At 36.9% G+C, this 72,089-nt stretch overlaps 1 pseudogene; it reads left to right on the top strand.

The window, feature by feature from the left end:
- Positions 1-26,299: 26,299 nt before the first annotated feature.
- LOC128560260 (centromere protein U-like) lies at positions 26,300-60,382 on the top strand (annotated as a pseudogene).
- Positions 60,383-72,089: the final 11,707 nt, after the last annotated feature.

Below are 72,089 nucleotides of genomic sequence, written 5' to 3'. Positions count from 1 at the left end.
TCAGAGCTTAAAGCCAAGGCTCTTGAGCTAACCTAACTCATTTAAGGAGGCAAGAAAAAAGATGCCTATGCAAGGTGCATTTTACAAGGGTACATGTCAAATCTACTAAGTGTAGAGTATAAACCTCTTAACACAATAATTAAGAAAGTGCAGTGAAGGCAATGTTAACCAGTTTATTGTAAGTATTTCAAATTGTTAATAAAACCAGCACATTGTACCCTATAATTGCATTACTGTACATAGCTATGATTTAAAAAAAAAAAGGCAAGAAGAGAGAAAATTCAGGGAAATTACTTATGGGACTACATGAAGCACACAAACATAAAAATTATAGGTATCCCTGAAAGTGAAGAAGAGACTTTCAAAAGCATGGAAGCTCTAGTTGATGATAGTATAACTGAAAATATTCCAAGCATCACCAAAGATCCACATATATAATCGCTAGATGGATATCAAACCCTAGTACAAGTCAATTCAAATAGAATATCTCCTAGACACATTGTAATTAAGCTGGACAAAGTAAAAATGAAAAAGAAAATTCTGCAGGTAGCCAGGCATAAGCAACATCTGACCTACAGGGGTAAACCATTGAAATATGAACAACACATTTCTCAGTGACTACAAGTGAGAAGGGATGGGACACTTACCTCTAATCTTCTCAAACCAAACAACTGCCAATCTAGGATTCTATATCCCACAAAATTAAGTTGCATATTTTTCTGAGAAATAAAATCTTTTACTGATAAGCAAACACTGAAAAAATTTGCTGAGTAGTGCAGACAGACAAAAGGGAGAGGCTAATGGGATTGGATCTGTGAAAGTGAAAATCAGCAGCAGGTAGAGGCATGCTAGCTGTCCAAGCTGCTGCTGCTGCTGCCCTAGCCACTGTCCCATCCATGGGAACCGCCTTGGAGCTGCACAGAGACACCTCCCATGAAACATCAGAGATAGTAGAGAGATCCCACGGGGGTCAAATTTTGGAGAGACACCACCCCAACTCTGAGGACTGCCAAAGGGAGCCAGACCTTGCCTTACAGGAATACCAGAGAGGCATAGCAGCTGGGGCAAAGGCGTGGTGGCTGAGAGAGAAAAATATTTGCTGACTTTTTATCCTCAGGTTTGGACTGAACTCAGGTGGAACACTCCCCAGTTGTCATTGAGTACCTGAGGCAGGCAGGCTTCAATTCCCCCTGCTGGCTTGTGGAAGAGGGTGGTGGCCGGGCTGAGGAGGCACTGACTTTCTTTTGACTCTGGCAGGTGCAAAGCCCTGGCACATTTGCTTATTGGAGGGAACTGGGCCACAGCACCATGGGGTTATCAGTGACTGGGTGTGAAGGAGGTACTAGCTCCACTGGTCAAACTCTTCTACTGGGTGGGCCTTTCTGACTCCATGGAGCACCAGTGTGAGCTACACTTGAGCTGCAGTGGACCATTGCTATTTAGTTGCTGGAGACATTTTGAACTCTCCCATTTGAGAGTTGGTGGTGACTGGCACAATTGGTTTGGAACTCTTGACCTGGGCCAATCACCTTAGTACCCTCACAGGTGGTACTCTGGTTGTGTTGTAGTGGGAAGGTTTGATTTTCCTCTTCCAGTTGTTGCCTGTGGGGGGAAGGGTATATTACTGGCTTGTATTTCTCCACAGCTGAGAAATTAACCCAGAGTCACTGATTCATTAGGATTGGACAGAGACCAGCTGAATACAAGACAGAGCCACCAAGCCCCACTATACCTAGCAGGTCACCAGAGTCTCTGGCTGTAGTACTGTATGGGTCCTTTGCAAAGCTGTAGGGGAAAAGCTGCAGTCAGCACTCCCAGATCTTTGGCAAAGAGCTGGATAATCATTACTCCAGGAGCCTCCAATTCAATTTAACCTTACCTGCTCATCTAGCCAAATGGCGAAAAATAATCCTGGGGATGAATCAGCAGAAAACTCCGGCAACATGAATATTCAGAGTAGATCAACTCCCCCAAGGAAAGACAAAGCAGACACACCAGAAGATACCATTCATAAACAAATGGATGAGACGTCAGAAATCATGTTTAGAATTTGGATGGCAAATAAGATTAACAGAATAGAAGGAAAGTTGGAGTTAGAAATTCTAGGAATAATTCAAAAGTTGTCTCAAGAATTCAATGACTTCAAAGACAAAACCATCAAATATTTTGACACATTGAGGAAAGAATTTGCAGCCCTCTAACATATGAGAAATACAGTAGAATCTCTCAGTAACAGAATGGAGCAGGCAGAAGAAAGGATCTCTGACATTGAATACAAAGCATTTGAATGCTCCCAAATGCTCAAAGAAGAAGAGAAGTGGAGAGCAAAAACAGATCATTCTCTCACAGAGACGTGGAACAACTCCAAAAAAGCAAACATTTGCCTTATAATAATTCCTGAAGGTGATGAGCTTCTTCCAAAAGGCACAGATGCTCTACTCCATGAGATAATTGAGGAGAACCTCCCAAACATGGCAAGAGATACTGAAATTCAGATAGCAGACAGTTTCAGAACCCCAGCATCACTCAATCCAAATAAAGCATCTCCCAGACACATTATATTTAACGTCACCAAAGTTAATATGAAGGAAAAAATTCTGCAAGCAGCCAGATGTAAGAAAACCATAACTTACAAGGGGAGGAATATTAGAATGACTCCAAATCTCTCAGGTGAAACTCTTCAAGTGTGAAGAGGATGGTCATCAAACTTCAACGTCCTAAAACAAAACAACTTTCAACCCAGGATCCTGTATCCAGCCAAACTGAGTTTCATTTATGATGGAGAAATGAAATAATTAATGATATTCAAATGCTAAAGAAAATGCCATAACTAAACCAGCTCTCCAGGATATTCTCACACCCATCCTCCACAATGACCAGCACAATGCTCTACCAACAAAGTAAACTCACTTAGAAGCTTTTGATCAAAACCCAACTTCCACAGTGAAGAAAGGATTAAAAATTTCCACTGGGGGTGACACCTGTGGCTCAAAGGAGTAGGGCACCAGCCCAATATACCAGAGGTGGCGGGTTCAAACCCAGCCCCAGCCAAAAAAAAAAAAAAAAAAAGTGTCCACTGGACTTTCAAACAACTTGACACCCCAAATACAACCAGGCTTATCAATATCTCAATTAATGTGAATGGCTTAAATTGTCCTCTGAAGAGGCACAGGTTGGCTGAATGGACACAAACTCAGGCCAGGTATCTGCTGCATACAAGAATTTCATCTGACCTTAAAAGATAAATATAGACTCAGGGTGAAGGGATGGTCATCTATATTTCAAGCAAATGGAAATCAGAAAAAATCAGGTGTTGTGATTTTATTCACAAATACAATAGGCTTTAAACCAACAAAAGTAAGGAATGATAAGGATGGGTACTTCATATTTGTTAAGAGTAACACTCAAGAAGAAGAGATTTCAATTATTAGCATTTATGCACCCAACCAGAATGCACCTCAATTTATAAGAGAGAGCTGAACAGACATGAGCAACTTGATATCCTCCAGCACCATAACATTCAGAGATTTTTACACCCCTTGGCAATGTTGGATAGATCCTCCAATAAGAAACTAAGCAAGGAAATTTTAGACTTAATCTTAAACATTCAACAATGGGATTTAACAGACATCAAAAAAACATTTCATTCTAACAAAACTGAATGCACATTCTTCTCATCAGCTCACGGAACATCCTCCAAAATTGATCACATCTTAGGTTACAAGTCTAACCTCAGCAATTTTAAAAGAATAGAAATTATTCATTGTATATTCTTGGACCATCATGGAATAAAAGTTGAACTCAGTATCAACAGGAACCTGAATACTCATACAAAAACATGGAAACTAAATAATCTTATGTTGAATAATACCTGGGTCATAGATGAGATTAAGGAGGAAATAACCAAAATTTTAGAATAAAATGATAATGAAGACATGATTTACCAGATACTCTAGGATACCACAAAGGCAGTCTTAAGAGGGAAATTTATAGCATTCAAAGGCTTCCTCAAGAGAACGGAAAGAGAGGAAGTCAACAACTTAATGGGACATCTCAAGAAACTGGAAAAGGAAGAATATTCCAACCCCAAACCCAGCAGAAGAAAAGAAATAACCAAAATTAGAGCAGAATTAAATGAAATTGAAAAAAAAAAGAATTATACAACAAGATCAAGGAATCAAAAAGTTGGTTTTTTGAAGAGGTCAATAAAATAGATAAACCTTTGGCTAACCTAACCAGAAATTAAAGAGTAAAATCCCTAATTTCATCAATCAGAAATGATAGATACAAAATAACAACAGACTCCTCAGAAAGTCAAAAAATCCTTAATGAATATTACTAAAAACTCTATTCTCAGAAATATGAACATCTGAAAGAAGTTGACCAATACTTGGAAGCATGCCACCTTCCTAAACTTAGCCAGAAAGAAGTGGAAATTTTGAACAAGCCTATATTAAATTCTGAAATAGCATCAACTATACGAAATCTCCCCAAAAAGAAAAGTCCAGGACCAGATGGCCTCACATCAGATTCTACAAAAACTTTAAAGAGGAGCTAGTACCTATATTACTTAACCTTTTCCAAAACATAGAAAAAGAAGGAATACTTCCCAACACATTCTATGAAGCAAATATCACCCTGATCCCCAAACTAGGAAAAGACCCAACAAGGAAAGAAAATTATAGTCCAATATCTCTAATGAATATCAATGCAAAAATATTCAATAACATCCTAGCAAACAAAATCCAGCAACACATCAAATAAATTATTCACCATGACCAAGTGGGTTTTATCCCAGGGTCTCAAGGCTGGTTTAATAAAAATAAATCTATAAATATAACACATTACATAAACAAAATAAAAAAAACAAAGACCATATGATTCTCTCAATTGATGCATAAAAAGCTTTTGATAGTATCAGCATCCTTTCATGATCAGAACATTTAAGAAAATAGGAATAGAAAGGATATTTCTTAAACTGATAGAGGCCATCTATAGCAAACCCACAGCCAATATTGTATTGAATGGAGTAAAATTGAAAACATTTCCACTCAGATAAGGAACTAGGCATGGATGACTACTGTCTCTACTGCTTTTCAACACTGTAATGGAAGTCCTAGCCATTGCAATCAGGCAAGAGCAAGCGATCACGTGTATCCAGATAGGTTCAGTGGAGATCAAACTCTCACTCTTCGGAGATATAATTGTATACCTGGGAAACACCAGGGATTCTACCACAAAACTCTTAGAAGTGATCAAGGAATAAACCAGTGTCTCAGGATACAAAATCAATACTCACAAATCAGTAACATTTATATATACCAAAAATAGTCGAGCTGAAAAAACAGTCAAGGATTCTATTCCTTTTACAGTAGTGCCAAAGAAGATGAAATATCTGAAAGTGTACCTAATAAAGGATGTGAAAGATCTCTATAAAGAGAACTAGGAAACTCTGAGAAAAGAAATAGCTGAAGATGTTAACAAATGGAAAAACATACCATGCTCATGGCTGGGAAGAATCAACATGGTTAAAATGTCCATACTACCAAAAGCAATCTATAGATTTAATGCAATCCCTATTAAAGCACCTCTGTCATACTTTAAAAATCTGGAAAAATTAATATTTTATTTTATATGGAAACAGAAAAAACTTGAATAGCCAAGGCCTTGCTCAGAAATAAAAACAAATCAGGAGGAATCACGCTACCAGATTTCAGACTATATTATAAATCTATAGTGATCAAAACAGCATGGTACTGGCACAAAAAAATAGAGGTTGATGTATGGAACAGAATTGAGAACCAAGAGATGAACCCAGACACCTATCATAATTTGATCTTTGATAAGCCTATCAAAAATATCAATTGGGAGAAAGATTCCCTATTTAACAAATGGTGCTGGATGAATTGGCTGGTGACTTGTAGAAGACTGAAACTGGACCCATACCTTTCACCTCTAACAAAAATTGATTTTCACTAGGTAAAAGTCTTAAACTTATGACATGAAACTATAAAGATTCTTAGAGAGAGTGCAAGGGAAACACTTGAAGAAATTGGCCTAGGAGAATGATTTATGAGGAGAACCCCCCCCCCCCCCAGCAATTGAAGCAATAGCAAAAGTACATTACTGGAACCTGATCGTAAAGCATGTAGACAGCCCTCAGAATGGGAGCAGATATTTGCAGGTTATGTTTCTTACAAAGGCCTGATAACCAGAATCCACAGAGAACTTAAACTTATCAATAAGAAAAGAACAAGTGATCCCATTTCATTGTGGACAAGAGACTTGAACAGAAGCTTCTTTGAAGAAGACAGGCACATGATGTACAGATACATGAAACAATACTCATAATCTTTAATCATCAGAGAAATGCAAAACAAAACCACTTTGAGATATTATCTAACTCCAATAAGAGTAGCCCATACCACAAAATCACAAAACTACAGATGTTGACACGGATGTGGAGAAAAAGGAACACTTCTGGTAGGAATGCAAGCTAATATGTTCCTTCTGAAAAGAAGTTTGGAGAACACTCAGGGATCTAAAAGTAGACCTGCCATTTGATCCTACAATTCCTCTACTAGGTGTCTATTTAAAAGACCAATATCCGGTTGTAACAAAGATACTTGCACCAGATTGTTCATTGCAGCTCAATTCATAATTGCCAAGTCATGGAAGAAGCCCAAGTGCCCATCAATCCATGAATGGATTAATAAATTGTGGTATATCTGTACCATGGAACACTATGCAGTGTTAAAAAAGATGGAGACTTTTTCTGTTTACAAGGATGGTAGTTGACTGTATTCTTCTTAGTAAAGTTTCTCAAGAATGGAAGAAAAAGTATCCAATGTACTCTGTACTTTTATGAAACCAATTTATAATTACTTACACTTTCTTATGAAAGATCAATCACAACTGTAGCCCAGGATGAAGGAGAGAACTGGAGGGGGAAGGAAGGGAAGGGGAAAGGTTTGATAGAGGTAGGGTAAACAGTGGGACCACACCTAGGGAGCATATTGCAACAGTACAAGTCAAATATATCAAGTATAGAATATAAATGTCTTAACACAATAAGTAAATGAGAAAGCTATATTAATTAGTTTGATGTAAGCACTCCAAATTGTATAAAAAAAACAACATATTTTACTCCACAAATGCACAAATGTATTCATGATCTATGTGTATATGACTTAAAAGGAAAAGAGAGAGAGAGAGAGAGAGAAAGAGAGAGAGAGAGAGAGAGAGAGAGAGAGAGAGAGAGAGAGAGAGAGAGAGACCAGAGATGTGAGAAGAATTAAAAAAGAAAGAAAGAAAGAAAAAATTTGCCACTACAAGTCCTACTCTGTAGGAAGTACTCAGACCCACAGTATAGTCATGCCACCAAGGTTGACCTCCAGCAAAGTAAAGACACCTGAAAACTAAAGGACAAATTGTAGTTACCACAGAGTCCCACACAATAACAAAAACAAATCCATCCAATGTATTAATTCTCTCAAGAAATCTGTATGGCTTAAATTTCTCACAGAAGAGACACAGGCTCTTAAAAATACAGGCCATGTATATGTTGCATTCAGGAAATGCATTTGCCCTCCTTCCCACCCCCAATGACAAATCAAGACTCAGGATTAAAGATTGGAAAACAGTATTTCATGCAAATGGAAATCAAAAGAAAGTTGTAGTTGCAATTATTATTGCCAATATAATTGACTTTAAATCAACAAAAGTGAAAAAGGACAAAGATGGAAAGGGAACAATTCAACAAGAATTTCTATCAATCCTAAATATTTATGCACTCAACTTAAACACTCCCAGATTTGGTCTATTTGGTCTGAACAATATGATTAGCAATAACAGCATAATGGCAGGGGCCTTTGATTCCCCATTGATAGAACTAGACAGATCTGCCAACCAGAACTAAACAAAGAAATATTGGACTTAAACATGACTCTAGAACAAATAGTCTTAAGAGACACCTACATAACATTTCACCTCAGTGCTACTGAATATATGCCCTTTTCATCAGCTCATGGATCATTATCTAAGATCAATAATATCATAAGACACAAACAAAATCTCAACAATTAAAAAAATAGAAATTATATTTTGTATCTTCACAGACCACAGTGAAATAAAAATAGAACTCAATATTAGCAGAAACACTTATCCCCTTATAAAGTCATGGAAACTTAACCACCTATTGCTGAATGACTGCTGGGTCAAGGAGGAGGTAAGAAATAAAATCATTAGCTTCATCAAACAAAATGATCCTGAGTCCAGAATCTACCAAAATCTGTGGGATACTGCAGAAGCAGTCATGAAAGAAAATTGATTGCCTTAATGCCCATGTCCAGAGATCAGAAAGACTTCAAATCAACAATCTAATGAATCATCTCAAGGAACTAGAAAAAGCAGAGCAATGCAACTCCAAACCCAGTAGAAGAAAAGAAATAACCACAATCAGATCAGAACTAAATGAAATTGGAACAAAATAATCCTTTAGAAGATTAAAGAAACAAAAATTTTATTCTTTGAAAAGATATACAAAATTTACAAGCCTTTGGCCAGATTATTCAGAAACAAAAAGTAAGATCTCTAATAACCTTAATTAGAAATGAAAAAGGGAAATAAAGATAGATACAATGGAAATACAAAATATCATCACTGAATACTATGAAAATCACTATATGCCCAGAATTTTGAAATGTGGAAGAAATGAACAAATTAATGGAATTACACTACCTCCCTAGACTCAACAAGGAAGAAATAGAACACTTGAATAGACCTGTATCCAGCTCCAAAATTGAAAGAATAAATAATCTTTCAACAATAAAAGTTCTGGACTGAATGGTTTTACACCAGAATTCTATCAAACCCTCAACAAAGAGCTTGTACTTATACTGCATAATCTAATCCAAAACATTGAGAAGGAAGAGAACCCTCCCCAAATTCTTCTATGAAGCAGATATCACCTGATACCAGGGCTATGAAAGGATGTAACAACAACAAAAAAAACTACAGACCAATATCTTTAATGAATATGGATGCAAAAATACGCAATAAAATCTTAGCAAACAGAATTCAGCTACACATAAAAAAAAAAAAAAGTTTGTCATGACAAAGTGGGCTGATCCCAGGAATTGCATGGCTGGTTCAACATATGGAAATCTAAAAATTTAAATCACTACATGAACAGAAGTAAAAACAAAAACCACATGGTCCTCTCAATAAATGTAGAAAAAGCATTTGACAAAATTCAACACCGCTTTTTGATAAAAACACTTAAGAAAATTGGCATAGATTGGACATTCCTAAAATTGATAGAAACCATCTACAATAAACCCACAGCTAATATCATATTGAATAGAGAAAAACTGAAAGTATTTCCACTTAGAATTGGAACCTGGCAAGGTTGTCAACTATCACCACTACTGTTCAACATAGTGCTGGAAATCCTTGCCAAAGCAATCAGACAAGAAAGGAATATCAAAGAGAATCAAATGGGGACAGAGGAGATCAAACTATTGCTCCTTATGGATTACATGGTCTTATACCAAGAAAAATTTCAAGGACCCAACCAAGAGAATCTTGGAACTGATAAACACAAATAGCTATGTCTCAGGATATAAAATTAATATATGCAAATCAGTAGCCTTCATATATGCCACCAACAGCCATGCGAAGGATCAAGTCAAAGATACAATACTCTGTATCAATGAAATATTTTGGAATATATTTAACAAAGGATATGAAGGATCTCTTCATAAAAAAAACTACAAAACTCTGAGAAAAGAAATTGCAGAGGATGTCAACTAATGGAAGAGCACATCATGTGCATGGCTTAGAAGATTCAACAACGTTAAAATGTCTATACTACCCAAAGCGATTTACAGATGCAGTACAATTCCCATTAAGATATCAATGTCATACTTTACAGATCTGGAAAAAAATAGTTTTGCATTTTGATTCAAATTAGGAAAAATGCTAATAGCCAACACAATTCCATATAATAAGTACAAATCTGGTGGGATCACTTTATTGGATTTCAGACTATACTACAACTCAATAGTGATCAAGAAAGGATGATATTGCTGAAACCACCCTCGTATCACTACCCTGTTTCCCTGAAAATAAGACATCCTCCAAAAATAAGACCTACTTACAGGAAAGATGAGATGTCCCCTGAAAATAAGACCTAGCGCATCTTTGGGAGCACACTTTAAAATAAGACACTGTCTTATTTTGGGGGAAACAGGGTATCTGATCTTTGAAGAAGCAAACAAAAGCATATACTGGGGAAAATATTTCATATTAAATAAATGGAGCTAAGATAACTGGCTAGCTACATGTCAAAGGTTGAAACAGGACCCCTCTTAATTTACAAAAGTCAACTCACAATGTATAAAAATTTAAATTGAAAACATGAAACTATAAAAATTCTAGAAGTGTGGGAAAACTCTTAAAGCTATCAGTCTGTGGAAAGCATATAGATTCTTCCATAAGGAGATCCCATTGGCAATTGGGGTCTTCAATAAAAAGAAAAGAAAAGAAACAATCAAAATAAATAAATGCGACCCAATAAAGTTAGAGCTTCTGCACAGCGATAGCCACAAAGAACAAAGGAAAAAAATAACATACAGAATGGAGAAGATATTTGCATTCTACCCATCTGCCAAAGGGCTAATAGCCAGAATCTAGACACAACTTACACCAAATCAGCAACAACAACAACAACAACAACAAAAAAAAAAAAACACAAAACACTCCATTAAAAAGTGGGCAAGAGACATGAACAGGAACTTTTTTCACAAAGATATTCTAATGACCAACAAACACATGAAAAAAGGTTCATCATTTTTAATGCAAAGACATGCAAATCAAATTCACACTGAGATATTATGCAACCCCAGAGAGAAGGGCTTACATCATGAAGTCACCAAACAACAGATGCTGATGTGGACGCATAAGGAAAGGGACACTTAAACACTGTTGTCTCACCAAACAACAGATGTTGGTGATACCAGACTGGTGCAGCCTCATTGGGAGGTGTTTGGAGCCAGCCTCCTGGGAGGCAAGGACCCCCAGTTTGAGGAACTGCACTCAAGGCAAAGACTGAATGCAAACCTGGCCCCAGCAGTTTCCTGTTATTGCTGGTTCCTGAACCAGATTAGAATGGAGCCATGCCCCTTTGGTCAGCATAGACTGATGAGAATGCTATTTTGCTCTTAGGCTGTTTTTAGTCAAGTTATGCAATTATGACAAGATCATGCCTTCAAGCTACTGTATATAAAAGATGTGCAATAAAGCTGAGATTGCTTGTTCCTATTGAGGAAAAGCTCTCCTGATCCCACTGTTTTGTGTCTTTCATTTTCCATCCTGTGTGGGTCTAAGGTTATTAGGTTTTCCTGAATAACTTTCGCCAGGTAGGTGCCCAGCAGGGAGGCAGGTTGGAGATCCCTCAAAGAGCTGAATGCAGACTTACCACTTGATCTTTTAATCCCATTACCAAGTATTTACCTACTGGAATAAAGGCATTTGGACTCAAGTGTTCATGGTAGCAAAATCCACAATTCCAAAGATGAGGGAACAACTCAAGCAACACAGAAATGGATTAATAAATTGTAGTGTATGTAAACCCTGGTATACTATTCAGCCATAAAAAAAGATTATGTATTTTTTCCAATAAATTGGTAGAGTCAGAGCTTATTCTTCTAAGTGAAGTATTGGAAGAATGGAAAAACAAATATCTCATGTATTAAATTGGAACGAGTAGATCAACACCTATATGCTCATGAGAGAAAAACTCAAAGAAATTCAAGCAATGGGAATGAGGAGAGTGGGGAAGGGGTGCTGTAAATTCCCACCCAGTGGGTACATTGCAGAGATATATGGCACACTACCTGGGTGTGGGACACCCTGCAAATCATTCTTTAACCTTACAAAAGCAAAGTATGGAATTTAACTGTTTATACCCCCACATTAATCTGAAATTAAAGAAAAGAAATATTGATTGATAAGACTGCAAAGAATCATGTTATAACAGACCCAGTTGGGAGGTTTTCATTATGATTGTTGGAAATCTGATTTAGTTCCAATGAGGTGATGATGTTGTTTGGTTCACCCTCTCCTGGGAATGAATGAAGCGGACAGAACAAGGGCTATAAGGAATAGACTTATTAGGAGAGGTTGTTATCACTATTACTTTCTCCATTGGTTGACTTTATTCTATCTTATAATAAGGATACAAATTAGAATCAAAGAGGCAAGACAATTTATGATGCTGGACTCTGTGGCCAAGCTGGCTTAAAAAGGAAGAGATGAGTGAAGGAAGGAAGGAAACTGTAGAATAATTATTGGAATAGTGGGATGGAGGGAATTTCACAGGCTCACTCCACTCAAAACAGAAGGGAGGGGACATATATATTTTTTCTTTTTACTTTCCTTCTGTTCTCTGATTTGAACTGAGGCCTCAAGTAGTATTATTTTCCATAAATTTTAACAAGCCCGGAGTTTTATTATATTTCATTTTGGATATTGATGTCATATATGTATGCCTACAATAATAATTTTCTTAATAAAATTGAATTTAGCACGGAAAATTAAATCTTTGATAATTTCAACATTGATAGTCTAAGTAATAATGAATCTTTTTCAGAGAAATATATGCCATTGACATGTACACAATAATAAGATTGACCTCTATCAGTTCAGGAACTTTGGGCATGCTAATGACCTCCTTTGTTATACACATGAGTAGAATTATAAGCATTGTAAAGCTATGCATTGTACTTAAAATACAATGGCTGAAGAGGTTTCGTTTCAGCATTAGCTTTTTAGAAAAAGGATTAAATAGAAATCCTCTTATTTCTCTATCTGTGAAAAGCTAAACCCATTTACTAAAGTACATGTCCATTCACTTAGAAAATAGCTGTAAGAACAAAGGAAGTGAAATTCCATTTGGTCATTAATGATTGGTAAACAATGCTTTCAGTGTGATTTTAATCCTCTTCGTGTTCCTGTGATGTCTTTAGATGAGGCAGAAAGATCATGACCTTTCAAATGTTGCATTACTTTCAGTCCATTCCACAGTCCACTGAGAGTCATCTATTGAAATTCCTTTCCAGCAGTGTGGCCAGTCATCTTACTCACAAATAAATTGGCTTTTGAGTATCAAGACTGACTATCTGAATTTTAAAGAGTGGAGAAATTTAGCCCCTGCAAGTTGATTTCAGAGTGTCATGGCAAAATGTTGGACTCCTCAGCTCCCAGACTCAGTGGCTGTTGGCAGAGTCATCCCCTGTAGCTATGTGACTGGAGCCTCTATTTTATTGTCAGCTTACAGCCAGGGACCACTGTTTACTTCTAGAGGCTGCTGAGGGTCCCTGCCCTGGAGCTGCCCCTCTCAACAGGGCTTGCTACCTTCCCTCTAAGGCCAGCAGGGGAGCAGTTGTCGGAGATTCACATTCACATGTTTCTAAAGAGCTCTCTGGGAAAGTCAGGCCCAACCAGAATAATCTCCTGTTTGATTAACCCACAGTTAGCTGGTTAGTCACCCAATGACGGGAGTGATATTTCATCATATCCATTTGCTCTATCTGCACTCAAGGGGAGGTGATTATATTTGGATGCGAGTGCCAGGGAGTAGGAATTTTGAGGATCATGTTAACTACTGCTCACTACAAGCTGCTTATTCTGAAGTCTCTCCACAACTCTAAATTTCTTAGATGCTGAGAAGAATTTAATAGTGCAAAGATCAGGTTGTCTTATATCTGGAATGAATGGCTCTATCCTTTTTACTGAGATTCTTTCTTTTTTTTTTTTGGCAGGGGCTGGGTTTGAACCCACCACCTCTGGTATATGGGGCTGGCGCCTTACTCTTTGAGCCATAGGCTCTGCCCCTTTACTGAGATTCTTAAAAGTCTGATACTGATCATTGCCCAAAATAGGAATGAAATGGGCTGTGTAGTAAATTAGAATGGGCTTGTTAAAATTTATGACTTTCCTGGAAACACTCTAGGTTAGTATCCCTACATTTTTTAAAGAAATGATCTGCTGGGGGTTTGCACCAGGTTACCCCACCTGACCCTGCTGCAAGACCAGTGGGATACTGAAGCCCCCTGGGAAACTCTTGCCTGGGATTCCTTGAACCTGACAGTCCCCAGGCATGTCTTGATGGTTCAGAGTCTGAAGGCAAACTTAACTGGGGTGACTAGTCACCACAGGTTACCTGGACTCAAGAGATTCCTAGAATGCAGAACTTTAAGCACTATAACTGGGGATGTCTCAGGAAAAGCAAGTGAGTCAGTCACCCTAAAGCACATTCTGTGTTTCTAAGACCCTTTGGTTGGGGTAGGAGGTGCTCGCAATTCTCTTAGACATATAATACTTGCCTGAGTGATTTTTTTTCTGACCACACTGTATCCCTTGTCTTTATTGAATCTTTATGTTAGTTCCCTCTGTGAAGCCTTGTGAATCTTTTCAATTACTATACTATACTCTGTAACTGTTGCAGGTTTAGGGGTTTATTAAAGTGAATGCTCTAAGCAAAAAGAGGATATATTGGGTAAGAATTGTGTGATTAGAAATTTCGTTCCATGCCCTGTGAAGGCTGCTGGTGAGGACTATTCGCCTTCACTTAAGAACACTGTCAGTGTGGGTATTTGGAGTGTCATGTAAGCTGCCACCTAAGAATGAGGTGTGAGGCCATAAAGGTGACTCAACAGTTGATAATTATCCCACATGCTCAAATCTGAAAATCAGTCACATCTCACACGGAAAGAAATGTTTCCAACCAATTGGTGGAATGGCATACTCTCATTGAAAGAAAATGTTTCCACCAACTGAAATAGAGAAACTACTCAAAAAAAAAGAAAGTATGTAAAACGTTTTTCTCCTAAACCTAACTTTACAGTTTCACTTACAGTTTTATGAATATAATAACATAACATTGGAATAAGTGTTGGTGGGGAGCATATATCTCCATTGTGCAATGAGTGAATGGGGTTACAGGGAGAATGTATCAACCAGGGACAGGGATTAGACTAGAATCCAAGATTTAGAATTTTTCAGTCGTTTTTTCTTTTTTTTTTTTTTTGCAAAACCATTAAGTGTTGTGCATGAAATAATAATTTCATTATTATTACCATATATCTTACTACACACTTTCAATTCATTCCCCAAATGGGTCTTGATATAAATTCTGTAACATCAAGTGAGAGGAAGAGGAAAGAAATCAGTCAGCACTCAATGCTCACCCACCACGCGTCAGGTCCACTACGGGGCAGAGCATCTCACACTAATATCAGGAATTTAATACCAAGATGAAAATTGCATGCACATTTTACAGAGGAGTTTACTGGGGTTAGAGAAGTTTAATGACTTTTTCAAGTTCTCACAGCTCTACCACCATGTCCTCTTGCTCCCAAAGACACACTCTTTATAGAGGTAGTTTTCTCAAACTGTAACACTGGGCAGTTTGGAAGGTCTTTAACAGCTGGCTGATTAAAATTCCAACTATATTCAGCATTTAGTTGAAATACCTGTTGGGAAGCAATTTTCCTTCATGGTATTTCTCTGCATTTTGTGGGCATTTTATTTGTTTAAAGTTTGCCCTCTCAAATTAAATTTACCTTTAATTCCCATAAATTGGTTTAACTTCTACTCTGCAATTTTCCCTGCAGTGATGGTACATACCCGTAATTATTTATTTTCAAAACTTGGAAAACACCCTCCCATGTTTCTTCTAGTCTTTTCTTCTGTGGGCTTTGTATTTAAGTTTCTTCCTCCATGCAATGTACGACTCAGTTTCAGGACTACTCCTGTTGGGAAGCTGCTCTCCTGATCCCTCCTGATCCAACACAGTGTGTCAGCTGCCTCCTTCACACGCATGCCTGCCTGCAGCCTTCCTGACGCACCTTGGGAGGCGGGGAGACAGTCTTCTATCTGAACCCTCTTTTTCCTGCAGTTTGGAATTGGAGTCTTTCTAGCAGCTGGTAGGTCTTTACAATCCTCTGTTGTTATGTGGAAGTAAAAGTCACCAATATCAACTAATAGTTATAAATAGATCGTAGGGGGAAATTGTGCCCTGAGCAACAGAATATTTGCTATGAGCAACAGAATATTTACATATTCTCAAAATACTTACATACAAGATACTAGATACTTATCTATTATTGACATAATCACATATTACATATCTAATATTTACATATTCTCAAAATACCTACATGCAAGATACTTATCTATTACAAAATGAAAAACAGTAGTTTTCAATACTCTAGAAATATGACAGACACAATCTAATCAAGTGGCTGACATCACCAGTATCAAGGCTCATTGATATTCTGCGCTGATATTCTCATCTGATTTCTGATGGAAGGTGACGAGGAAAACACATCACCAATTCTGGGATATTTCTGACAAAAATGAATGATGTTTGTTTAATAGTGAGGAAACACTTGACAAATTCAAATTAAGGGAGATTTTAATAAATAATATACCTATACTCAGAAAAAATAAAAATCATTGAAGACAAAGTAAAATTAAAGAAATATTTCAGGTGAAAGTAAATGAAAGAAGCATAATACCCAAATGCAACTCATCATCTGGGATTTATTCCTATTGAGAAAATTATTGCCTTTTAATAATGTCTATAAATTAATAGTTTTGTATCAATTTTAATTTTCTTATTTTTAGTATTGTTCTATGATTATGTATGAGAATATCCTGGATAATTTATTGATTAAGGGATATTTTCTCTGCAAATTTATTCCCAAAGGGTACATATATGTCTTATATGTATGTCTGCTGTCTATCATCATCATATTCATCTGTCTACGTATCTATATTTCTATGGAAAGAGGTAAGACTAAAGCAAATGTGGGAAGATTGATATTTGAAAGATCTGTATATGGAGAAAAGGGAACACTTCTACACTGCTGGTGGGAACGCAAATTAATACATTCCTTTTGGAAAGATGTTTGGAGAACACTTAGAGATCTAAAAATAGACCTGCATTCAATCCCATAATCCCTCTTCTAGGTATATACCCAGAAGACCAAAAATCACATTACAACAAAGATATTTGCACCAGAATGTTTATTGCAGCCCAATTCACAATTGCTAAGTCATGGAAAATGCCCAAGTGCCCATCGATCCACGAATGGATTAATAAATTGTAGTACATGTACACCATGGAATATTATGCAGCCTTAAAGAAAGATGGAGACTTTACCTCTTTCATGTTTACATGGATGGAGCTGGAACATATTCTTTTTAGTAAAGTATCTCAAGAATGGAAGAAAAAGTATCCAATGTACTCAGCCCTACTATGAAACTAATTTTTGGCTTTCATATGAAAGCTATAACCCAGTTATAACCTAAGAATATGGGGAATGGGGAGACGAAGGGGAGGGAGGGAGGAGGATGGGCAGAGGGAGGGTGATTGGTGGGATTACACCTACAGTGCATCTTACAAGGGCACATGTGAAACGTAGTGAATGTAGACTGTAAATGTCTTAACACAATAACTAAAAAAGGCTATGTGAGTAGGGCGCCAGCCCCATATGCTGAGGGTGGCGGGTTCAAACCCAGCCCCGGCCAAACTGCAACCAAAAAATAGCCGGGCGTTGTGGCGGGCGCCTGTAGTCCCAGCTGCTCGGGAGGCTGAGGCAAGAGAATCGCGTAAGCCCAAGAGTTAAGAGGTTGCTGTGAGCCGTGTGACGCCACGGCACTCTACCCGAGGGCGGTACAGTGAGACTCTGTCTCTACAAAAAAAAAAAAAAATAAAAAAAAAAAGAAAATGTGTCAAACGGTCTATAAAACGAGTGTATGGTGCCCCGTGATCACATTAATGTACACAGCTATGATTTAATATTAATAAAAAAATGAAAGATCTGTATAAAGGGAATTCTGAAATTTTCTATACTAGTCTTCTAACTTTTTAAGTATGAAATTATGTTAAATTAAAAAATACTATTTAGAACCTCCGTCACTTACATTGCAACATTTTCCCCCCTTGTTGTTTGACTTTTAATACACTTTTTGCATTTTTATCCAATATAGCTTTTTTCTTTATGGATTATGGCTTTGTTATGCTATTAGAGAATTTTCTATATTGCTTAGAAATTCTTTCTTGCCCAAGATCAGATAAGGCATTACCTGCTTTTATATATGCCATTCTTCAGCAAAATCAAGATATCTTGATTATAAAATACATAATTATTTTATTCACCCCTGAGAAAGAATAAGGCTATTACATGGTATTCACTGAAAGTTGAATCACTATGTCAATGCTGTCAAAGTGTTGAAGCACAGAAATATTAGAATTGCTGAAATCTGGTAGTTAATACTTTTGTAAACATTCAACTATGCGACCCATCCGAGTCTGAGGATCTATCAGTCAATTGTGTATTTTTCTAGCATCTTTGATTACTTTTTCATTTTCTGAATCTACCTCTACATATACTTACATAAAGAAATGGAAACCATAAATCTTAATAATTAAGATACAAATATTAATCTTCCCTTTGCAAATTTTTGTGATAATTTATATTTACTGTCTATTTAACTTTATTTTTTAGTGTATTTATTTCTGTCTTTGGATTGTCTCTGTTTCATAAAGCTAATATGCTGGTTTTAATTTTAATGGTTCAATGTATGTTTTTCAGCAAACCAAATTAATGCAAATTTTATGTGGATTTCTGGGGAATACCCATCTATCTAGAAGGAAAACTCTGAATGAGTCTACCTTGGTGTTATATTCCAAAGGTGCCATATTATTCCTCAGAGCAAGGATTTGTTAGGGTGGCATTGAGGATAAACTGATGCAATTTAAGGCAGGAAGGACCGACGTTTAATCTGGGCAGGTTGAGTGCTGAGGATGCAATTTCCTCTTCAGGGAACTAGTTACTTGTCCCTTGAGCTGGTTCCTCACTCATGGGTTTCCACAGAAATAGAGAATGTTAGGAATAACAGTGTCATTAATAACACAACGAAATCATCAGTGACACAAAATAACACTAATAATTAATGTTGTGTTGTCACCATATCTCACGTAAGAGAGATTTATACAGTGGTCACTTATCAATTCCAGCTGTCTAAATTAGCAAACAGTGTCATCTATTGATGAAGAAAAGGCCAGCGTTGGGTGCGAGGTATATAATGAAGTTTTGAAATGGCTGTGAAAACCAAAATAAATTCTAGCAGAAATGGGTAAATGAAACAGAATAGCACCGAAGTGACAACATTCAATGAAGAACACCCGCTCAACTGTCCATTCGCGTTCATTTAAAAGCGTAGACCACACAACCCACAGCTTTCAGGTGGACTTGATCCTATATCCTCTGGACAGAGGACAGATGTTTGTTTTGTTCCATAATGGAAATCCATTGTACAATATTTGACAACTTTGTTGAATAGCTAAAAAGAACAGGAAATGAACTTTTCTTTAAAAAAAAAAAATTGTGGCGGGCGCCTGTAGTCCCAGCTACTCGGGAGGCTGAGGCAAGAGAATCGCTTAAGCCCAGGAGTTGGAGATTGCTGTGAGCTGTGTGAGGCCACGGCACTCTACCGAGGGCCATAAAGTGAGACTGTCTCTACAAAAAATAATAAAAAATGAAAAAAAAAAATTGATGGTTAAACAATTTTAAAACTCCCACACATTGAGGAAAAGCACTTTATATATTTTGCATTTTGCCTTTAGATCTTATTAGATCTCTTGGACTTTATCATTGAATATTTTTCTATCTTCCTTTTTCAATGAACAGGCACATTGACTCGTGACCCTTCCTCCTTGCACATATTCTTCATCCTTGAAAGGAAAAATATGCTTTGTCCTTAGAGTGGCTCTTCCTCTTGTGAAAAGTAATTTCAACTCAGTTTATTGCCATGAGTATCTAGACATGTTTATTTCCCAGTTTCTCACCTTGCCAGTTTGTTGAATGTTTATGATATCGTTACCTGATAACAAGATACTCGAACTAAGTATTAAAAATAATTTTACCACAAAAAAAGGAGAAAAGTGATTGTGGACAAACAAAAAGGAAAAGGAATGATGGTTCTAGACATGATTAGTGCTGGCAGCTTTTTCTCTTATTCTTACAGCTTTAAAATCAACAAGTAAAGCACCAACCTAATCATAAGATAATTTTATGACGTAAAGATAAAATGAAAAAAAAAATCATTGTCCAATAGCTGAAAAAAATTTCTTATATTTTATGTACATGCAGGTGTGAGTAAAAGCCTTGGAATAACGTGAATTTCCCAGGAAAAAGTGAGAATGTAGCGTGGAGAGGAGGTTCAATGCACAGAAAACGTAAGTGTAAATCAGCCTCAGAGCTCAAGGTCTGCGCAGAAATTGTTTACAGTAATCCTGCTATAAACTTATCAAAAAAGAAACGGTTTAAATTTATAGTACATTTAAGTTAATGTTGCTATACAGGGTCACTTAACAAAGAGTTACGGCTTCCAGGTACGCTGTTAGTCCGTCCTGTTCACTTACAATTCACTTGCAAGAACTTTAAGACCTCAGGTGTACTTGATCACGAGATACACATCCCGAAGCTGTGAAAGAAAGCTACTTGTGACCTCAAGTTGAGATTTAGGCTACATTTCTAGACATTTTTACTTTTAGAGTTTGGTTGATAATACCAGAGTTAATTATACAGAACTGAAGCAAACAGGATATTGAAGGATTTCCCTGCAAAGGAAACCTGAAGAGCGGTGTGCACTAAACCCAAATAATAAAGCTTCTGTTCTTTTGTCTCATGTAACATATTAAAGCAGACTTTGCCTGTTTCCATTATTCACTGCCTAAAGAAGAAATTTTAAATTTTATTGTTCTCTCTTTTTGTTCAGTAACTAAAGTAGCAATGCATTTTCTTTAATTACGCATTCAGGTCTATCACAACTACCTTGGCCTGTGCTTTTAATCTCCATTCCAGCCCTTCCTGGTCACTGTTTCCTCCATCTCCCTGTCTTTATCATAACCAAGCTCAGCTGCTCCACACCCCATGTCTCCTTCTTAGTTGAGTGAGACACCTAAAAACTATGACATCTAACGAAGGTGGGAAAAACTCATGTTTTTAAAATAACACTATCTACAAGTCTTCTCATTTTTTTCTCAAGGCACATAGTCTAGAATTTGCAAACTTTGTTATTATTATTGAAGTTATTTGGATTCAACGAAAAACTGAAAAAAATTTCCGGAAGCTGTAAGATATGCTTGGATATGTTCTGCTTTCAACATAGTTTTAGACCTAAATTTAAACATGTGGGGATCTCTCTCTCTCTCTCTCAATCCCTCTCTCTCTCTCTGTCACACACACACACACACACACACACGCATGAAATGTTTAGATGTCTACTGTTAGTTAGTTGGCTATGTAGATCTCATATAGTCTATAAAATACAATTCCCATGAGCTGAGTGGTAGGAAGTTGGCTTTGTGGATAGGAAACGGCTGAGGAAAGCAGAAGCAGTGGGTGAGAGGCAGATGGGTTGTTTCAAAGTTACTTGCCATTTGGGGTTAAAACAGAAGCAGCTTCTGTATTGTGCTGAGTCAGGTTGACTGCCACCTCCATTTTGGGGAAACTAGTTCATATGAAAACATTTAATTAAATTTTGATTATGCGGCATTTGGCAAAAGTCCCCCCATTCTGGATTGGACTGGATGGCTGGGACTCAGTGCAGAAGGCTGGTCCAAATCAATGGCTTCCCATAAACTTTGCTTAACATGTAATGCCTTTTCACCTAAGTTTGTTTGAGTTGAATTTGTGTCATTTGCCATGGGAAGAGTCAATGCCCATGTCTTTTATGTAACTTTCATGTCGCATTGTTTTTGATACATCTTATCACCATTTAGATCTAATCTTAATCTTTGATTCATGTGCAATCATTATATAATAATAAACGAGAATAAATATGCTGTTAACTGCATCACGTTATTTTACAGATTGTTCTTTCACTTTTCACGTAGCTTGCTCCTTCGTGTACAATTTTCATGACATATTGCCTGTTTTCATTCCTTCTTTCTATAGAAACACTGGTTGGGAAGGTTCATTCCTCTCTCAAGCTGCTGAAACATTTCAAGTATATTTTAGAAAGACTGCGTGGGTGCTTTACGTCCTCAGTTCATGCCTGTGCATGTCTTTTGTTCCACACAAAGATGATAGCTTGCCCGAGAACAGAGAATTTGCCTCACAATGCAAAGAGCTTTGAAGCAATGGATGTCAGGATTTGTGAAAGTCTCAAGTTAAACATTTTTTTTGAAGAAAACAATTTTTTCAGGGCCCTTGCAATTTTGTTTTCAATTACTTAATAGTCCCCTCAACCACTGAAAGCAATGAAAGAAATCAAATTTATAATCAAAAAGTACCCACCAAGAAAATCCCAAACTCATTTTAACAATGAATTCTACTAACTCTTTAAATAATAGTAGTATTGCATTCGTTCTTCCAGAGAATAGAAGAAAAGTGCTCATCCCTTCACATTTGGGCTTTAGGACCCAACATTAAAAAACACTGATATTAATAACTGATGAGAAATATATCTGATTCTGGCCATCATGGAATACGTGCTACCAGACTAACCCTCTCTCTTCAACAACTAAGATTACGTGAAACAACTCCTCTTAGGTGTTAGATAATGTGATCTCTGAAATGGGAAACAAACAACATAGCAAGGTGGCTGTATGCCTAGAGGCAATTTCCAGACTATAGAAGGAGAAAATGGTAAGCCAGGTGCAGGTGAGGAGGCAGAAATGAGAGTTTTGGGAAAGGGGGCAGCTGGCATTTGTGCAGAAAGAGTTCCAAACATTTGCGTTACCCTGAAGTCTTTGGCTACATACGTACTAAGGCTGTGCTGATGCTTGGAAGAGCACAGCCACCAGGGATTTGTGGCTGAACAGAAGCCCTAAAGGCAGGAAACTGTAGAGAAGGAGAAGAGCTTCCTGTAGCCACAGCAGAGGTGAGGTGCTGGGAACACCTGAGTATTCAACCGAATAGGTCCAAGTGGAGACTGTGTAAACATCTGCTACCAAAGCGTACAGATACATCTCAAATAGGTTAGTGGAATTTAATTGCCTTCTAAGAGAAAAGAGATCCACGGTTTTTAAAGTATATAATAAAAATCTAGATTCTTTAACACATTGTACCAAAAATATAGAACCAATTTATTACATAACTAGGAACCTATCAATAGAAAGGAACTTGGAAATGACAGAGATGTTGAAATTGGCAGGGAATTATTTTTAAACAGATACTGCATTATTATCTAAGGAAATACAGCAATAGTTGGACATAATGAATGATGAGAGTGAGACATTAGCAAAAAATGAAAACTATGAAAACAACATAGAAATTCTGGAACTGAAAATATATTAAAAATTCCTCTAGTTGGCTTACGAGCATATTGAAAACCGCCAATAAAGCGGTGGGATCTCACCTATGATGCATGTTGCAAGGGCACATGGCAAATCTCTTAAGAGTAGAGTATAAATGTCTTAACACAACTATTAAGTAAGCAAGGTGAAGGCTACGTTAACCAGTTTGAGTAAGCATTCCAAATTGTGTATAAAATCAGCACATTGTACCCCATAAATTCATTAATGTACTCAGTTGTGATTTAGTAAAAAGTTGTTAAGAGTAGGGGGAGGCCTGTGGCTCAAAGGAGTAGGGTGCTGGCCCCATATTCCAGAGGTGGTGGGTTCAAATCCAGCCCTGGCCAAAAACTGCAAAAAAAAAAAAAAATTGTTAAGAGTAAAAAAAGGAAAGATTAGCATAAAGATGAAGAAAGAACAATGAAAAAATGCCTAAGATATTCATGATATCAATATCAAAGATAAAGTAGAACCTCCGTAGCTGACCACCTCCCTACATCAACCACCCCCTTAGGTGGACCTAATCTTCACAGACTGGACATGCACCACAAGTGCATATCAGTACAGTAGGCCTGGTTCCTTATGTTGACCACCTGTGTATGTTGAACAGTTAGTTACAGTCCCTGTGTGGTCAACTTACAGAAGTTCTATAGTATATGCAAGTTGAGACCCAGAAAGAGGGGAGAGGGAGAGAGAGAGACTAGGGTAGAAAAATATTAGCATAAACAGTAGTTGAATTTCTTTCCAAATCATATAAAAATATCACATAGATCCAAAAGGCTTTTTAAATCTCATTCTGGATAAAGGCAACCCAAACCATACTTGGACTCACCATAGCAAGACAAAAGATAATTACCCACAGAGAAGCAGCAATTTAAAAAAGAAACCTACTAATTTCTCATCAAAAAACAATATAATTTGGAAAATAATAGAAGAATATCTTTAAAAATAAAGTAGAAAAAGAAAACCATGTACAACCAGAATTTCTTTACATAAGATGTGATAGCCTTTGGAAATGAAAATTCTGTAAAGATAGTTTTAGACACACAAAAATTAAAGTATTGATCCAAGATATCTTCCTTATAGAAAAATTTAAGTTGAATTCTTGAGTTAGAGAAAATGATAACTTTTGAAAATTTAGAACTACATAAAGGAATAAAGTACAGTGAATGTTGTAAACATGTTGAAAGAAGAACAGTCTTACTTTGATATTTCTTAAATACTCTACATGAAAATTAACTGTTTAAAGATAAATTAGTAACTCTGCACTATGGAGTGTGCAGGGTGTCTGAAAAGTCACCCTTAAAGTCACCATACATAAGAAAATGGGAAATTGTAGCTAAGTATACATTTATTTACAAAATATTTGTTATAAATTTTTATAAATATTTACAAAATATTCTACAAGTGTTGGCCATCTCACTGTAAAAAAAGTTTATAATTTTACTTTTTTGTAAATTTTGCTTTCGGAGCATCTTTGATATCACACGTAGCTGTTGTATATACAGTGATAAGAACAAAAAGCCCTGTGGAGGGTGAACAGGCAGACACAACTGGACAGCACTTGCCCTGTATGTGGAGCAGTAAAATATCAATGCATGGTAAACTGTGATAACACACAGGCACTAGAAACTACCAGAATAATTTTTTTTGAAAGGAGTTATATCTAAAATCCCAATAGCTTTCAAGATAGAATGTTATAAAAGCTCAACTCATCCAGGAAAATTCCCCAGATATTAGGATATTGATTAGCATACTAGCATACTTTAGAATAATTTATGGGCTAAATAAAAACATCATAAAATAAATTTTAACATTTTAAGTAAAGAAAAGTGAAATAATATTAAAATTTGTGAACTGTACTTAAAATACACCTTGGACCAAAAAGTATAGCATTAAATTCTGATATTTGAAAAAAGAAAAGGTCTCCAGTGAATTATTTATGCTTATACCTAGAGATACTAGAAAATGTAAATAAAACCAAAAGAAAAAATTAAAAGAAAAATAGTGCAGAAGTTAGTGATACAGAAAGCAAGAAAAAATAGAAATACAATATTAAAAACAGAGCTAGAACTTGGAAAGATCAATAAAATTAATAAGAAAATACACTAATCACGAGGGGAAAGAAAGAGTCAATACAAATAAGCAAGATAAGAAATTAAAAAGAAGTGATCACTTCAGGTCTTACAGACCTCGCACAGATTATGGAAATGAAAGCAGCATGATGTTACAAAATGGTTGCAGCACATCATCTTAGAAGCAAATCACGCAAAGAACACACAGAAACAACGCCTACAAATTAAGAAGGAAAGTCACAAGGTCAAACAGGACAGTCACACAACACGCCCGGGTGGCCATCTCCCAAATTAGAGAACCAAAATGTAATAACTGTAAGAAAATGTGCTAAAATATTTTCTAACCAGAGAAAAGCAAATAAAACAGCAATCTGATGTCTCTGTGCGGTCACCTACATGACTGTAATTTTTCAAGTATTTGTAAAAATGTGGATCAACAGGACCACTCCTACCCTGCTGATATGAAAGTAAATTGGTAACATCACTTTGTAAAAGGCGAAAGATGTATGCGATCTGAAGAGAAACCAGAATATACATCACTTTGTAAAAAGCTTCATGTCATCTACTAAATATGAAAATGATAACCCTGAAATTTCCCCTTCAAAGTGTTTGCTCGAGAGCTGGAAATCATTGTTTATTTAGTAAATGATATTGGAAAGATAAATCAGATAACTTTTGGGGAAAAGAACACCTACCATACAACCAGATGTACTTGACATGAATCAAAACTAAACTTTGTGTATTTAAATAAAGGTTTAAATTTAAAACATTAACTTTATCTTCATATTGGGTGGGGCTGTCTATATACAATGATGATTAACACAATGAGTACAGTGGGTTCAATAGAGCAATGAAGTGTGAGAACTCAGTGGAGAGCCACTTCAGCCGGGGTGCCAGGGCCTTGGAGCCTACAGAGTCAGGGCTCGGAGCGCCAGTGGCCTTGGACAGCCCATTTTGCTGTGGGCCTTCATCAGTATTTGAGGTGAGCAAGACAGGGAGGTGGGAAAGGAGGGCGTGAAGCCAGCAGAGCCTGACACAATTGGATGTTCACTGCACACCCAGGGTGCTTGCTGAATACTGTTAAATGGAGTCTCTCAATGGGTGACCTACACAGAAAGCTGGTGTTCTAGAAGATCAGAGATCTTTGGAGATTCTGCAAGACTAAAAGTGGTGACCAAGTTGTGAAAGGAGAGAGCCATGGAAAGGCTGTCAGTTAGAATTTCCACAGGGCCAGTGCTGACTAATCTAACTAGGGTTATACCATGCCTCCATTTATTCCAGTCTCAATGCAGTAATATTAAGGGAAATAGATAGAGTTCTTTCTCACCAGGAAGGGAAGAGCAAATCCTTGCTAGAGAAAAATAATTTCATCCGAATGATCACTATTTTTTACACATGGTGTCTAGCATTTATTTAAAACTTAGTAAAAGAAAAAAAAATCCATGGAAATACTCCATAGGTTTTCCCAAAATTGATATTAACTATGAAATATTATTTTATTAAAACTATAATTAGAATTAGAATTAATAAAATCATAAAAATAGGCAAAAATATGTGGAAAACGATTAAATGGAGAATTTTATAGGTACTTGGAAATCTATACAATCAAAAGATCAAATGGGAATTGAAGACTGATAGCATATTTGAAATTAAAGAATCATTAGACAATTTTAGCAGAAAATCATATATAAAAGAAGGCAGGTGTTTTAAAGTGAAATGAAAATTCAATAAAAAGTATTCAAAAAAGCCCCCCCCAACCCAAAACAAACAAATGAAAAAGTATTCAAACTGAGGTGTGGTACTCAGAATAAAACATACAGAAAATACAATTCAAGCTATGTAGAATTTATAAGAAATTTCTAACTTAAACTTAATTGGAGACTCATATACAAAAGGAGAAAGAATGGGAAAGAAATAATATTTAAATTAGTATAATAACAGAATTTTACAAAAATATGAAAAGATATCTACCTATGAAATAAGTAATATCTGTGTACCAAATAAGATAATTGCATAGGCAACTACCCTGGGACATATCATAATAAGGTGGATGAAAAAAAAAAAAGACAAAAGGAAAATCATAAAAGCAACCAGAGAAATAAAGACACTTTGTCTTATTTTTTTATTTCAGAGTAAGATCAGGGTACAATCAATTAGGTTACAATGTTTGCATTTGTTAGGTAGAGTCCCTACTGTAGTTGAAGACATGCTACCTTTAATTTCTTGACAAGGAAAAGATCAAGAAAATTAATGTTGAAGGCAATGGAAGGGCATCTTTAGAGTAACAGATGAATTTACATGCCAATGTAAAATCCTACACTCAGAAAAAAGTTTTACAGAAATAATAACAAAATAAAGATAATTTCAGATAAAGAAAAACAGAAATACTCTGTTGTAAGCAGAGGCGAGCTATGACCCCAAGGATACAAACAAAAGGTACAAAATCCATCACCAAGGGGACAGGAGTCCCCTCCCCCATGAGAATGGCTCTGAGTACCCCACAAACAAATGAGTTCAAAGGTCCTCCCACTACACTCCATGGGAGAGATCCTCTAAAAACTGGACCTACCTCCCCTACTAGGGTGCCAGGGCATTCTCCTGCCAGGCATAAAACTATATAAAACTGTATATATTCTCTACCTGCAATTCTGAGCTCCCAGCACTCCCCTCCACTCTCACTCTGAGGTCTGGAGGCCTGTCCCCCAGGAGTCTATATTCTTGGATGATTTCTTGAGGGGTGTGGACAGGGCCTAGACTGCATCTGGTCAGTGCTGATTCTGTGGCACAGGAGTGAGGAGAGGACGGTCGACTGAGAGGGAACCACACTGGAACAGCAGTGTCCCAAGGCACAGAGCAGTAGCCATTTTTGGCAACAATACGGGTCACTCCTGGATATTCCGAAGCCACACCCCCTGTCTCCCTGGGCAACCAGAGGAGGCCAGGCATCTTCTCAGGCGGCAACCTGAAGAACAGATCTGGAACAGAAACGCAGGCCCCATGAATAAAGAGTTTGCCTGAGGTGGTACCAGCCTGGGAGGAACGCGGGGACTAGAAATGCACACAGAGAGCCAGGAAGTTCCCAGGACAGGGCTGACCCAGAGGACCACTTTACTGAGCCTAAGACGCACCCGGTCCTCAGGGAATTGTCAGCTTATAGACAAATGAAGGCAGGAGGCTAGAACTGACAGCTAACTGAATACAAACCTGCAGGAGCAAAGACAGGATCTGAGGTGCAGGCTCTGGGAACTCAAAACAGCTTCTCTTCTGCAGGGAAATTTAGCAGGGACAGAAACAAATTCCCACAAAAATGTTCCATTCTGTTCTGTCAGTAATGTCAATCAGGGATGGAGCTGGAACTGAGTGACCACCCCCTAGCCTCCATCAAGCACCCAAGGTTGTCAGGTCTCACCTCCCCCTGCTGGATAGAGGCAGAGCACAGTGGGCTGGCTGAGCAGAAATAGATTTCCTTGTGATTCAGGCAGGTGCAACACCCTGGAGTATCTGTTCATTAGAGGCAACTGGGTCACAGCCCTGCAGGGCTATTAGTGACTGGGTGTGACAGGGGTGCAAGGTGGGGAAGACTAATCTATTTGCTGGGTGGCTCCTCCTGACTTCACGGAGCATTAGAGCAAGCCATATCTGAGTTGTCACCAGACCCCTGTGATCCAGTTGCCAGAGACCTTTTATACTCTCCCACCTGAGACAGGTGCTGACTGAGACAATTGATCTGGACCTTTTGAACTGAGCCTGTCCCCTGAGGACTATTCAAGTGGTGCCCTGGGTGTGTGGTTGTAGGAAGGTTTGATTTTCCTTTTCCAATTGTTGCCTGTGAGGGGCAGGGTGACTTTAAATGCTGGTATTTCTCCACAGCTGAGACTTCAACCCAGAGTAAGTGTTTCACTAGGGTAGGACAGAGACCAGGTCAAAACAAGACAGAACCACTTAGCCTCAATTGCCCGGGGGGTTCTCCTCATGAAATACTCACCCAGACCAATTTCTTCAAGGGTTTTCCCTGCATTCTCCTCTAGTATTTTTATAGTTTCATGTCTTAAGTTTAAATCTTTAATCCAATGAGAGTCTATCTTAGTTAATGGTGAAAGGTGTGGGTCCAATTTCAGTCTTCTGCAGGTTGCCAGCCAGTTCACCCAGCACCATTTGTTAAATAGGGAATCTTTTCCCCACTGAATGTTTTTAATTGGCTTGTCAAAAATCAAATAGCGGTAAGTAGCTGGATTCATCTCTTGGTTCTCTATTCTGTTCCAGATATCTACTGGAAAAAGCCGAAGTGCCCATCGATCCACGAATGGATTAATAAATTGTGGTATATGTATACCATGGAATACTATGCAGCCTTAAAGAAAGATGGAGACTTTACCTCTTTCATGTTTACATGGATGGAGCTGGAACATATTCTTCTTAGTAAAGTATCCCAAGAATGGAAGAAAAAATACCCAATGTACACAGCCCTACTATGAAACTAATTTGGGACTCTCACATGAAAGCTATAACCCAGCTACAACTTAACAATAGGGGGAAGTGGGAAAGGGGGGGGTGGGTAGAGGGAGGGGAATCGGTGGGATCACACCTGTGGTGCATATTACAGGGGTATTTGCGAAACTTGGTAAATGTAGAATATAAATGTTTTGGCACAGTAACTGAGATAACGCCGGAAAGGCTATGTTAACCACTGGGATAAAAATGTGTCAAATGGTTTATGAAGTGAGTGTATGATGCCCCATAATCATATCATTGTATACACTTATGATTTAATAAAAAAAATTAAAAAAAAAAAAAAAAAAAAAAAAAAGAACCACTTAGCCCCACCACACAAAACAGGTCCCCAGTTTCTCAGGCCATAGCACTGTACGGGTCCTTGACAAAGCTGCGGGGGGAAAATCAAGTAGTGTAAAATAATCATGGGGTGGAATCTGCAGAAAAACTCTGGTAACATGAATAATCAGAATAGATCAACCACCCCCCAAGGAAAGATATGGCAGATGTAACAGAAGATCCCATTCATAAACAGCTGGCCAAGATGCTAGAAATCGAATTCAGAATTTGGATTGCAAAGAAGATTAATAGAATGGAGGAAAATTTGGGATTAGAAATTCGAGGAGCAATTCAAAAGTTGTCTCAAGAATTTAATTAAGTTAAAGACAAAACCACCAAAGATTTTGATGCACTGAAGCAAGAATTTGCAGCCCTCAAAGATTGAAAAATACAGTAGAATCCCTCAGTAACAGAGTGGAGCAAGCAGAAGAAAGGATTTCTGACATTGAAGACAAAGTCTTGAATGCTTCCAAACTCTCAAAGAGGAAGAGAAATGGAGAGCAAAAATGAATCATTCTCTCAGAGAGCTCTGGGATAATTCAAAGAAGGCTAATATCTGCCTCATTGGAATCCCTGAAAGTGGCCTCGCAAGGCACAGAGGCCCTTCTCCATAAAATTATGAAAGAGAAGTTTCCAGACATGCCAAGAGATTCTAAAATTCAGATAGCAGACAGTTTCAGAACCCCAGCATGACTCAATCCAAATAAGATATCCCCTAGGCATATCATAATTAACTTCACTAAAGTTAATATGAAAGAGAAAATTCTGAAAGCAGCCAGATGTAAGAAATCCATTATCTACAAAGGGAAGAATATTAGAATGACTGCAGATCTCTCTGCTGAAACTTTTCAAGCCAGGAGAGGGTGGTCATTGACTTTTAATCTCCTAAAGCAAAAGAATTGTCAACACCGGTACCTGTATCCAACTAAACTGAGTTTCATTTATGATGGAGAAATTAAATACTTCAATGAAATTGGTATGTTGAAGAAATTTGCCATAACCAAACCAGCTCTTCAGAATATTCTCAGACCTATCCTCCATAATGAGCAGCCCTATCCTCTATCACAAAAGCAAACTCACTCAGAGACTTTTGATCAAACTCCAACTTCCACAGTGGCAAAAGGATTAAAAATGTCCACTGGACTTTCGAAAAACTTGATTCCCAAATTTTTACCAGACTTATCAGTATTCCCCATTAATGCAAATGGCTTAAACTGTCCTCTAAAGAGGCACAAGTTGGCTGACTGGATACAAAAACTCAGGCCAGATATTTGTTGCATACAAGAATCACATCATACCTTAAAAGATAAATATAGACTCAGGGTGAAAGGATAGTCATCCATATTTCAGGCAAATGGTAATCAGAAATAAGCAGGTGTTGCAATTCTATTTGCATACATGATAGGCTTTAAACCAACAAAAGTAAGGAAGGATAAGAATGGTCACTTCATATTTGTTAAGGGTAATTCTCAATATAATGGGATTTCAATTATTAATATTTATGCACCCAACCAGAATGCACCTCAATTTATAAGAGAAACTCTAACAGACATGAGCAACTTGATTTCCTCCAGCTCCTTTGAGAGATTAGAGATTTCAACACTCCTTTGGCAGTGTTGAATAGATCCTCCAATAAGAAGCTAAGCAAATAAATTTTAGATTTAAATCTAACCACCAAACATTTGGATTTAGCAGACATCTACAGAACATTTCATCCCAACAAACTGAATACACATACTTCTCATCAGCCCATGGAACATACTCCAAAATCAATCACATCTTACGTCACAAGTCTTACCTCAGTAAATTTAAAGGAATAGAAATTATTCCTTGCATCTTCTCGGACCACCATGGAATAAAAGTTGAACTCAGTAACAACAGGAATCTGCATACTCATACAAAAACATGGAAGTTAAATAACCTTATGCTGAATGATAGCTGGGTCATAGATGAGATTAAGAAGGAAATTGTCAACTTTTTGGAACAAAATGACAATGAAGACACAAATTATCTGAACCTCTGGGATACCATAAAAGCAGTTATATGAGGGAAATTTATAGCACTGCAAGCCTTCCTCAAGAGAACGGAAAGAGAGGAAGTTAACAACTTAATGGGACATATCAAGCAACTGGAAAAGGAAGGACATTCCAACCCCAAACCCAGTAGGAGAAAAGAATTAACCAAAATTAGAGCAGAATTAAATGAAATTGAAAACAAAAGAATTATACAACACATCAATAAATCAAAAAGTTGATTTTTTGAAAAGGTCAATAAAATAGATAAACCTTTGGCTAACCTAATCAGGAAAAAAAAGTAAAATCTCTAATCTCATCAATCAGAAATGACAAAGATGAAATAACAACAGACTCCTCAGAAATTCAAAAAATACTTAATGAATATACAAGAAACTTTATTCTCAGAAATATGAAAACCTTAAGGAAATTGACCAATACTAAGTAGCACGTCACCTTCCAAGACTTAGCCAGAATCAAGTAGAAATGTTGAACAGGCCAATACCAAGTTCTGAAATAGGATCAACCATACAAAATCTCCCTAAAGATTTTTTCTGTTTTTTTCTTTTTTCTTTTTTTTCTTTTCTTTTCTTTTTTCTTTTTTTTCTTTTCTAAAAAGAAAACCCCGGGACCAGATGGCTTCACGTCAGAATTCTACCAAACCTTTAAAGAGGAATCAGTACCTATAGTATTCAACCTGTTCAAAGATGTAGAAAAAGAAGGAACACTACCAAACACATTCTATGAAGCAAACATCACCCTGATCCCCAAACCAGGAAAAGACCCAACAAGAAAAGAAAATTATAGACCAATATCACTAATGAATGTAGATGCAAAAATATTCAACAAGAGCCTAACAAACAGAAACCAGCAACGCATCAAAAAAATTATACATCATGACCAAGTCGGTTTTATCCCAGGGTCTCAAGGCTTGTTCAATATACGTAAATCTATAAGTATAATTCAGCACATAAGCAAATTAAAAATCAAAGACCATACGATTCTCTCAATTGATGCAGAAAAAGCTTTTGATAATATCCAGCATCCCTTCATGATCAGACCACTTAGAAAATTGGTATAGAAGGGACATTCCTTAAACTGATAGAGGCCATCTACAGGAAACCCACAGCCAATATTGTTTTGAATGGAGTTAAATTGAAATCATTTCCACTCAGATCAGTAACCAGACAAGGCTGCCCATTGTCTCCACTGCTCTTTAACATTGTAATGGAAGTTTTAGCCACCACAATTAGGGAAGAAAAGGCAATCAAGGGTATCCGTATCGGGTCAGAAGAGATCAAACTTTCACTCTTCACAGATGATATGATTGTATCCTGGAAAACACCAGGGATTCTACTACAAAACTCTTAGAAGTGATCAAGGAATACAGCAGCATCTCAGGTTAAAAATCAACATTCATAAATCGGTAGACTATATATACCAACAATAGTCAGCTGAAAAAACAGTTAAGGACTCTATTCCATTTCCAGTAGTGCCAAAGAAGATGAAATATTTGGGAGTTTATCTAACAATGGACGTGAAAGATCTCTATAAAGAGAACTATGAAACTCTAAGAAAAGAAATATCTGAAAATGTTAACAAATGGTAAAACATACCATGCTCATGGCTGGGAAGTATTAACATTGTTAAAATGTCCATGCAACCCAAAGCAATATACAATTTTAATGCAATCCCTATTAAAGCTCCACTGTCATACGTTAAAGATCTTGAAAAATTAATACTTTGTTTTATATGGCATCAGAAAAAATCTTGAATAGCCAAAACATTACTCAGAAATAAAAACAAGGTGGAGGAATTATGCTACCAGACCTCAGACTATACTCTAAATCAACAGTGATCAAAACAGCATGATACTGGCACAAAAACAGAGAGGTAGATGTCTGGAACAGAATAGAGAAGAAAGAGATGAATCCAGCTACTTACTGTTATTTTATCTTTGACAAGCCAATTAAAAACATTCATTGGGGAAAAGATTCCCTATTTAACAAATGGTGCTGCGTGAACTGGTTGGCAACCTGTAGAAGACTGAAACTGGACCCAAACCTTTCATCATTAACTAAGATGAACTCTCACTGGGTTAAAGATTTAAACTTAAGACACGAAAGTATAAAAATACTAGAAGAGAGTGCAGGGACAACCCTTGAAGAAATTGGTCTGGGCGAGTATTTTATGAGGAGGACCCCCCTGGGCAATTGAAGCAGCTTCAAAAATACACTACTGGGACCTGATCAAACTAAAAAGCTTCTGCACAGCCAAGAACACAGTAAGTAAAGCAAGCAAACAGCCCTCAGAATGGGAGAAGATATTTGCAGGTTATGTCTCTGACAAAGGTTTAATAAAAAGAATCCACAGATAACTCAAACATTTAAGCAAGAAAAGAACAAGTGATCCCATTGCAGGCTAGGCAAAGGACTTGAAGAGAAACTGCTCTGAAGAAAACAGGTGCATGGCCTACAGACATATGAAAAAATGCTCATCATCTGTAATCATCAGGGAAATGCAAATCAAAACTACTTTGAGATATCAACTCCAGTAAGTTTAGCCCATATCACAAAATCCCAAGACCAGAGATGTTGGCGTCGAAGAAAAGGGAACACTTCTACACTGCTGGTGGGAATGCAAATTAATATATTCCCTTTGGAAAGATGTTTGGAGAACACTTAGAGATCTAAAAATAGATCTGCCATTCAATCCTATAATTCCTCTACTAGGTATATACCCAGAAGACCAAAAATCACATTATAATGAAGATATTTGTACCAGAATGTTTATCGCGGCCAAATTCATAATTGCTAAGTCATGGAAAAAAGCCCAAGTGCCCATTGATCCACGAATGGATTAATAAATAGTGGTATATGTACACCATGGAATATTATTCAGCCTTAAAGGAAGATGGAGACTTTAACTCTTTCATGTTTACATGGATGGAGCTGGAACATATTCTTCTTAGTAAAGTATCTCAAGAATGGAAGAAAAAGTATCCAATGTACTCAGCCCTACTAGGAAACTAATTATGGCTTTCATATGAAAGCTATAACCCAGTTATAACCTAAGCATATGGGGGAGAGGGAGGGGGGAGGATGGATGGAGGGAGGGTGATTGGTGGGATTACACCTATGGTGCACCTTACAAGGGTACATGTGAGACTTAGTAAATGTAGAATATAAATGTTTTAACACAATAAGAAAATGCCAGGAAGGCTATGTTAACCAGTGTGATGAAAATGTGTCAAACGGTCTATAAAACCAGTGTATGGTGCCTCATGATCGCATTAATGTACACAGCTATGATTTAATAATAATAAAAAAATGGATGATTAAAATATGTCAAACGGTCTATGAAACTAGTGTATGGTGCCCCATGATCACATTAATGTACACAGCTATGATTTAATAAAAAAAAAATGGATGTAGAAACTCTGGAACACTCACTCACTCACTGTGGGAGAGGTGTCATTCTGGGTATCTACTCTGGGAAACTGTTCCAATTACCTATTACAGTTAAACATGAGCATACTCTGACTCATGGATTCCATTCTTGGGCCTGGGAAACTGTTCCAATTACCTACTAAAGCTAAACATGAGCATACTCTGACTCAGGGATTCCATTCTTAGGCTTACATAACCCACAGTAGTCCAGCTTCTGTTTCTCGATGGAACAACCATGCTCCAGGAACACTGTTTCCATTGTCAAAAGCTGCAGACAACAAAAGGTAACCATATCTTTGAATATTATTTTCACAAATCCAGCTGCAAACATACTGTATAATTTCATTATTATGCTTCGTAGAAGCAAGGAAACCTGCCCTCGCTGTTAAATGTGAGGGTCATGGTTACCATTTGGGGGAGGGTTGACGGAAGAGGAACCAGTACCACTAACGGTGTTCAATCACAACGCTTTTCTTGACATCAGTGCTGCTTGTACAGGTCTGCGTGTTCACATGTGCTGGGGCATCAAGCTACACTCTTAGGAAGGGTGCAGTTATGTACGCATGCTCTCTTTCATTTACATTTCTATTAAATTTGTAAATGAAATTCCCAACTGATATTTGAATATTGTTGTGAAATAATAGAATAAAATTAGACCCACATGAAACAATAATAAAATAAAATGTAGTAATTATTAGAACTTAATCTCAGGAAATAACTCTTAAAAGCACCGACTAAAGGGAAAAACAACAAAACATTAATTCTTTTGATATGTAAAAATATAGAATTACCCAAATCTCAAACAACTATGGGAAAATTACATCTTGTAAGGCAGAGAAAGAGTTAATTTCTTCACTATATTAAGAAGTTATTAGAATTCATTACATCAGAGCCTTGTAGGACAAAATGGATAAAAGCTATAAAATTTGCAATTGTTAGAAGAAATAAGGCAATAATCTTTTGGGAAGATGTTTGGAGAACACTTAGAGATCTAAAAATAGATCTGCCATTCAATCCTATAATTCCTCTACTAGGTATATACCCAGAAGATCAAAAGTCACATTATAATAACCATATTTGTACCAGAATGTTTATTGCAGCCAAATTCATAATTGCTAAGTCATGGAAAAAGCCCAAGTGCCCATTGATCCATGAATGGATGAATAAATTGTGGTATATGTACACCATGGAATATTATGCAGCCTTAAAGAAAGATGGAGACTTTACCTCTTTCATGTTTACATGGATGGAGCTGGAACATAATCTTAGTAAAGTATCTCAAGAATGGAAGAAAAAGTATCCAATGTACTCAGCCCTACTATGAAACTAATTTATGGCTTTCATAGGAAAGCTATAACCCAGTTATAATCTAAGAATATGGGGAAGCGGGAAAGGGAGGGGAGGGAGGGGGAGAATAGGTGGAGGGAGGGTGATTGGTGGGATTACACCTATGGTGCATCTTACAAGGGTACATGTGAAACTTAGTAAATGTAGACTGTAAATGTCTTAACACAATAACTAAGAAAACGCCAGGAAGGCTATGTTAACCAGTGTGATGAAAATATATCAAATGGTCTATAAAACCAGTGTATGGTGCCCCATGATTGCATTAATGTACACAGCTATGATTTAATAATAAAATAAAATAAAATAAATTCAATAATGTTTTTTTTCTTTTGTTGTTCATGCTTTTGGTGTGATAGCTAAGCATGCATTACCAAATTCAAAGTCATGAAGGTCATCTTATGGTTTTTGATAAAATATTTATGGTTTCTAGCTATTATATTTAGTTATTGATTCATTTTGAGTTACATTTTGTATTATGCATAAGGTGTGAGTTGGGGACCAATGCCGTTCTTTTGCATGTGATAACCAGTTGTCCCAGTTGTATTTATTGAAGAGATTATTCCTCCCCTGTTGAATGATCTTGGCATTCTCATACAAAATTAATTGGCCATAGATGAATGAATTAATTTCTTATTTCCCAATAATATTTCATTGGTCTATATGTCTATCTTATACCAGTACCACACTGTCTTGATCACCATTGCTTTATAAAAAGTTTTAAAATTGAGAAGTGTGAATTCTCCAACTTAGTTCTTCTTTTTCAAGATTGTTGAGGGTACTTAGGGCCTCTTGCATGCCATGTGAATTTGGGGATCAGCTTTCACAAATCTGCAAAAAGGCCAATGAAAAAATAAATGTGTTTTTTGAGACAGAGTCTCAAGCTGTGGCCCTGGGTAGAGTGCTGTGGAGTCACAGCTCACAGCAACCTCAAACTCTTGGGCTTAAGTGATTCTCTTTGCCTCAGCCTCCCAAGTAGCTGGGACTACAGGCGCCTACCACAACGTCCAGCTATTTTTTTTGTTGTTGTTGTTGCAGTTGTCATTGTTGTTTCAGCAGGTCTGGGCTGCATTCAAACCTGCCAGCATTGGTGTATGTGGCCAGTGCCCTACCCACTGAGCTATGGGCACCACCAGTGAAATTTTTTTTAAGTCTTGCATTGAAACTATGGATTTCTTTGGGCAGTATTACAGTCTTAATGATACTAAGTTTTCCAAACCACGAACACAGGTTGTCTTTCCATTCATTTAAGGCTTCTTTAATTTTTTTCAGCAAGGCTTTGTAGCTTTCAGTATGCAAGTCTTTCACTTCTTTAGCTACATTTATACTTAGATATTTATGCTTTCGGATGCCATTGAAAATTCAACTGTTTTTTAAATTTTCTTTACGGATTGTTCCTTACTGCTTGTTGTATAGAAATACAACTGATTTTTGCATGTTGACCTCGTACCCTGCAACTTTGCTGGATTTAATATAGTAGAGCTAGTATATATATATATTTTTTTTGTAGAGACAGAGTCTCACTTTATCAATCTAGGTAGAGTGCCATAGCATCCCACATCTCACAGCAACCTCCAGCTCCTGGGCTTGGGTGATTCTCTTGCCTCAGCCTTCCGAGTAGCTGGGACCACAGGCGCCCGCCACAATGCCCGGCTATTTTTTTGTTGCAGTTTGGCCAGGCCTGGGTTTGAACCTGCCACCCTCGGTGTATGGGACTGGTGCCCTACCCACTGAGCCACAGGCGCCACCCATCTAGTAGTTATTTTTGTGGGCTCTTTGGGACTTTCTAGATGGCACGATCCCCAGATCATGTGATCTGTTTATAGAGATAGCTTTAATTCCTCTTTTCCAATTTAGAGGACATTTATTTATTTTTTTTCTTATCTAAATGCTCTGGCTAGAACTTACAGCATAATATCAAATAACAGGTGTGAAAGCTGGCATTTCATTGCCAACTGTTTTGTAACGATCTTAGGCAGAAAGCCTTCAGACCTTCACCACTGAATATAATGTTAGATGTCAGTTTTTCTTGAATGCCTTTTATCATGTTAAGGAAGTCCCTTCTACTTCTACTTTTCTGAGGGTTTTTATCATGTAGAAGTGTTGTATTTTGTGAAATGTTTTGTTCTGTGTCAAACCACATTGGGATGACCATGTGTGGTTATTTTCCCTGTGATTCTATTACTGTGGTGTTTTTTATTGATACTTACATGCTTACATTGAATAAGTCCACTTCAAGCTGGTGTATAATCCTTTGGATGTGCTAATGGATTTGGTTTGCTAGTATAATGCTAAGGTTTTCTGTATCTATATTTGTAAGTTTTCCTGTGGTATCTTTGTCTAGCTTTTGTATCAGGCTAATACTGGCCACACGGAAAAAGTTAAAAAGATTTTCTTCCTCTTCCACTTCTTGGAAGAATTTGAGAAAGATTGGTAGGATTCATCAATGGAAAGTTTTCAACTATTATTTCTCCAAGTATTGTATCTTTTTCTCTCTCTTTCTCTTTAAAGGTTATGTCTAGTAAGTCTTAGATTTCTGCTTCCTCAGGGACAGTTTCTGTTCATTTCTTCTATAAATGGGTCATGCCTTCTTTTTCCTTTACACGTGTCATCATTTTCCGTTGGAAATTAGATATTTTGAAGATCATAATGTGGCAACTCTGGAAATCCTATTCTTCCCTCTCCTTAGAGTTTCTTCCTTGCTGTTGTAGATGTTTATTTAGTAATTTTTTTATATTGGGAACAAATAAACTTCATAAACTATTTTATAAAAAAATAAGAAATAAGGCGATAGAAATGCAAAAAACATATGATCTCAGCTATAGGAATGGTGAAATATTTTATACAGCAAACTGCCAAAATTTAAATCTAATTTTCATTGTTTTATATATGTCCTTCTATCTGTATTACATATGTCTGTGTGTGCATGTATGTAAATGCATGTACATATGTGTGTGCACCTGTATATAGAGGTGCTTATGTATAAACGTGTGTACGTGTGTGCATTAGTACATGTGAATGTATGCACACATGTACATATGAACATTTAGAATGATAATCACTAGGGAGATATCTCAGAGCACTTGTGGGTATGTAAATATTTGTAATTTCTTTAAAGATGGTTATGTTAATCAGTTACATGTAAGCATTCCACATTGTATATTAAATCAGCACATTGTACCTTATAAGTGCCTTAATGGACGCAGTTATGATTTCATAAAAAATTTTAAAAAAGCAAAAATAGTGATATTTAGCAACTAGATTTGCTAAATTATATATTTATTGAGCCAAAAGTCCCAATATGGGATGAATTCCAGGGACAAAGCAAAGAAAGAATACAACAAGGTGTTTTTTTCAATATGAAATTGGAGGAAATCATTAACTTTTCAAGAATATAGCAGTGGTGAAATAATAAAATTTTCATATTTTGGGATATATGACAGCTATTAAAATAAATGCATGAAAATAACAAAAAGGGCTTTAAATGAGAGGAAATGAGAAGTACATGTATAAAATTATAGTAATCTATTTCCAATATTAAAAGTATAGCAATAAATTTGGGTACATATAATTATGATTGTATATAAATATTAGCAATCTTGTGTTATAGCAATATGGATTTTAACATGCTTTAATTTTTACATAAATATAACTTAGTTTTATAGTCAGAAAATAAACAAAATAATAAAAATAGTACCTAGTACACTATTTATAAGGCAAGTAAGACATTCATGTGTTAATATACCTGATGTAACCTATCTTAATGTTTCTTATATTATAAAATTCTTTCATTTGGTAAGAGATGTGTTAAGACTATAGTTTGACATTAAATAAGTGATAATAATTTACAAGTTCTAGAATATAAAAAAATTTTAATGTATAATAAAGTATGCACTCTACATATAATTAGAAATATCTTTGGGATATAAAATTTAACCTTAAATAAAAATAGTAAATTCTGACAAGATAGAATAACACAAGCATTCTCACATTGATAGTAACATTTCAGAAAATTTGGCAATGTGTATTAAGATCCTTAAAGGTATTCTTGAATATTGACCTGGAAGTCTCACTTTTAGAATTTCATCCTAAAAATTAAAATGCTAATAAAATTCAAACTGTAAAGATCGTTCTCACCATAATACTTTTAATAGAAAATTTAATTTCTGCCTAAATGTATCCCAAATTGATTATTACATAAGTGCACTCCTCAAAAAACTGAAATAATTCATTTTAGTATGATTTTTCTACATACTATACTATGATATACTAACATTTTATAAATCATACAAAATAAATGAAGACTTTTAAGAAAAATATCAGTTATGTGAACACCATACACACACACTCATACACACAAACACACACATAGGAATAAAATTAAAAAATTGTTAATTCTCATTGTGAAATACAAGTAAACATATTTTTCCCTATGGTTTGCACAATGTCCTATTAAAAATTTCCAGTAAATTGAAAATGTAATATTCTGATACAGAAACACATTGTCAAGTTTTAAAAAATACCCTGTAAAGGTTTTTCTTTAAAATTCATATTTGTTCAGTATATCTGGAAAACACTAGGGACTCTACTACAAAACTCTTAGAAGTGATCAAGGAATACAGCAGCGTCTCAGGTTACAAAATCAACATTCATAAATCGGTAGCCTTTATATATACCAACAATAGTCAAGTTGAAAAAACAGTTAAGGACTCCATCCCATTCACAGTAGCGCCAAAGAAGATGAAATATTTGGGAATTTATCTAACAAAGGACGTGAAAGATCTCTATAAAGAGAACTATGAAACTCTGAGAAAAGAAATAGCTGAAAATGTTAACAAATGGAAAAGCATACCATGCTCATGGCTGGGAAGAATCAACATTGTTAAAATGTCCATACTACCAAAGCAATATATAATTTCAACGCAATCCCTATTAAAGCTCCACTGTCATGCTTTAAAGATCTTGAAAAAACAATACTTCATTTTATATGGAATCAGAAAAAAACTCAAATAGCCAAGACATTACTCAGAAATAAAAACAAAGCAGGAGGAATCACACTACCAGACCTCAGACTTTACTACAAATCGATAGTGATCAAAACAGCATGGTATTGGCACAAAAACAGAGAAGTAGATGTCTGGAATAGAATAGAGAACTAAGAGATGAATCCAGCTACTTACCGTTATTTAATCTTTGACAAGCCAATTAAAAACATTCAGTGGGGAAAAGATTCTCTATTTAACAAATGGTGCTGGATGAACTGGCTGGCAACCTGCAGAAGACTGAAACTGGACCCACATCTTTCACCATTAACTAAGATAGACTCTCACTGGATAAAAGATTTAAACTTAAGACATGAAAGTATAAAAATACTAGAGGAGAGTGCAGGGAAAACCCTTGAAGAAATCGGTCTGGGTGAGTATTTTATGAGGAAGACTCCCCAGGCAATTGAAGCAGCTTCAAAAATACACTAATGGGACTTGATCAAACTAAAAAGCTTCTGCACAGCCAAGAACACATTAAGTAAAGCAAGTAAACAGCCCACAGAATGGGAGAAGATATTTGCAGGTTATGTCTCTGGCAAAGGTTTAATAACCAGAATCCACAGAGAACTCAAACGCATTAGCAAGAATAGCACAAGGGATCCCATCGCAGGCTGGGCAAGGGATTTGAAGATAAACTTCTCTGAAGAAGACAGGCGCACGGCCTTCAGACATATGAAAAAATGCTCACCATCTTTAATCATCAGAGAAATGCAAATCAAAACTACTTTGAGATATCATCTAACTCCAGTGAGACTAGCCTATATCACAAAATCTCAAGACCAGAGATGTTGGCATGGATTTGGAGAAAAGGGAACACTTTTACACTGCTGGTGGGAATGCAAATTAATGCATTCCTTTTGGAAAGAGATATGGAGAACACTTAGAGATCTAAAAATAGATCTGCCATTCAATCCTGTAATTCCTCTGCTGGGCATATACCCAGAGAACCAAAAATCACATCATAACAAAGATATTTGTACCAGAATATTTATTGCAGCCCTATTCATAATTGCTAAGTCATGGAAAAAGCCCAAGTGCCCATCAATCCATGAATGGATTAACAAATTGTGGTATATGTACACCATGGAATATTATGCATCCTTAAAGAAAGATGGAGACTTTACCTCTTTCATGTTTACATGGATGGAGCTGGAACATATTCTTCTTAGTAAAGTATCTCAAGAATGGAAGAAAAAGTACCCAATGTACTCAGCCCTACTATGAAACTAATTTAGGGCTTTCACATGAAAGCTATAACCCAGTTACAACCTAAGAATAGGGGGAGGGGGAAAGGGAGGGGAGGGAGGGGGCAGGTGAGTAGAGGGAGGGGGATTGGTGGGATTACACCTCTGGTGCATCTTACAAGGTTATATGCAAAACTTAGTAAATGTGGAATGTAAATGTCTTAGCACAATAATTAAGAAAATGCCAGGAAGGCTATGTTAACCATTGTGATAAAAATGTGTCAAACGGTTTATGAAGCTAGTGTATGGTGCCCCATGATCATATCAATGTACACAGCTATGATTTAATAAAAAAAAAAAATAAATAAAATAAAATTCATATTTGTTCACTTCAAATGGGTTAGTAATTCCTATAAAATTAGAAATATAAAATGTTTGGCAGTTTTTCTCAATGTTCAAGTGAAATGAGATCATTGAAAGTAAACATTACTCTTATAAGGAATAACTGTGCCTTAGTAGACACGTCCTGTAAAGATATATAGAGAAAGTATACGTTTATAGAGCAATACCCTAATAATTACTACACCATGACTTGCTTAATTAAAATGTAATGTTACTTGGCTACCATGCCTGCTGTCCTGTGGACCTCTAACAGTTGTGCTGTTGATCCTGGGCGGTGAATGTGAAAGCACCCCTACTTTTAGACTAGAGATTCCCTTGACTCTAGATGCATTTTTGATGTTGTGTAACTAGAAGAATGACAACATTTGTAACTTTAATAATTTTTATGAAACAGATAAAAAATCCAACAATGGACTTAAAATCATATTAAATGTGGAATATGAGCATCTTCAAAGAGTTCATATTTAAAAATATTTTATGAACTGTTTTGGTAACTGACTCATGGACTTTGTTTAATTTTGCCCTTATAAGACACAGCAAGGAAGGAGAGATCAAACAAAATTGAATTCACCATGGAAGATAATTATAATTTCAAGACATTTATTATCCATGCACATGCTTATAAAATACACACTGTGATGATAATATATATAAGGGATAGATTGTGGGTTTTGGAAAGGAATCTAAAATGTATTGTGAATATGCTCTTAAAATTGAAATTCTTGATTATCTTTCTAAAAATAAAACACTCACTGACACTTTGGCAACATTTCCAAATAGAAGAAAAAAAAGTCAGTTATCTGGCTCAGCTGATTTTATTCATTGCATAGATACCCTCTGCCTTTCCTTAGCAGCACTGCACCTTCAAAAGGAAAAAATAAAAAATAATTTTCATCTAGAACAGACAAGGCTGTTAATCTCCTCATCTCTATCTATTCACATATCCAGTGACTGGAAGAGCCACCATCTCTCAAAATCAACTGCAAAAGTGATTTTTATATTTCCTGGATATAAAAGACTTCGCCTATTGCACGGCATGGCAGACAGAAAGAAGCTACATTTTATTCTGCTCTTTTATGTTGGATTATTAAGATATAATTTGCGTGTATTTATCCTTTATAGTATGATCCTTCGTGTTCCATGAATTCGGCCTTTCTGGTGCATAATCTTGTGAATGTTGGCAAATTCATATAGAGATACAAACACCACCACAACAAAACTATACATGTTAGAACCCAAAATGTCCCCTTGTTCTTATTGCAAGCAGTTCCCTCTCTCCACCCAGTCACTTGCTGGTTTTCTGACCCTAGCATATTGTCTCTGCCAAACTGAAATAGAGCTGGAATCTTTCAGGGGGTAGCTTTTTGAGTCTGGATTCTTTGCACGCATCAGGATGCCTTGAGATCTACCCTTGTTGCTGCAACGTTATCACTACAGATATTTTTATTGCTGAATAGCGTACCATTGTCCAGATATGCCAGTTACTTTATTCATTCATCTGTGGATGGGAATTTTCCCACTGTTTGAAGATTATGAATAACATTACTGTCAATGTTTGTGTGCTGACTTTTGTATAGTTAATAAGAATTATTTCAAATTATGTTGTTTAATTTTGAAATATTTGAGTATTTTTCAAATGTCTTTTCTGTTAGTAATTTATATTTTAATTTCATTGTGGTCACAAAAAATGTGATATATCAATACCAAAGTTTAAGTTTTTTTTTTTTTTTTTTCTGAGGCTGGGTTTGAACCCACCACCTCTGGCTTACGGGGTGGGCACCCTACCCCTTTGAGCCACAGGCGCTGCCCCCAAAGTTTAAGTTTTTAAAAGTTTTTTATTTTTAAGCTGAGATTTATCTTGGTGCATGCCCATGAAAAGAATAGGTATCCCACTGGTGTTGAGCCGAGTGTTGGTTGACATAGTGATTCAGGTTGTATTCTGTTTTCTTGCCAATTTGTCCTGCAGATGACTGAGAAAACAGTGTTGAAATCTTCAGGTTTTATTTTGGACTGGTCTAAATATTTTTTCTGTTTTGTAACTTTTTGCTTCATGTATTTTGATGTTCTGTTGTTATGTGACATGTATTTAGTATTGTGGCCTCCTTGATAAATTCTTACCTTTCACATTGTGGAGCATGTCTGTCCTTTCTTCGTTTTTTTTCTTTTATCCCTAGTGCATTTCCTGTTCTGAAGTCCAGCTGCCTCAGCATTCTTTTGGTTAGGTTAGCATAATGTACCTTTTCAATGGCGTTTTCTTAAGACTTTTGACATTTTAAAGAAGGTTTCTTGTAACTGTATATAGTTTGATATTGTATTTTTACTTGATATAAAAATAATCTGTCGTTTCTTGAGTGTTTGCATAATTTATGTCTAAGGTGATTATTAATATGGTTGCATATAAATCTACATCTTTTAGCTCTTTGTTTAATTTTTATCTATTCCGTTTTTTCTCTTTTTCTGTCTGCTTTTGAATTAATTGAATATTTTGTGATTCAATTTATTCATTTATTTATTTTAATTGTTTGGGATTCATTGAGGGTACAGAGAATTAGGTTACACCAATTGCATTTGTTAGATAAAGTCCCTCTTATAATTGTGTTCCACCCCAAGAGGTGTGCCAGATACCTGACCACCACCCCCAACCCTGCTCCATTCTTCTCTCTCCCCACTTGCTCATTCCCCTACCTTCCCCTTGTATTAGCTCATCTTCTGCCTTCATATTAGGATAGAGTACATTGGATTCTTGCTTCTCTATTCTTGTGATGCTTTACTAAGAAGCGTGTGTTCCACCTCCATCCAGGTTAGTACAAAAGATGTAAAGTCTTCATCTTTTTAATGGCTGAATAATATTCCATGCTATACATATACCACAGTTTATTAGTCCTGGATTGGTGGGCATTTAGGCTGTTTCCATATTTTGTTGATTATAAATTGAGCTATGATAAACAGTCTAGTGCAAATGTTCTTGTGATAAAAGAATTTTTTTCCTTCTGGATAGATGCCTAGTAATGAGATTGCAGGATCAAATGGGAGGTCTAGATTGAGTTCGTTGAGGATTCTCCATACTTTCTTCCAAAAAGGTTGTATTAGTTTGCAGTTCCACCAGCAAGGTAAAAGTGTTCCCTTCTATCCACATCCACGCCAGCATCTGTAGCTTTGAGACTTTGTGATGTGGACCATTCTCACTTAGGTGATATCTCAGGGTAGTTTTGATTTGCACTTCTCTCATAATCAGGGATGATGAGCATTTTTTTTTCATGTTTTTTAGCCATTCATCTGTCTTTTTAGAGAAGGTTCTATTCATGTCTCTTGCCCAGTGATACATGGGATTGTTGGGCCTTTTTGTTGATTAATTTGAGCTCTCTCTAGATCCTACTTATCAAGCTTTTGTCTGATTCATAATATGAAAATGTCTTTTCCCATTCTGAAGGTAGTCTGTTTGCTTTGATTGTGGTTTTCTTAGCTGTGCAGAAGCTTTTAAGTTTAATTAAGTCCCATTTGTTTGTTTTTGTTGTTGTTGCAATTGCCATGGAAGTCTTCTTCATAAAATCTTTCCCCAGGCTGATATCTTCAAGTGTTTTCCCCATACTTTCTTTGAGGATTTTTATTGTTTCATGCCTTAGATTTAAATCTTTTATCCATCTTGAATCAATTTTTTTAAGTTGTGAGAGATGTGGGTCCAGTTTCAGTATTTTGCACGTGGTTATCCAGTTTTCCCAACACCATTTTTGGAATAGGGATTCTTTTTCCCAGTGTAAGTTCTTGTTTAGTTTTCAAAGATCAGGTTGCTGTAAGAGATTAGTTTCATCTCATGGCTTTCTATTCAGTTTCATATGTCAATGTCTCTATTTTTGTGCCAATACCATGCTGTTTTGATCACTATGGCCTTGTAGTGTAGCTGAAAGTCTGATAGGGTGACACCCTGGCTTTGTTTTTATTACTAAGTATTGCCTTGGCTATGCAGGGTTTCTTATGGTTTCATACAAAATGAAGAATTATTTTTTCCATATACTGAAAGTATGATCTTGGTATTTTAATGGGAATTGCATTGAATCTGTAGATTGCTTTGGGAAATATAGGCATTTTAACGTTGATTTTTCCCAGCCATGAGAATGGTATGTTCTTCCATTTTTTAATATGGTATGGTTAGGGTTTCATAATTTTCTTTGTAGCGGTCCTTCACCTCTTTTGCTATATATATTCCTTGGTATTTCCTTTTTTTGAAACTACTGTGAAGGGAATTGTGTCCTTGATTAACCTCTCATTTTGGTTGTTATCGGTGTATAAAAGGTTACTGATCTATGGACATTGATTTCACATCCTGAGACATTGCTGTATTTTTCATCACTTCCAGGAGTCTTGTGGGTGAGTCTTCAGGGATCTCTTAAGTATAAGATCATATCCTTGACAAAGAGGGAGAGTTTGACCTCTTTTGCTCCCATTTGGATGCCCTTTATTTCCTTCTCTTGCCTGATTGTATTGTCTAGAACTTCCAGCACTATGTTGAATAGTAGTGGTGATAGAGGACATCCTTGTCTGGTTCCAGTTCTAAGTGGAAAAGCTGTTCATTTTACTTCATTCAGTATAATATTAGCTGTGGGTTTGTCATAGATGGCTTTGATCAGACTCAGAAATGTGTCACCTATGCCTATATTCTTAATGTTCTAATTAGAAAAGGATGCTGAATTTTTATCAAATGTTTTTTTCTGCATCTATTGAGAAGATTGTATGGTCTTTGTTTTTGCTTCTGTTGACATGGTAAATTATGTTTATGGACTTGCGTATGTTAAACCAGCCTTGAATCCTTGAGATGAAACCTACTTGATTGTGATGAATGATTTTTTTAATGTGTAGCTGTAATGTATTGGGTAGGATTTTATTGAGAACTTTTGCTTCTGTATTAATTAGTGAAATTAGCCTGAAATTCTCCTTTTTAGTTGAGTCTTTTCCTGGTTTTATTATAAGGGTGATGTTTGCTTGGTAGAACTTGTTTGGGAAGATTTCTTCCTTCTCAATTTTGTGGAATAATTTTTGCAGTATGGGTATAAACTCTTCTTTGAAGGTTTGATAGAATTCTGGTGTAAAGCCATCTTAACCATGGCATTGTTTTGTTTGGATTTTTAAAAAATTATTTCTGTGATCTTAGTTCTCAAAATTGACCTGTTGGAGAGAGCTACTTCTTCCTGGGTAAGTCTAGGGAGAGGGTGTGATTTCAGGTATTGATCCATTTCCTCCACACTGTTGAATTTCTGGCCATAGAGTTCCTTGTAGTACTCAGAGATGATCTTTTGTATCTCTGTGGCATCTGTTATTATTTCCTCTTTATCATTTCTGATTGAGGTTATTAGAAATTTTATTTTTGTGTTTCTAGTTAATCTGGCCAAAGGTTTATCAATTTTATTTATTTTTGTCAAAAAACCAATTTTGTGTTTCATTAATTTATTGAATGATTCTTTTGTTTTTGATTTCATTAATCGCTGATTTAATTTTGGATATTTCTTTTCTTCTGCTAGGTTTGGGATTGGATTGTTTTTCTTTTTAAAGTTCTGTAAGATCATACATGAGTTTGTTGACACTCTGTGTTTTTTGAATGTAGGCATCTAATGAGATAAATTTCCTTCTTAATATTGCTTTTGCTATATCCTACAGGTTTTGGTAACTTATGTCTTGTTTGTTGGTATGCTTCAGAAATTTAATTATTTCCCCTTTTGTCTCTTCCTGAACACAACTATCATTCAGCATAAGATTGTTTCATTTCCAAGTCTTTGTGTGAGGATGAATGTTTTTGTTGGAGTTCCATCTTTATTGCCTTGTGACCTGAGAAGATACAGGGTATAATTTCTGTTCTTTCAATAATGCTAAGGTTTGATTTGTATTCTAGGATGTAGTTTATTTTGGGGTACATCCCATGGAATAATAAGAAAAATGTATATTCTTTAGCTGTGGGATGGTGTGTTCTGTATATGTCTATTAATCCATTTGTTCTAGGGTCATGTTTGAGTCTTTGTATCTTAGTTTAGCTTCTGTTTAGAGCAGTGGTTCTCAACCTGTGGATTGCGACCCCTTTATAACAATGAAAATACATCCTGCATATCAGATATTTACATTATAATTTGTAACAGTAGCAAAATTACAATTATGAAGTAACAACAAAAATAATTTTATGGTTGGGCGTCACCACAACATGAGGAACTGTATTAAAGGGTCACAGCATTAGGAGGCATTAGGAAGGTTGAGAACCACTGGTTTAGAGGATTTGTCCAGTTCTGACAGAGGGGTGTTAAAGTCCTCAGTTATTATGGTGTTATGGTATATCATATTGTTCAGACCCATCAAGGTCTAGTTTCACTAATCCGTGAGCATTTAAGTTGTGTGCATAAATATTTAAAATTGAAATGTCTTCCTGTTAAATTGTTCCTTTAACCAGTATAAAGTGTCCATGTTTGTCTTTCTTAACTTTAGTTGCTTTAAATTCACTTGTATCTGAAAATAAGATTGCAACCATTCCTTCTTCTGATTTCTCTTTGCTCCAAATACTGTTTCCATCCCTTTACCCTGAGTCTTGATTTGTCCTTCAAGGCTAGATGTGTCTCCTGGAGACATCATATGGATGGCTTGTGCCTTGTTAGTGGTGAATTCAGTCCATTGACATTTATTGAGAGAATTGTTAAGTATGGTGGAGTTATATTCATCTTATTTTGTGAAAGTCCATTGTGTAGTTTTATCTTTTGTGCTATTGTGGAAGCTAAGTTTGACCTTTAGCTTGTGGGTGTTTACTTTGGTGGTGGTCCATTGTATGGTCAGTATTGAGAATAGGTGTAAGTAGTTCCTATAGAGCTAGTCATTTTGTGACAAATTTCTTCGGTGTTTGTATATCCACAAAAGATTTATTTCTCCATAATTTTTAAGCTTAGTTTATCAGGATACAGAATATTAGGCTGAAAATTGTTTTGTTTAAGAGTGTTGAAGGTGGGTGACCATGCTCTTCTGGCTTGGAAGATTTCAGTTGAAAAGCCAGATGTCATCCTAGTGGTTCTGCCTCTGTAGGTCAGTTGGTGCTTACTCCTGGCTTCTTGCAGAATCCCTATTATTCATATGTTTGAATGCTTTATGGAGTCTCGTAGTTCTCTAAGTGCCTGTTCTGCTTTCTCTCTCTTCTTTTCTGCCTCTTTACTACTTGGGTTAACTCAAAAACTTTATCCTGTAGCTCTGAGGTTCTTTCTTCTCCATGGTCTAACCTGTTTTTGATACTTTCTACACATGTTTACATTCCCTGATTTTCGCCTTCATTTCCTTAAGCTCCCTGGTATCCTTTCTATATTCTCCATATCTCTCATTCGACTTTTGATTCTGTCTTTCCACTTTCTCATCCATTCCTTTTATTGTTTTTATCAACCATATTTTAAATTCCCTTTCTGTGATGTCCATTAATTCTTTATAGGTGGAGTCTTCTGCAGTAGCTACCTCATGGTCCCTTGGGAGAGTTTCTCTGTTTTGGTTTTCATGTTGCCTGAATTTTTCTATTTGTTCTTCCTTATGCATTCTTCCTTCTTGTTCACCTCCTGGTCCTCCTTTTTCCTTCTCACTGCTTCCTTTGTTTCAAACAGAAGTCTTTGCTTTTGATGACAATATGTTGCAATATATCTCCAGGACACCAGGTGGTGCTGTGGATTTTTAGGAGGCAGAGAATATAGCTAGCAACTTCTGCGATCCTTACTCCAAACTTAGTTGCCATAGGTGATTTCCTGATTGTTTCCTCAGCATTCAGACCCTGCTGGGTTGAGATTTTAAAGCTCATAGGAATCCTTCAGGGGCAGGTCTCACACTGTCCCCTAACTGCAGTTTCCATGGGATGCGAGAGTCTCTCAGCCTGTCGTAAGAGCAGAGTTCTGATACCAGTAGGCGGAGTTAAGATGGTTGTGCCTTAGAACCCTGCTAAGACCTTCTCACAATCTTTCCACAATGGCACCACCTTGGCCATAGAGACCTTCTCAGCATGGCTGCCCTGCCAACCACTAAACCTATGGCAAATAGCCTGCCCATTCTTCCAAGCTTTCCACTCAATGCACAGCTTTCTTTAACAACTAAAAACTCCTGAAAGGCTTCCTCCCTTACTGACCCTCAGAGGGGGGCCAGCTGATCCCAGCCAGTCACAATCAGCTGCCTAATTCATCAGATTTCCACCACTCTGGAAAGGCTTCCTCCCTTACTGACCCTCAGAGGGGGGCCAGCTGATTCCAGCCAGTCACAATCAGTTGCCTAATTCATCAGATTTCCACCACTCTGGGTCATATGCTGTATCCAGCTCACAAACTCCTTGCTGTGCCCCCTGAGCTGTGACTATGTCCCCACACCAGTATGGCTGAGTTCTCTCTTTATCCCCAGTTGTTCTAGGAGAGCTCAGCTGAACAATCCTTCTGTGATTCAATTTTTTTTTTCCACTATAGCTTAATAGCCACCACCCTTTTTGTTTTTAAGTGATACTCTAGGGTTTATAATATGAATCTTAAATTTACCATCATCCAATTTCAAAAATATTATACTACTGGGCGGCGCCGGTGGCTCAAAGGGGTAGGGCGCCGGCCCCATATACCAGAGGTGGCAGGTTCAAACCCAGCCCCGGCAAAAAACTGCAAAAACAAAAAAATATTATACTACTTAATGTATAATGTAAGTAGATAATATTTAACTTGGAGTGACAGCCAGGCATTATGTGTATAAGTGAATAATTGTCACGTGTTAAAATATGTTTTATAAACTACTCAAAAAATTGTAGTAATTTTTTTCTAAACACTAGCTTATCTTTTAAATAAATGGAAAGTAAAAAACACGCACATTTAATTAAATTTGTATTTACTATTTCTGAAGCTGTTCATTTCTAGTGGTTAAATCTAAGTTCATGACCGCTGTCTTGAGCTCCTGCATAAAGAAGATCCTTTAGTATTTCTTTTAGTTTATATTTCTAGGAAATACTGTCAATTTGGGTTGGGGGGAGATGGAGAGAGAATATTATTCTGCCTTCAGTTTTGAAATATATTTTTACTGAATATAGAACTGTGGGCATTACACAGTTTATGACTAGTCATACAGTGTATTCCTTATCTCTGTAATGCCTCTTATTTCTCAAGCTGTCTCCAGAAACTTTATCTTTGTGTTGCAGCTCTGTTTATACACCACACACAGACTTTTCACCCCTCTTGGGATTATCTGATCAGTGATTTGAGATCTTTCAATATATATATATATTTTTTTATTTTTGGGGATTCATTGAGGGTACAATAAGCCAGGTTACACTGATTGCAATTGTTAGGTAAAGTCCCTCTTGCAATCATGTCTTGCCCCCATAAAGTGTGACACACACCAAGGCCCCACCCCCCTCCCTCCGTCCCTCTTTCTGCTTCCCCCCCATAACCTTAATTGTCATTAATTGTCCTCATATCAAAATTGAGTACATAGGATTCCTGCTTCTCCCTTCTTGTGATGCTTTACTAAGAATAATGTCTTCCACTTTCAATATTTTTTAAGAAAATTCACAGACATTCTTTCTTCTGTGCCTCTCTCTTCTACCTCTGGAATTCCAAATATGGAATTCCATATTTGGAATCCCTGTTTTGTATTGCCCACCACTCTTAAATTCTCTTTTAGAACAAAATTATCTTTTTTCTTTTTGTGTTTCAGTTTGAGTAATTTCTATTGTCCTATTTTCAAATTCACTATATTTTTCAGATATTCTGAATCTACTAATACGTCTGGGAAAGAAAGTCTTCATCTTTGACATTGTTTTTATTTCTAACATTTCAATTTGATTATTTTCATAGTTCTTACTTATATCTTGAAATTCCCCATTTTATGTATGTTTTCCAATGTTTCCACCAGATATTTTGGCAAATTATTCATAGATTTAAAAATTCCTTTCCTGAGTGATCTCTGAATCTGGTTGTTCTCATTACCTTTTCTCTTGACAATGGGATGTTTTTGCTTATTCATGTGTGTGTATGTGTGTGTGTGAGAGATAATATTTAACTCTGAATGCCAGGCATCATGTGTATAAGAGAATAACATATACAGTATTTTCACTTGGAAATGGGAACACATTTCTTATGTCAAAATAGTAGGTTAAGTGTGTTCTTGTGTGTGTGTGTGTGTCTATGTGTGTCTGAGTCTAGTCAGTTTTTGAGATGGGTTAAGAATCTGTTGTTGCTATGGTTATATTTCTTGCACTACAGGTTCCCTGTATTTCTTCAAAATTTTGTGCTTAGATTGAGGGCCAGAGAGGGTCCACAATGTTTGTGTTTCATCCTCAGCTTCTATCTTTCCTTGTAAGTCTGTGACAAAGAAGGAGTATTCACTCTCTTGCCCTGACACCAGTAGTAGACTGTTACCTTTTATTTTTGAATAAATAAATTTTATTTTTAGAACAGTTTTAGGTATACACAAAAACTGAACAGGAAGCATAGAGACTTCCTAAATACCCCAATGTGCATTTCTGCACATGTGCACATATCCATGCACACGGGCACATGTGCACACACACACATATACCACGTACACACTCTACAAATACATTCAGTTTCCCTTTCACTAGATCAATGACATTTGTTACAATTGATGCATGAACATTGATACATCAGTTCACTCTTTGTTGGTGCTTTCTACAGTGCCCTGTAACTACCATTACAGAATCATAGAAGCTGCCTTGCCTGCAAGTCTCCTGTGCGCCTCCTGGTCATTCTTCCCTCCCTCACCAAAAACCCTTGGCAACTGTGGACATGATTTACTGTCTTTATAGTTTTGCCTTTTCTACAATAACATGTATTTGGAGCTAGATTGCATTTAGCCTTTTGTTTGCTTCCTTTGATTAGCAATATGCTTTTGAGATTTTTCCATGACTATTCATAGTCTAATAACATATTTTTATTTCTGATGCTATTCCCTTGCATGGATATACCAGCTTGTTCATTCATCTGCTGAGCTACATCTTGGTGGATCACACGGACTTTTTAATTTTCAACTCCTCCACACTGAGCCTCTAGAAATTTATGAATAATAGTTGACGTTTCTGACAGATTTTGCTTCTGTTCATGAGCTTCTGTTCTAGTGCAGTGTTCCTCTCTGTATATACCTGATTCTCCTGTATCCAGGGAAGCTGTCTTTCCTGTGACCTCAGTTCTCTGATGTACCTAAGCAGAGTTGGTGGTTTTCAGTTTGCTCAGCGTTTTTGTTTCTTGTTGTGAGGATGACAGTGGTAATCTCCAAATTCTTTACGTGTCAGACTACAAATCATGAGTCTGTTGGTACTTCTTAATCTCTGCTGGATGGCCTCTTATGGAAGGCAGGAGGATCCTTGGTTGTCTCAGCCCACCATAGGTTCAGGAAAAGTATCATTTGAAGGAAACAAAATCCTTGTGTGCCTGCTCCTTGAAGGTGATGTTTCTTTATCATTTCTTCCCCTCTTCTCAGTGGCAAGTGAGCATTGCCAGGTATTTTTGGTCAGTCTTCTGTGGGAGAGTTGACTGCTTTCTCTTACTTGTATAAACCTCCAGTGGTATTGTTACAGGTACAGGGGTGCAGAACTATTTCCTATTCCTTCCCTAGGGGTGAAGTGATTTTTTTTCTTTACCTTCGCCCATCAACAGCAGACCTTTACTGGGGTTTTAGGCATGACAGTTTGCCTCTTCTCCTGTCCATGCTTAATTCATTTGTCTATAGGGAGAAGGGGGCAGCAACAGGGGGTGCTTTTCCAACGGGAGGTGACTGATCCTTGCAGTGGACTTTCTCTGGATCCCATCCCTGTCCCCTGTTTTTCTTGTGATCATCCAGGGAAGGACCAATGGAGAGAGCCTTAGAGTGACTATGAACTTTGTGTCTCAGTTTCTGGAGTTTCTTACCTTTCATGCTAGTAAGCAGTCTTTAGTAACTCATTGTAATTTTAGCTGCTCTCTTTTCACCCACATATATGGTAACTACTATTTTCTCCTGTGCTAAGCCTTGGGTTTTTCACTCTGCAGCCCTGCTTTTTCTTGAATAATAGGATGCTTGATTGCCTCGGGACCCTAGCTCTCTGCCAGTTCCAGGACATGTTGTGATTTGCAGGTTGTCCATTGTTTTTGCTGCTGCTGTTGCTAGCACTGTAGAATCTAAATTGAGTTTTAATTATAGCAGCCCAACTAGCAGGAGATTTTCAGTGACTTTTCTAGGGCTTTGTTATCTCAACAGCAAAATGGGGCTGATAGTGTATTTTACTATGTTTATTCATCTACACGACAGAATTTTGAACAAAAAAGTAGATGTGATGAAACTTACAGAAATAACTAGAGTATGTTATGAGGCTGAAAATTTGAGAGAAATTTATGGTAGAGGGTATTAAGGTGAAGAATATCTTAAGGCTTTATGTAATTGTTATAGATGGAAGAGCAAATAAAATATGTTCTCAAGAGAAGAACAAACCATTTTCTTGGGAATGAAACACAGAAACTCGAAGGAAAATTATTCCCTGGAGTCCTCATAAAAGAGGCAAATTGAGACACAGTAGGCAGCATTCAAAGCAGTGCCCCTGAATAGATACGGGTTTTATGTGGGTAGATATTTCCTAACATGTTTCTCTACAGAAGATAAGGACATGACACCAAACCCAAATTCAGTAAAGTACCAAATCAAAGAAGCAATAATCTTGCAAAAACAAGCCAAAAGAAAAAAAAATAGATATTTCTATTTCTTGATTTTTGAATAAGAACATAGACATGGATATTCAATAAATATTCATTATTTTTGAATAAGAACATAGACATAAGAACTATGTTTATGGATTGTGGTTCATTGAAACAGCCCTCTAACCTTCGGTGGATGTTAGTTTCATGTCTGAAATACCAATGGTGAGAAGTATGTATTCCAGACACACAGACATGTATGTACATATAAAATACTGTAAATTACTTCAATATCAAGAATCCAGACTAGAATGGAGCATATTCTATAATGGCAATTAGGAAATACACACCTTTATACAGGCTGTTGTGAACTAAAGCATTATAAAGAATTGTAAAACCTAAATATATGGTCATCTCAATTTTTCATTAGTATATGCTGACTAAACACATGTGAAAAGTCGAAATCCTCCTGCTACTTAGGAAAATGATGTTTGGAGGCCCTAAGAGATAGTATTATACATTATACATGGATGTTGTTAACTCTGAAAATTTATATATTTTTATAAATACATCTATCTTTCATTTATAACAGTATAAATAACATGTGACATATACATATAACAGTATGCAGATTCTCCTTTGTAACAAAAATAATCAATTTTCCTTGTATGTGTTTTTCTGTAGTCCCTCTAGTGGAAATGGAAGCTTCTACATACATGGGACAAAGAAAATTATTTTTAAAGAATCTAAACACATCCTCGACAGAAATGACTTCCAAATACGCGGTGGGAAAAAGGAGCTTTAACAGGTGTTTGTTGGCAAGAATAAAGTCTTTGGTTTATTTGGTATGGCAGGGAAATTGACCATAGTTTAAACATTATAATTTTTATAATGATAAATTAAGTTATTATTAGCAAAAGGAAGTCATTATTTTTTGATGAGCAACCAACATAAGCAGACAAATCAATTTAGATGATGTCTAGTAAGTCGATGTTTACGTCCAAGGCATCAGTGGTAATCACTTCAGCCTTTGTGCTGAAAGGGGAGAAGGGCCATGGAGTAATAAAATTAAAATCATGTCCAATAGGAGCAGTTTGTTTTCCTTATTTATCATCACTGGTGAGGTGCATGGTAAAATGATTAAGCACTAAGATCAGCACAAATAACAAGATAATGATTCTTTAAAATGGCAAATTTCACATTAAATACTATAACTTTTTCTACTTTGCATAGAGGAGAACTTATTTTTGACACCATTCAGTCATACATTTGATGAAAAAGAGTGCATCTGGAAGAAAGTAGAAAATAGCATATTTCTGAAAGAGTCTCCACCTTTGAAATGGAAGCTTTCTGTCTAATTTCAGAATGTGTGAGGGTCCAATGGCAGCGAATCAGTATTTGGCACGAAATAGGGTTGATACATATTAGAGATATGCATTGCTATTATTTAGGAGTACTCTGACAGATGATTTTATCTAGCTGACAGCTGCTTAGAAATTCGATTCCTGTATTTTCCAGTACGAACTATGCATCTCATACCACAGAGAGACTTTGAAAATCCTCCCATCACTTGGCGTGTTACAACAATATTCTGTAAAATAGGAAAATCAATCATGTGACCTCATAGTAGCAGCCTTGGAGAGGAATAATTTAAGCGCTAAAGAAATTGCTATTATTGCCTGAGCTGATAACACTAATAGAACATCCACATGTCCTAAGGAAATACAGGTTGACAGTTCTCAAGCCTCAGAGCAAAACTAAATGAGGATTTTCTCACACAGAAGAAGTTAGAAGGTATACTCTTGTGTTTCTGAGTATTTGGGGACAAGTGACCAATAAAAATCCTGGAAGGAGTGCTGAAACAGGAGATCAGAAATTCATGTCCAAGGCTAAGGGGCCAACAAATATTTATGCACTTTGTTGCTGTCTGTTTTTTTCTGCCTTTTGAACTTTTCACCAGGATCTTCTTCCTTCTGCCAGAAAACACTCCTTAGTCCTTCTTTATTTTAAGCCAGGTCTGTGGGTCACAAACATTTTACAGTATATTTGACTGAAAATGTCTCTTTCCATCCTCATTCTGCACATATACTTGTTAGGAGTTTGGATTCTAAATTGGCTCCCCCCACCCCCACTGCTAATATCTTTTTTTTTTCCTTAACCACAGAAATCATTTTTTCCTCTTTAATCTAGATCAGAGGTCCTCAAACTTTTTAAACAGGGGGCCAGTTCACTGTCCCTCAGATCGTTGGTGGGCCAGACTGTAGTTTAAAAAAAATATATGAACAAATTCCTACGCACACTGCACATATCTTATTTTGAAGTTAAAAAAAAAAAAAAAAAGGGAACAAATACAATCACACCGCCTTAGCTGGAGTTTGAGGACCCCTGAATTCTAGACCATGTAAACATATCAGAACTCCTTAAACACAGTATATCAAGTTAAATCTTCTGAAACCCTCAGCTTTGTTGGGCCACGGCCCCCTCCATGGAGGAAAGCACAGCTCTCTTTTGGCGAAGGGAGCAAGGAGTGGGTGGGTAAACATTCAATTTCTCAAAGAAGAGCCTATATTGTAAAGATTAATATGTCTAAGAAATAACTTGACAATAAATTGGAAGGGAAAGAAGTCATGAATGGGAGGAGGCAACAGAGCTAAAGTTTTTTCTTATCTTAATTTCTCAAGATAGGTACACATGTCCTAACAAAATAAAATATTTCCCTTAGTTATCTCCAGATGGTAGGATTATTTAGTTTAGCTTTTCTACTCTCTGAATTTTCTACATGGCATGCATTTTACTTTATAATAAAAGGCTGGCTTTTAAAAATTTGTTTTAATCCAGAGGTGCCCGGGGCATGCAGGTGAAAGATATTCAAAGAACACTTTAGAAGAACACATTCCATGAAAGATGAAAGTGATCAAAAGTGCAAGCCTCCTGATGTGTTTGATTCTCCTGATAATTCTGGAAGCTCAAAGATTGGCAGGCTGGATGAAATTGAGAAAGACGAAGAACTTCATGAGACCTTTGATCTGCCTTTACACAGCACAGCTATATATGCTGATGAGGAAGAATTCTCCAAACACTGCAGATTACCCATCCCTTTGACTCCTCCAGGATAAGAAGCAAGATGTTTGAACACTTCCCAAAGTGAAGCAAGTGAAAGCAAATCTATGAAAATTAGTGCAAAAAAGCCAAGAAGAAAACTCAGGCCCATCAGGGATAAGTCTGAAATCACTGAAGAAAGTGGGATAAGAAGAAAAGTTAAATCAGCAGGGAAAACAAGCACACAGCAACATGAGGCTCAACTGCAGCATCTTCAGAATTTCAGAGAAACCAGCAGAATCAGTCCCTTCTGTAAGGACAGGACGCCTTAGTGCCAAGCCTTCTGCTGAAAGAGAGACGCTGGCAACAGAAAGTCAGCAAAAAACTCAGGAAAAAGGGAATATGTCTTATGGCAAAAGGGAGAGACCAACAAGTGAAGCTACAGACTCAGGTACTTCTGATGTTGTACGTATTTGGTGTCTAGAAGGAAAGAAAACCAGTGACATCGTGGAGTTGGATATTGTTTTGCCTGCACTGGAGAAAACCCTCCTAGAGTATGAACAATAGGATCCAAAATCTGTAAGGAAGCCATCAACAAATTTTATTTTTATATTAAAGAAGAACTAATCAGAATGATGATTTCAGATATTGAAAAAAAAAAAAAAAAAAAGGCAGTGTTTGGTTGAAGTCCAGGATGAACTGCTTTGGTTAAAGCCAGAGCTGAGACAACTACATACAAACAAGATATTCTGAGCCAAAGGAGAGAAAGTCTTCCCTTAGAAGTGCAGCATATTTCTTATCTAATTTAAAACAGCTCTATCGAGACTATTTGGATGTTCAAGAGAAAGAATCAAAGTAAAGGAAACATATGACTCATCCAACCTTCCAGCTCTGTTATTTAATGCAAGAACCATTTTGGGAGCTGAAACTCATCTGCAAAATATCAACCATCAATTAGAGAAGTTCCTTGACCAGGAATGAGAAGACTAGTCTCCCAAAGTGTGCCCGTATGAGGTACCAGTACGGTGTAGTCACCAGAATTTAATATATTTGTCCCAATTAAATGACTGTGAATTGAGTGTCTCACAGCTTTAAAGGCCATAATAATCTGGTCAGTCTTGAGTAACAAAGTTTAAAATGCTGACATCTGTCCACTCAGCCTCACACAGAAGGGTTTTAACCTATACATAAACTTATAAATTTAAGTTGATTCATGAACGAAAACTAATTTTGATTAATTAATAAGATTTCTAATGAATTTAAGTACACCAAAGTTAATTTTCAGTTGAACTCGTTTACTTAAATGAAAAGTTAAAGTAATACAACTTGATATAAACAGCATAACAATAAATATAATTGTCTATTTACTCAAACCTCAAAGACTTCAGGTGAATTATTAGCCTGGTTATTTACATGTTCATAGTTAATTAGCTAATCTTCTAATACTTCTATAATAAGTTCATCAGGAATTTCATCATACTATTGTAACTGAGAAGACTGTTCTCTGCAGCATCAACTAATTCAGCATCCTCAGTGGCTTCTAAAAAACAAACATCATCTGTGTCATCATTCCATCCGGTGTCAGAAGACACATGTGCTGACAACTCATGAGGTGAGTGCTGATGAAGAGTCTTGGTCCCACTGTCGTCTGCTTCATCTGTTGGAAACTCCTCTTCCTTTATTTCAGCAGGAAAAGGTGATGGGAAGGTATATGTGATTTCACCAACACAACCTATATTGAATTAAGGAATTAATAATGACCAGCCCTTCAGCAGGTACTAAAATGGACATACTGGACAGCTCCTGTCTCCAAGCTCAGAAACATAAGAACCTCCACTTTCCTGCAGTTTTTTCAGTGTCTTGCAATGGGGCAAGGGCAGATTTAACAACTGGAATTGGAAAGAAACATTTGCTATCCTGACCATGGACTTATTTCCCTAATTAATATATATATATATATATAAATATATATATATATTTTTTTTTTTTGTAGAGACAGAGTCTCACTGTACCACCCTCGGGTAGAGTGCCATGGCGTCACACGTCTCACAGCAACCTCTAACTCTTGGGCTTACGCGATTCTCTTGCCTCAGCCTCCCGAGCAGCTGGGTTTTAAAAATATTTTAAACATGGATTGAAAAAAAGACAATTTTGGAACAACTGCAAAATAGGACCGGATTGTATGCTAAATAAGAGTACTGTATTGATGTTAAATTTCCTGCATTTAATATTGCATTGCATTCTTTAGTACTGACATGGAGGGTTTTGATGTCTGCATCTTACAGCTCAAGAGATTCACCAAAAACAATGCATACAGTAGAGGGACAAAACCAATGTCGCCAATACAGGCAAAGGACAGAGTTCCTTTCTTAAATAAAATTTCTAATTAATATTCAGATGACCAGGGTGCTAGTAATATGATCAGTGTAATACAAAAGCAGGTAAACAACACTGGTAATTTGGTTTAAATTACTTAACTGTTAAAAAATGGAGTAAAAGGTACATGGGTGTTTATTTTAAATAATAAAAGCTAAATAAATGTTCAAATAGTTGTAAAAGAAATCTGTTTTAATCCTTGAAATATTATTTGTCATCAACAAGGAAAGGTAATTTTTTCCTTTTCCTAATATGCAATTTAAAATTTGTGTGTGTATTTTTTATACTTTTCTGACTTTAATAAAGGAGAAATATTGATTAGAGGTAAAAATGTATTTTTAACTTGAGATAAAATTTTTCAGAAAGTACATTCAAATTAACTTTTCCTCTAGGTGAAAGAGTCCTTCCCTTTGGAGGTCAATAGACTTATATCAACTGTGTCATAGTACTTAGGAGAAACCCACATTGACTTCAGCTATTAACTGATGGATCACTTGTAATAATAACTCAATATTTACCTACCTAGCCCTTAGCTTTAGAAAACTATTTTCAGAAAAAAATTGATGAAATGAAACATTTTTGGAAAAATGGGGGCCAATCCTTGTTTTGTGATTTAAAAATTTTTGGTAATATTAAAAGAATATCAAGAATGATGTACCACCAATAACAAGAATGATGTACCACCAATAACAAGAATGATGTACCACCTACCACCATTGTCAACTGCCTTTCAGTTTCAATTATTCATTTATCCTTTCTACCAGAAGATCGAATTTGTGCATTTTTCCTATGCCTCGGGAACTTTTGGCTCATGTTAATGTATAAATGATCTATAATGTTAGTGTATAATGTTAATGTATAATGATCTATCATTAATGTATAAATGATCTGTAAATGATAACACAGGCGTCTCGATGTTCTTGAGAAATAAATTACTATTTTTCCCTGTTGAGTATTATATAAATTTGAACCCTCCTAGACCTAGAACAAAAAGAAGCTCTAGATTTATTTTTATATTTATATGAAAATGATTATCATTGCAGTAAGAGTTTCTGTACTGACATAATCTTTTGCAATTTCCTGTTGTATATTTCAGTTTGTTTCTTTTTTTCCCCATAGTTGGAGAGCTAACCAGATATTGGATCCCTCTTTGACACAGATAAGAAATTAGTTTGCGGTTTGTCCAGGTCTGTGGCTGCATGAAGATGATTTTTGTTGGGGAGTTTTTAGATGGTCAGTGTCTAATTAATTGATGCTAATGTTAGAAATTTGTGAAAAAGCTGGAAATCTTCATGGTGCTATGTTTCCAATAAACTACTGACTCTGCCTTATAAATGTATTTAGGTAAAGACTCCAGTTGGCAAATTATTGTTACTGGAAGAATTTTCTTGGGTGATCCAGATATTTCCAGAGGGTTCTTTGAGTAATAAACGTAAAGGGTTGATGTAGGATGCACAATGCAGTGTTATTTTATTTTTTTAAATTTTATTTCTTTTATTAAATCATAAAGAGGTAGATCATTTATACATTAATGCATTTATGGGGTATAGTGTGCTGATTTCATACACAATTTGTAATACTTACATCATACTGGTTAATATATCCCTCACCTCATTTACTTAATTATTGTGTTTTATAGTCTCATAAATATAGAGACATTTATACTCTATATTTAATAGATCTGACATGTACCCTTGCAATATGGACCATAGGTGTGGTCCCACCATTCACCCTCCCTCCATCTGACCTATTCCCTCCCCTTTAGCTCCCCTCCCTCCTTCATCCTGAGCCACAGTTGTGATCTATTCTTCATATGAAAGTGTGAGTGATTGTAAATTGTTTTAATAATAGTACTGAGTACATTGGATACTTTTTCCTCCAGTCTTGAGATACTTTACTAAGTAGGATATGTTCCAGCTCCATCCATATAAACATAAAAGAAGTAAAGTCTCCATCTTTTTTCAGGCTGCATAATATTCCATGGTATATACCACAGTTTATTAATCCATTCATGGGTCGATGGGCACTTGGGCTTCTTACATGACTTGGCTATTATGAATTGAGCTGCAATGAACAATCTGGTGAAAATATTTTTGTTAAAAAGTGATTTTTGGTCTTTTGGATATACTCCTAGTAAAGGAATTGCAGGATTGAATGGCAGGTCTACTTTTGGGTCCCTGAGTAGTCTTCATACTTCTTTCCAAAAGGGACATAATAGCTTGCATTCCCACCAACAGTGCAGAAGTGTTCCCTTTTCTCCACATCCATGCCAAAATCTGTAGTTTTGGGTTTTTATTCTGTGAGCCACCCTTACTGGAGTTAGATGATATCTCAAAGTGATATCTCCGATGATTAAAGATGATGAGCATTTTTTCATGTGTTTGTAGGCCAGACACCTATCTTCTTCACAAAAACTTCTGTTCAAGTCTCTTGCCCACAATGAAATGGGATCACTTATTATTTTATTATTAATAAGTTTGAGTTCTCTGTGGATTCTGGTTATCAAACCTTTGTCAGAAACATAACCTGCAAATATCTTCTCCCATTCTGAGGACCATTTGCTTGCTTTACTTACTGTGTTCTTGGCTGTGCAGAAGCTGTTTAGTTTGTTCAGATTCCAGTAATGTATTTTTAGTGTTGCTTCAATTACCCAGGGTGGGGGGGTCCTCCTCATAAAGTATTCTCCTAGGACTATATCTTTAAGTGTTTCCCCTGCACTCTCTCAAAGGATATTCAAAAGATTAACTCTTTTATCCAGCGAGAGTCATTTTTGTTAATGGTGAAAAGTGTGGGCCCAGTTTCAGTCTTCTACAAGTCGCCGGCCAATTCACTCAGCACCATTTGTTAAATAGGGAATCTTTCCCCCAATTTATATTTTTGATAGGCTTATCAAAGATCAAATGATGATATGTGTCTGGGTTCACCTCTTGGTTATCAATTCTGTTCCATACATCTACCTCTCTATTTTCGTGCCAGTCCCATGCTGTTTTGTTAACTATAGATTTAAAGGATAGATTGAAGTCTGGTAGCATGATTCTTCCTGATTTATTTTTATTTCTGAGTAATGTCTTGGCTATTCAAGGTTTTTTTCTGATTCCACATAAAATGATGTACTATTTTTTCCAGATCTTTAAAGTATGACAGTGGTGCTTTGATAGGGATTGCATTAAATTTGTATATTGCTTTGGGTAATACGGACATTCTAACAATGTTGTGTCTTCCCAGCCATGAGCATGGTATATTTTTCCATTTGTTAACATCTTCAGCTATTTCTTTTCTCAGAAATTCTCTTTATGGAGATCTTTCACATCCTTTGTTAGGTGAATTCCCAAATACTTTATCTTCTTTGGCACTACCATAAAAGGAATTGAATCCTTGACTGTTTTTTCAGCTTGACTGTTATTGGTATATATAAAAGCTACTGATTTGTGAGTATTGATTTTGTATCCTGAGACACTACTGTATTCCTTGATTACTTCTAAGAGTTTTGTAGTTGAGTCCCTGAGGTTTTCCATGTATAAAATCATCATATGTGAAGAGTGAAAATTTGATCTCCTCTGGCCCTATTTGTATACCCTTGATTGCCTTCTCTTGCCCGATTGCTATGGTTAAAACTTCCATACAATGTTAAAAAGCAGTGGAGACAATGGGCAACCTTGTCTGGTTCCTGATCCGAGTGGTACTGTTTTCAATTTTACTCCAATTTTACTTCAATTTCACTCAATATTCAATATGATATTCGCTGTGAGTTTGCTGTATATGGTGTCTATCAGTTTAAGAAATGTCCCTTCTATACCTATTTTCTTAAGTGTCCTGATCATGAAAGGATGCTGGATGGTATTAAAAGCTTTTTCTGTATCTATTGAGAGAATCATATGTTCTTTTGTTTGTATGTTTGTTTATGTGATGTATTCTATTTATAGATTTACAAATATGGAACCAACCTTGAGACCCTGGGATAAAACCCACTTGGTCATGGTGTATAATTCTTCTGATGTGTTGTTGGATTCTGTTTGCTAGGATCTTATTGAATATTTTTGCATCTATATTCATTAATAATATTGGTGTATAATTTTCTTTTCTTGTTGGGTCTTTTCCTAGTTTGGGGATCAGGGTGATATTTGCTTCATAGAATATGTTAGGAATTATTCCTTCTTTTTCTTTGTTTTGGAAAAGGTTAGGTAATATAGGTACTAGTTCCTCTTTAAAGGTTTGGTAGAATTCTGATGTGAAGCCATCTGGTCCTGGACTTTTCCTTCTGGGGAGATTTCATATAGTTGATGCTATTTCAGTACTTGATATAGGTCTGTTCAGTATTTCTAATTCTTTCTGGCTAAGTCTAAGAAGGTGATGTGCTTTGAAGTATTGGTCAATTTCTTTCAGATCTTCATGTTTCTGAGAATAGAGTTTTTTGTAGTATTCATTAAGGATTCTTTGAATTTCTGAGGTGTCAGTTGTTATTTAATTTCTGATTGATGATATTAGGGATTTTAATTTTCTATTTTTGTTTAGGTTGGCCAAAGGTTTGTCAATTTTTTTTCAATGAATTTTTTTAAAAAATAACTTTTTGATTCATTGATTTTTTGAATAATTCTTTTGTATTTGATTTTATTTAATTCTGCTCTAATTTTATTTATCTCTTTTCTTCTGTGGTATTTGGGTTTGGAATGTTCTTCCTTTTTCAGTTGCTTGAGATGTCCCATTAAGTTATTGATTTTCTCTCTTTCTGTTCTCTTGAGGAAGGTTTGCAACACTATAAATTTCCTCTTAGTACTGCCTTTGTGAAATTCCACAGGTTCTGATAATTTGTGTCTTCATTGTTATTTTGTTCCAAAAATTTGGCAATTTCCTTCTTAATCTCATCTATGACCCAGCTATCATTCAGCATAAGGTTATTTAGTTTCCATGTCTTTGTACGAGTATGCAGATTCCTGTTATGGGTGAGTTCAACTTTTATTCTGTGATAATCTGAGAAAATACAAGAATAATTTCTATACTTTTAAATTTACTGAGGTTAGACTCGTGGCCTAAGATGTGATCAATTTTGGAGTATGTGCCATGGGCTGATGAGAAGAATGTGTATTCAGTTTTGTTAGGATGAAATGTTCTGTAGATGTCTGTTAAATTTAATTGTTGTATGGTGAAGTAAGTCTAAACTTTCTTTGCTTAGTTTCTTATTGGAGGTTCTATTCAACACTGCCAAATGGGTGTTAAAATTTCCAACCATCATGGTACTGGAAGACATTAAATTGTTCATGTCTGATTGAGTCATGCTGGGTTTCTTAAACTGTCTGCTATCTGAATTTCAGTATCTTTTACCATGCTTGGGTAGAGTATCTGTGCCTTTTGGAACATTCTCTTCTCCTTCTGGGATTCCTATAAGGTAAATGTGGAACCTTTTGGAGTGGTCCCACAATGCTCTCAGGGAATGATCCATTTTTGCTCTCCACTTCTCTTCCTCTTTGAGCATTTGGGAGCATTTAAAAGCCTTGTCTTCAATGTCAGAGATCCTGTCTTCTGCCTGCTCCATTCTGTTTTTGAGAGATTCTACCATATTTCTCAGATCTTTGAGGGGTGCAAGTTCTTGCCTCAATGTGTCAAAATCTTTGGTGACTTTGTCTTTGAATTCTTGAGACAACTTTTGAATTACTCCTTGAATTTCTAATTCCAACTTTAGGTCCATTCTGTTAATCTTATTAGCAATCCAAATTCTGAATTTGATTTCTGACATCTCAATCATTTCTTTATGAATGGGATCTTCTGTTGTATCTTCTTTGTCATTCCATGGGAGAATTGATCTATTATGATTATTCATGTTACCAGAGTTTTCCCACTGTTTATGCCCCATAATTATTTTTCACTGTTGGCTAGAGAAGCTGGCCAGGTGAAATTGAATTGAGGGCTACAGGAGTTGTAATTGACCACCCCTTTACCAAAGAACTGGGACTGGTGATTGTGGCTTTTCCCATGGAGCTTTGCAAAGGTCCCATTCAGTACTACAGCTTAAAACTCTGGGGGTTAGCTTGGTGTGATGGGGCTAGATGGCTCTGTCCTGAATTCAGCTAGTCTTTGTCCAATCCTAGTGTACGAGTGGTTTTGGGCTGAAATCTCAGCTGTGGAGATATATAAGGAACTAAGATACATCACCCCCCCACAGGCAACAAAGAGGGGAATCCCACACTCCCACAACAATGCAACCAGGATACAACCGTGGTGGATCCCTGGGCAATTGGCCCAGGTCAAGGGTTCCAAACCAATTGTTCTGGTCAACACAAACACAGATCAAATGGGAGAGTTCAAAAAGTCTCCAGCAACTAGATAGTGGGGGTCAACTGGCAGCTCAAGTGTAACTCACTCTGGTGCTCTCTGGACTCAGAAAGGCCCACCCAGCAAAATAATCCAGGGGGGCTGGTGCCTCCTTCTCCACCTTGCACCTCCTTCATACCAGGCACTGGTTGGCCCACGTGGCTGTGTCCCAGTTCCTTCCAATGAGCATATTCCAGGGATTTGGGCCTGCCAGAGTCAGAGGGAAGTCAAAGCCTTGTCAGTCAGGTGACCATACTCTGCCACCTGCTGGCTGGGGGAGCTGAAGTCTGACTACCTTGGGTGCTCAATGGAAACTGGGAAGTGTCCCACCTGAGCCTATTCCAAACCAGAGGTTAACAAACCAGCAAATGTTTTTCACCCTCAGAGGCCATGCCTCTGCTCTGGCCACTCTGCTCCTCTGGTATTCCTGCAATGCAAGCCCTTGCTCCCTCTTGCAGTCCACAGAACTGGGGAGAGTCTCTCCAAAATTTGACCATGGAGAGATCACTCTACTAATGCTGATGCTGGGTGGGAGGTGTCTCCACTCTGGTTCCTGAGCCTCAGCAGTTTCCGAGTCTCCACCCCTTGTGTGGAGACCCAAGCCTCCGCCTGCTGCTGAGTTGCACTTTCTCAGAGCCAGGCCAGACACCTTCCCCCATGCCTTTCTGCACTGTTGCCAGATTCACAGTTACAGCATAGCTGCACTGTTGCAGTTCATGCAATGACCAGTCCTTACAAAGAACCGTGGACATTCTGGTCTCTGCAGGGGTTGTGCTTCTAGACCACCAAGCAAGGGGTAAAGGGTGGACTGGAAGTTCAAAGTGGCAGGGAAAATATTTGTTCAACCTTCATGCCAGACAAAAGAATGCCCAGGCTCACAGCAGGGACTCTCTGGAGGAGTCCCAGCTTCCAGCAACTTGCTCCTATGGGGTGAGAAAAGAGAACTTCAGTTCACTGCTCACTAGTAGAGATCCCACAGCAAGCAAGCAATTCTCATGGGGGAGGGGACAGACATGTGTCCTCTTTGGGATAAGCTCTGTACCTGAAATTTATTTCCTTGGAGTCACATCTTGCCTCAGCAGATAAGACGTGCAATTATCAATCTCTTATCTCAGCTTGCTCCCACCCTTCAGCTTTGTTGGGTTCTTTCTGGCTGTTATCTCTCCCTCTGGATGGGAGCTTCTGTTGAAAGCTGGCTCCAGTCAGCCATCATCCCCCACACCCCCTTGGTCTTGTTTAATGTAAAAATTTGAGTTAGGGAAAATAGCCAACCTGAGGATTTAGCAAAACTCAAAGCACATTGAAACAAAATGAACAAACAACAAACAAAAAAGCAACCAGACACACAAACAAAAAAACAGTTGGACAAACAAATATACAATAAAAAGAAAGAAAGAAAGAAACTGAAAGCACTCTTAGCAACTGTAAGAAGAAGGGAAGTAGAGAAAAAAAATAATAAAAAATTAACAGTAACTCCTACAAGAAAGAAAAAAGGAAAAAATGCAAAAAAGCAAAAAGAATGAGCAAAGAAAAAATTCACCACCAACAAAAAATTATTTATATATATAAATATACACATATATATAAACATATGACTATATGTATGCCATAGGGATCAACTTTAGTAGGAATATATTTATGTTGCAATATACTTTCTGGACACCAGGTGGCACCATGAGTAGTTCCAGGCTTATACCTTTTTCCCAGCTTAGATTGTTTCTGGTGGTTGCCTGGTTACCTGCTTGGTGCTTAAACCCTGCCAAACTGCTGATTCCGCCAATCTCAAAAAAAATCTTCACAGGCAGGTTTCACAAATTCTCCCTGCAATAGTTCCTGTGAAGTGTAGGATATCCTGGCACTGTTTTGAGTGTAGGACGACTGCCTACCAGTGAGACTCAAATTGCCGGGCCAGGCCCAGGTGGAAAGGTGCCTGTGGCTACCGCCATCTCCCAGATTTTAAAACAATGGCTACTTCCTATCCAGGATCTTTCCCATCTGAATGTCTCTCCCTCCACCTAACTGTGGTGGTGTTGCTCCAGATGGCACCCCACTCTGGCCACCAAATTCTGCTCAGGAGTCCACTTCACCAATCTTTCCACACAACACCTAGTTTCCCCATGAACTGGGAATTGTAGTCCTTTACGGGACCCTGGTTGCTGCTGCCGTAGCCGCGGCACAGATACTTTCCTGACAGTCTCTGCAGCTCCAGATTACACTCCAAGTCCAGTAATCCACACCTCACTGCACACCCTGGACTGCCACTCCACACCAATAGTCCATGTTAGGAATGATCTAACCCACTCACTCTCACCTGGTGTTCCAGGAGAGGTGAGCTAAACATCTTTCCCATTAGCCATCATGCTCCACCTCCCACGGTGTGATTTTAGAAGATAATCTCTATCTTGCCTTTTATATTCAGCCATTCTAGAGCAAGGATATGATGGATGACTTCAAGTGTACACACATATATGATTGCCTCATCACGACAGTTGTAAAGATCGCAGGACAGTGATTTTGCCAAATCTTTCCAGTTTTTCAAGGCTTCTAATGATTTGCTTTATATTGGAACTTGGCAAGAACATCACATGAGCTTTTTGTATCTTGTAATATACATATAAGTTTGATTTCTCCTTTAACTTGTAATATTAATTTTTTTTTTTTTTTTTTTTTGCAGTTTCTGGCTGGGGCTAGGTTTGAACCCACCACCTCCAGCATATGGGGCCAGCGCCCTACCCCTTTGAGCCACAGGCGCTGCCCTTGTAATATTAATTTAATTGAAGTCTAAAAATGTTGCTCAAAATACTAAAGAAATGGAAAGCTAAAAAGAAATGCCTAGAATTTGAGACCATGTAGTGAGAATTTGAGACCAGTAGTGAGAGAAAGCAGGCCAGATATCAAACTGCAGGACCACAGCGAACCCTGTAAATCCTCAGGACCCTGAGAAGAGTACAGCCATTCTGAGAGGACAGCTGGTGACAGAAAGCAGATCAGAGACCAAGTGGAGTGGTCACAGCAGCCTGGAATGCTCCCCATGCTACTGGAATGCTGCAAGGCCAGTGTTCCTAAGAAACATCAGAATGAGCAATCTCCCACCCTGGTCCTGGATGCCCGTAGAAATAAGGCCCTGGTGCAAAATTAACACTTCTGTGGAAAGGGAGCAATTCTAAGATCAGTCCCTGACACAGCATCATTCATTAGGCAGAAAAGATGAGTTATCTCACCTCGTAACCTCCACCCAAATTCCAACTGCACCCATGAAAGTCTCTTGAAGCTGGGACCTGGGACCTGACTCCTGGTTAGACTCCACTCTGCTGTTTCTAATGAAGCCTCTCCTTAATCCCTGGACTGGCCTCCTCTCCTTCTTGCAGACCCTCACTTGATTCCACCTCTAAACCTCTCACTAAAGAAATGTTATTTTCCTGATTGATTTAAATTAATTAGAATTGAAAAACAAATTGTAATTTTATATGGAAATTGAATACCAAACTGAGAACCACATGCTATTCTCTCTCAACATGCATTTTTGTTTCTCTTTTGTGAGTGGTTAGGACTGTGATCCTCTGGGTTTTATAGTAAGTGTGAGTTTCATTTTCTATGAAACTGCTGAAGTTTGTTCCAAAGCAGCTCTACCATTTTCCAATTTTCCATTTGCAAGAGCTCAGTAGTTCCAGTGTTTTTTTTTTTTTTTTAATCAATTCTTATATATGAGTACTGGTATTTCATTACAGTTTAATTTGCATTTCCCTAATGCCAGGAAAGCACTTTCTACAGAACTTCCTGAAGAACTCAACAGAAGCATGCTTCCTCCACCAAGAGACAACTGAGAGACGGCTGGCATTATGGACTGATTAGATTCAGTTGTAAATCTAAGATTTAATGCAAGCAGGTCTAGTGTGGAAACTAGTATATAACTGTTATATAATTTTGTTAAGTAGAAATAACAACTTAAAATCAGAGGAACATTGATAAGCTTGTTAATTTACAATAGGATATAAATGATACCCAA

This window comes from Nycticebus coucang, chromosome 11, assembly GCF_027406575.1.
Source record: "Nycticebus coucang isolate mNycCou1 chromosome 11, mNycCou1.pri, whole genome shotgun sequence".
Taxonomy (NCBI): Eukaryota; Metazoa; Chordata; class Mammalia; order Primates; family Lorisidae; genus Nycticebus; species Nycticebus coucang.
Note: the sequence above shows the minus strand (reverse complement) of the source record. Positions and strands in the feature narration are given on the sequence as shown.